The sequence below is a fragment of the Microtus oregoni genome, unplaced genomic scaffold (genome assembly GCF_018167655.1).
Source record: "Microtus oregoni isolate MIOR12 unplaced genomic scaffold, Mior012 000025F_ref0000491, whole genome shotgun sequence".
Classification (NCBI taxonomy): domain Eukaryota; kingdom Metazoa; phylum Chordata; class Mammalia; order Rodentia; family Cricetidae; genus Microtus; species Microtus oregoni.
This window is the reverse complement of record NW_024543084.1, coordinates 31,184,976-31,257,064: the sequence shown is the minus strand read 5'-3', so window position 1 is coordinate 31,257,064 and position 72,089 is coordinate 31,184,976. Positions and strand designations below refer to the sequence as shown.

Genomic DNA, 72,089 nt, shown 5'->3' with positions numbered 1-72,089 from the left:
ATAAATGAGAGGAGTCTGCTGCATTGCTGCTTCTCACAGGCAGAAGGGCAAGGTAAGGTGTGGAACAGGAATCAGGACCTCGGTGGGCAAGTTTCCATCTCAACGGGCCAGCATTGTGGGGTATTCTGCTCCTTTGTGGAATGTTGGCCCATTTCACATGGAGAATCACCAGGGTTATGAAGCGGTTGGAAAAATTTGAGGATAACGGTTTTCAAGACTCAGTAAAGCCTGTTTAAAAAAAAAAAAAAAGCCTCTTGCCTTCAAATAATTGGATTCCCAACGGGCTGAGAGAGGTCCTTCGGGGGCACTATCAGGAAGTAGGAAGACGCTTCACATAGAAAATGTGAAAGATTGAGAGATGGGCAAGTCAGTGCCTGAGGCTCTTCGGGATTTCTTATTTTGAAACAAGTGGTAGGGAAAGACAGTGAAATAATTTAAATGTGCTGTGATATTAGGGTCGGAGAGATAAGTTGGCGCTTGGCCACTTGTTGCTCTTGCAGAAGATCCACGTTGGGTGGCTCTCAGTATCCCGTAACTCCAGTTCCGGGGATCTGATGTCCTCTCTGGCTTCCAAATGTACCAGGAAAACAAATGGTACAGACATATAGACAGCCTAAACACTCATACATATAAAATAAATCATTAATAAAAAAACAAACCTGGCGGAATATTTGTTTTGGCTGTTTTTAATTGTTGTTTTTTCTTCTTGAGACAAGGTCTCACTGTGTATCCATGGGTGTCTTGGAACTTGATCTATATCTAATATTAGGCTGCCCTTGAACTTAGAGATTTGTCTGCCTCTGCCTCCTGAGTGCTGGGATTTAAGGCACCACCATACCTGGGAATATTTGCATCTTGAAAGGACATCTAGGAAGAGTTGGAAGATATCTTTCCATACTTTTAAAAGCTCCAAGAAGGAGAGGCAGAGGCAGGTAGAGCTCTGTGAATTCAAGACCAGCCTGATCTACATAGTGTGAGTTCTTGGACAGCCAGGGCTACACAGAGAAACCCTTTCCCAAAGAACCAATAAAATGAAATTAAATAGAAGCCCCAAGAAGGATGGGCAGTGAGCAGTTAGACAGAAGGAAGTGGGAGTGAGAGAAACAATGGCCCTGATAAAGTCTTAGCTTTTCGTGTGTGTGTGTGTGTGTGTGTGTGTGTGTGTGTGTGTGTTGGGGGGGTTGCATGACGTGGGTGCGGAAGTCAGAATACAGTTTGCGGCAGTTCTTTCTCGCCACCCACCACGTGTGTCCTGGGGACTTGGCAGCAGGTGCCCTACCAGTTACCCCTCATGCACATTTTCAGTTTTTAGAGGGGACAGGGTTTCACAATATAGCACTGGTCGGCATGGACCTTGCTGTGTAGAAGAACTGGCTTCCAACTCACAGAGATCTTCTTGATTTTGCTTCTTAGGAAATGGGATTAAAGGCATATGCCATCATGACTAGCTCAGTTCTTATCTTAAGATATATATTAAATAATAAATCATATGACATATAATAAATTAAATATAATAAATTATACATACACAAAATTATATAATATATAATTTGTAATATATAATTTATATATTATAAACCTATATATAAATTATATATTTATATAATTATATGATTTATAAATTACATATAATAAATCATATGTGTATATATATATATATGCCAGAAATGCCTTTTGGGATTTTTTTGTGTGTTTTGAGACTGAGTCTCAGTATGTAGCCCAGGCTAGCCTCAAACTTATCCTCTTAAATTTAGTTTTTTTTTTAATTTTAAGATCTTATTTATTTTTGTTTTGTGTGGAGATTATTTGCCTACCTGTATGTCTATGTGTCCATGCAGTGCCCATGACGTCCAGAAGAGGGCACCAGATTCTTTAAAACTGGAGTTGACGGTTGTGAGCCATCCTATAGATTACTGAGACTTGATCCCTGGTCCTATGGAAGAGCAGCAAGTGCTCTTAAACACTGAACTAGCCCCCAACTTTTATTCTCTTGCCTTAGTCTTCCAGGTCCTGTGATTATAAGCCTACAGCGATGCACCTGAAGGAGACTCAAATTGTCAATTGGGCTATTTAAACTAAAGCATTTCTCCATTCCAGATCAAAAAGCCCAAGGCTGATGCCTCCATGTGTGCCGTGCTGTGCATGCCCATAAACATTCATATACACCCACAAATAAGTAAGTGTAATTTTTATTTTAAGTTTGAAAAATTGGTCCAGAAAAAGCCCCACCAGCGTGACAATGAATACAGAGAAGGTGACAATGTTTTTGCGAACTGCAGCAAGATGAGACCAGTCTCTATGGCAAATACTCGCTAACCTAAGTGCTAATGGTTAGGCTTTCATGTATTCCCCTGGACCAAGTGTTCTTACCCTTTTCAGAGAAAACATTTCATGTGCTCCAGGCTGGATTTGTTTCTGAGCCTCCTGCTCCACCTCCCACATGCGACGGATTTGGTGTGTGCCATCAAGCCCTGTTTATGTGTTGCTAAGATCTAATCCAGAGTGTTGTACACACTAGCCCTCCACTGACAAAGCAAAGTCCCCAGTCTCTAGACCAATTGCTTTTTGTAACTAACGCTTCCTTCCTTGCCAGCAAGGCCTGCAGCAGTCTGACTTTCAGCTTTACTCTTTTACTGAGCCTGCAAATGATCAGAATATGAAGTAGCTTCTCAGTCAAGAAGTACTCTTCATGCCTGTTACTCTGCGATGCTCTGTGGCCTTCTCTCTGACGGTTCATCTGATTGTAGCGGTGTACACTTGGTCTCTTTGCAAAGACACATGGCAAACCTTTTACATGTAGTATGAAGCAGATGCCTGTGAGGTAGCATGATATGGTATGTCCATGCATTTTATGCTGTAGTTGTGGTTTAGCCCTGCTATTAGAACCAGGTTTCCCGGAGTTCGAATCCAAGCCTGCCTGGTTTGAACTTTGTTATATTGCTCCCTCCCTCCACCCCTCCTTCCATCCTTCCGTCTTTCTCTCTCCATTCTTCCCTCTCTTATTTTCTTCTTTTCTCATCAGGCTTTCACTATGTATCCCAGGCTGTCCAGGAACTCATTTTGTACCCCAGGCTATCCAGGAAGTCATTAGGTATCCTAGGCTGGCCTTGAACTGGCCCAGCCTCCCAAGGGCTTCCCAGCACTTCCAACAGGAGTGTTCCCAGGCCCAGCTACAAGAACATCTTATCTCTCACGAGGGAAATATCTGCTTCTCTTTCATTGTTTTGCTATCCAAACTCATCTTTGACTTTAGCAAATCTGAAGACTCACAACCATCTCTGTTTTGGTTTATGTGCATTTCTCCAGTTCTGGTAGAGGACTGGGGTTTGACCTCCAGCACCCATGTTGGGTGGTTCACAACCAACTGTAGCTCCAGCTCCAGGGGGTCTGATGTCCTCTTCTGGCCTTGGTGGGCACCTGCACTCAACACACACACACACACACACACACACGATTAAAAATAAGCATAAAAACATGACAATGACTGAGGCATTTTCTAGACACTTTTTGTGTGTAAATATAAATGTTCTATATGATCTTCCATCCTAAAAGACAGGTTTTGCTTGGTTGGCTGGTTTAGTTTTGTTCTTTTGGAGGGGGTATGTTTGGTCCTATCTATCTATCTATCTATCTATCTATCTATCTATCTATCTATTATCTATCCATCTACCTACTTACCTACTTATTTATTTTGAATGCAGTAATGGTTATGGTACTGAGTGAAACTTAAACAGAGCAATATAGAAAATAACGTTTGGTGATTTTACTCAAAATAATCTCTTTTCCTTGTGATTCAAATGAGTGGCTATAGAATTTTGTTTTGTTTCCTTTAATCAGAATTCAGGATGTTAACAGTCCAGTTGACAATCTTTCTTTGACAGGACTGTGGAAGACTAAAGACCAAGACAGTTTCCTTCTTTTCCATGATGCTTTTGTGCAAAAATGATGATTTGCATAATTTCCTTTCAGTCTCAATTGAATTTCTGAAGCTATTTTTCAAGTAAGCGTTCACACGTCTCCAGCGTACACCATCTGTCTTGCTTCTCTTTCTCTTTCCTCTTCTCTTTTTTTTTTAATATTACAATTATCTTATAACAGGGGCTGTCAAATCTTTTCCCCCCAAGGATTCCTTTCTTTTGGAAAATGAAAAAGAGCTGCGCATATTGTTATGTGTAGTTGTGTGGATGTGGTGGAGGGATAGGGAAAGGTTAGATGTTCAAAGCAATTATGGCTGACTTGACAGACATATTGGAAGAAATGTGATCGGGGAAGAGTTTTAAAATTATATTCTTGACTCTAGGAAAATAAAGGAATGTTTAGTCAAAGCACTGGGACAAATAGCTTCTGGAGACCAACTATGAAATACCAGGGAAGTAGGGCAGGGCTCAGGGAAGGCCTTATTCAGACCGCACGTATCCGTAAAGCCCACCGACACTCACAGGCAGTTGTTGCTCTGACTAGGGGAGTCAAGTTTTATGTTTACATAGTAAATGTATACTCAGCAGGAGCCTCTAGGAAATCTTATGAATTGCCAAGGAAAAGTCCACAGTGAAATATTATTTTGAAAAAAAATTCTGCTTAGAAACACCAAAGATGCATGCTTTGTTGTTAAATTGAGGGTTTTTTTTAAAAAAATGCAATAAATTTAATCTACGTGGCACTCAGAATGTATAACTGATACATTTTTGATACATTTTATAACAATTCATAAAAATTTTACTTGCAATTTAATTAATTTTGTAGAGCTCCAGTTACTGAAATCTCATAAGGATTTACAAAACACAGTCACAGCTTCATCTATCCAGAATCTCCAAATAGTGGGTCACTCTGGCTTCTGTTTTGGATAAAGCAAACCAAGGGTAGCACGTGTCCCTCGGCTCTGGAGCAGAAGACACTGAAAATGACAGTGTTTCCAGCTTCCTCTGGGCCATGATCACAAACACCAGCCATGGCAGGAGTGGAGTAGGGAACTATGGACTGGTGGTTTAAGTCTTGGGTGGGAAGTTTTACCTTTGTAACTTGGAGATTATTACTGTGACCTCTGTAAACTTCAGTTCCATTGCATAGAAAGTGTGGATAATGCCTTCTACCACGTAGGCTGCAGGGAAGCTTAAAGGAAATGATACATTGAAATCCTTAGTGTATTTTAACACGGCCATGTTAGAGCTCAGGAAAACTTAATTAGTCCTTGTGTTAGTGCTGATAGGATTATTATTCCATGGGAACATCTCTTGCTAATATCATATTTTTATTGCTTTGTCTGTTGTTTTGGTTTGGTTTGTTTTTGAGTCAAGATCTCACTATGGAGCTCTGGCGACTTGAAGCTCTCTACGTAAACTAAGCTAGCTGACCTCACACAGATCCGCCTGCCTCTGCCTCCACACCCTGGGACTGAATGCATGCAGCATCACACCAGGCTCTAGAATTCTATGCTTATAAATATTTGTACTTACTATCTTGTTTTTTCCTCTTTCCTTTTTCTTTTTGTACCATTTGCGCAGGAACCAGAAGCTTCTAACAGAGTGAATTTACAAGCATTATCTAGGAGGAGTCCCTCAGGGTCCCTCTCAGCAACGCCATACTGTCCATATTCTCCACTATAATTGGCCAACACTGCACACCCTTCTCCCACGTGTATAAACTAGTGCACAGGGTGAGAGGATGCAAGAAACCAGGAGGCAGGAATAAAGGTTAACCAAAACAAAGGTGCCTGAAAAAGACAAAAAAAAAAAAAAAACCACTACTTTGGCAAGCCAATTAAAAAAATATAAGTATTTTAAGAGTGGTGGTGCATGCCTTTAGTCCCAGCACTTGGGAGGCAGAGGCAGGGAGATTTCAGAGACTTTGAGGTCTACAAAAGTGAGTTCCAGGCCAGCCAGGGTACCCTGTCTTGAAAAACCAAGTGTGTGTGTGTGTGTGTGTGTGTGTGTGTGTGTGTGTGTGTGTGCTGTGTGCATGCATGTTAAAAGGGGAAAGGAGGGGGGCTGGTGAGATGACTTGAAGGGTAAAGGCACTTGCATCAATCCCGATAACATGAGTTAAATCCCTGGGATACACATGGTGAAAACAGAACCGACTCCCACAAAAATGTTTCCTTGTCCTGTATGTGTGAGCACATGCACACAAATAAATAAATATAATGTTTAAAAAGAAGATCTAGAGGAGAGATATCCTGCGTTGCTGAATAACACTGATCCTAGAAGCCATCAAACAAAAATCCCAGCCAGTGCCAGTCATGAGACACCTCCTTATGAATTGTTGGCCAGGGAGGTACCAGAAGCCCACAAAAATAATATATAGACTCTTGTCAATTCTCTTGGTTTCCCATCAAAACTAGGTAATAATACCCTATTACTGGAGCAGGAGAGATGGTTCAGAAATTAAGAACATTGTCTGCTCTTCAAGAGGTCCTGAGTTCCAGCAACCACATGGTGGCTCACAACCATCTATAATGAGATCTGACACCCCCTTTGGGCATGCAGGCAAACATACAGACAGAACACTATATACATAATAAATGAAATAATATTTTTTAAAAACCCTATTACTGAAGACATCATACACTTTAGTTGCAAGATATTGAGATATCTATATCTGAGCTAGAAGCTCCCTGCCATTGGCTAGCTTTCATAGTGCCAGGAGATATATGCAGGCTTCTGGGGCAGTGGTGGTGAGGACAACTCAACAGTCTTATGCCACTATGAACTCTACGAACTACAATGCAGACCTGCCGGGATAGATGAACCCATTGGTACAATAGTGGTATAGCTGTAATGATAGCCACCAATTACTCTCTGATTAGATTTAACGTCCATAGATCCTAGGAAAGAATGTACTACTGTGCTTTAGCAAGATGACATAGACCAAGCAGCTTTCCAAATATTTATGTTTATACACATAGGAAAATACTTTTCATCATTAACCAAGGGAATTTATCTTGGCAACCAATGGTGGTAAATGCAGAGACTCAGTGGCTACACAAGGTACTGAGAATAAGTGAGGGATGAGTGTTCTTAATCAACCCGCTATAGCTCAAAGAACATTGTGGAAGAAGGAGCTAAAAGAATGTAAGAGCTGTAAAATGTTATCTTCAGGGCTGTGGAGGTCTGCCCCAAAAATGTGAGCCTGTTCCACCTTGTCTGAAGGTCAGGGAACTGATCTTGCTCAAAGTTGTTGACCCCAAGTGTGGCTACCCACCCTCACCTAGGGTGTGGTTACTTGGTGTTTTGGACATTAAGATGGGCCTTACAGGTAGATCTTCTACACCCTGACAGGAGGTCAGAGAATTCAAGCATACTTCTGCTCCTTCTTTTGAATTAGGAGGTTTGACCTATGGAGTGGCTGCCTACAGGATACTTGGTCTAGAGGTGGGCTCACTGCCTAAACAGAATGACTTCCTCTTGATGCCTTGATTAATGGCTTGATGTCTCAAAGCATTGAAGCAAATAACTGTTCGAGTTGTCCCTTACATCATGTTAAAGCATCCTTTGCCTTCTCCACTCTGCTGTATTGGGGTATAAAAGTGTATGGAAAATCAACCACAGGCAATTTCAGTAGTCACTGGAACTCCCTCTCGATACTATACTGTGCTTCTGTTTTATTATGTTTACTTGTGCATCTTCGTTCTCTTTACTTAAGTTTCTAATCCCCATGCCCCTACCCTGGTAACTGGTATCCTTGTCAAAGCTGATCCCTGGCACAGGACATGATACAGCCATTGCAAACATGAGCTCATTGGAGCTGCAGGTGTCTGCACTGGGCCCACACAAAATTGGGCTTTTTAAGAGTCAATCATGGATCAAAGAGTTCTCGGAGCCTTACCTCCTCCCTACTGAACTACTGGGTAATGAAGGGTTCTGAGGGAAAGGACGTCATCATTTTTCCATTTTATACCCACTGCAGAGCCCACCAGGCTCCAATGGATAGCTCCAAAACCACAATCACACAGATAACCCTGGTTAAATCAGTAAGTCACAAAGACAAAACAAATAAGAATGTGGGAAAGAGATTTGTAGAGAGGAAGGGTGGGGATAGACAAGGGTTAGCACGAGAAAAGGGTAGAGATTGAGAATTCTCAGAATGCCTTATATACATGCATGTGGTTGCCCAATGGTAAATGTAATAAACCAGTAACGATACAATGTAAACAAGCTAGAAAAACTAGGTAAATAAAACAATCAACTCCTGAGTCAGACACACACTTTTTAATTCTAGCAGTCAGGAAGCTGAGGCAGGAAGATCACAATTTCAAGGCTCCTCCAGAGTATATAGTAAGTTCTAGAACAATCTGGACTACTGGAGCAGGACCCGGACTTGCACACAACAAGCAAGCCCTGCTCTAAGTCCTTATCCATTCTTAGCCAGTGTGATGGTTTGAGAGAAAATGTCCCCCAAAGGGAGGGGCACTGTTAGGAAATGTGGTTTTGTTGGAGTAGGCATGGCCTCGTTAGAGGAAGTCTGTCAGTGTGGGAGTGGGCTTTGAGGTCTCCTTTGCTCACGCTTCACTCAGTGTGACGCTCAGACCATTTTCTTCTGCCTGCTGGTCAAGATGTACGAACTCTCAGCTCCTTCTCCAGCACTTCCTTCTCCAGCACCATGTCTGCCTGCATGCCCTTGTCCCACCATGATGATAATGGACTGAACCTCTAAAACTGGAAGCTGCCCAATTAAATGTTTTCCTCTGTAAGAGATGTGGCCATGGTGTTCTTCACAACACTAGAAACCCTAGCTAAGACAGCCAGCAATAGCCTCCGTCCCTGAGTTCTTGGGTTAGGAATCTTCCTCTCCTGTACACCCTCTCTCTTGATTTTGGCACCCTGGTCTTTTCCCGTGCATTTGATCTCCATCCTCACATGTTTTTCTCTGAGCTTGTTAGTTACTTGTCCTGCTTCCAATCTGGTTTTCTCAGATTTCATCTTCTCCATTGGAGCTTGGCAGTCGATCTACAGATGATACTTCCCACTGTTTTCACAGTAGTCTTCTTCCTTAATTAGTTTATCCAAATGGGCAGAGTCTCCGCGATCCAGGTACAAGTGTGATAGAGTGATAGGCATAGAGTGATAGAAATTAGTCAAAATGGTACAATACCTTCCAAATGATTTCTCTTCTTCTGTCTTTGTATAAACTCTTCACACTAATCGATGGAACAGCCTATTTGGATTCCTTTTAAATTTTTCTATGCATTTATGTAAATATATATATATATACACACACACATACACACACATATACTATTTTTAAGCAAGAGGATTCTATTGTATCTATTTCTCTGCATATTTTTCTTCCCCTTTGGAGGGGAACACATGCACAAACATGTACATATAGACCCACATACAAATATATGGAATTCTTGTTAGTCAGCTGGTATAGACTTCCAGTAAAAGTTACATTCTTATCTATGGCATAGTTAGAGTTCATTCATTATTGTAATAGCTGTCATTCTAAATGTTGGTTTTATGCTACTAAAAACAAAGATGGAATAAATATTCTTGTTTCTATTTTCTTCTCTAATAAATAGATCCTACAGAGTAGAATGTCTGGGTCATGATGAATGGTTATTTTTTTTTATGGATTTGCCAAGTTCACAACAGAAAATCAGAGGGCTTAGCCATATTCGATCAAAGTGCGAAAACACTCGGTCAACATGCCCCAAATAACCCATGCTGGCTTTGAAAAGTTTATAATTCCGGTAGGTCCTTTATGACATTTGATGAACATTTTAATTTAATGTTGCATTAAATTGAATTATCTTGACTACTGCTAAAGTACCTTTTTTGGCCTATTTGTCATTGCAGTTCCTTGTTTGAATTTGTTAGCTTTCTATTCTTAGTAACAAAATAGTCTATGCATTAAAACTTTAACTATTTATCTGATACTAGCATTGCTAAAGTAAATTGGCAGGAAGTCTTTTCACTTCTCTGTAATTTCTTAATTAAAAAGAATTGAAACTGTCAAACTTACAGAAAAGCTGAAGTTACAATATGAAGAATTTTGATCTTTCTAAACTAATTGAAATTAATTTGCTAACATGATCTGTCACGGTTGCACATTCATTTATATAGCCATAGAATTCCCATCAAAATTGGGAGATGAGGGGAAAAGAAAAGCTCAAGGCCAGGCAAGGGGTGGCACATACCTCTAATCTCAGCACTTGGGAGGCAGAAGCAGGCGGATCTCTGTGAGTTCGAGGCCAGCCTGGTCTACAGAGCTAGTTCCAGGACAGCCAGGGCTGTTACACAGAGAAACCCTGTCTCGAGAAACCAAACGACATAAATTGGGATATGAGGGATGGACAGGTGGCTCAGTGGTTAAGTGAGTTTACTGTTACCACGAAGGACCTGGGTTTGGTTCCCAGCACCCACATGTCACTCTCAGCTGCTTATAACTCCAGTTCTGGGGGACCCTATGCCCTCTTCTGACCTCCAATAACACCTACACACAAGTGGAACAGATAAACTCATGCCGGCACACCAGCCTTCAGGTAAATTTTTAAAATTTGGAATATTAGTATTCCCTTATTGACACAAGTAGATTTTGCTAATAATAATTTCCCTCTGTAGCTTTTTTTTCTCTTTGTTCTTTGGGGGCCCACGACCCGGCCCCCAAATAAATGCTCAGAAGCTTATTCTTTCTTACACATGCCTGGTCTTAGCTTGGCTTATTTCTAGTCAACTTTTCTTAACTTGAATTATCCCATCTACCTTTTGCCCCTGGACTTTTATCTTTCTCTACTCTATATGCCTTTCTTTACCTCTTACTCTGTGGCTTGCTGTGTAGCTAGGTGACTGGCTCCCAATATCTTCTCTCCTTCTCTTGTTCCTTGATCTTCTCTTCCCATTTCTCTTCCTATTTACTCTCTCTCTGCCTTCCAGCCCCACGTATCCTTTCTCTTTCCTTGCTATTGGCCCATTCAGTTCTTTATTAGACAATCAGGTGTTTCAGGCAGGCACAGTAACACAGCTTCACAGAGTGAAACAAACACAGTGTAAGAGAATGCAACATATCTTTGCATCATTAAACAAATGCTCCACAGCACAAACAAATGTAACACATCTTCACCTAATATTCCATAACACCCATCAATATACTTCAGAGCAAAGTCCCAGTCCATGAGGAGTCACTGAATTGCCTGTAGATGTCACATGCCTTCATCTGGGCAGTTAAGTCTCATTCTTGATTTTTTTTAAAGTGTCTAGACCAAGTAATATTGTAGAAGCTGTGTTGAAAATATTATTTATTATTTCCGCATTTTTGAACAAAGCCAACAAGAGAGAGCCCTCGTCTGGGGCAGGGAAGCATGGTCAAGGGACAACCGCAGCCCACTCTCTATGTTTCTCTTGCCTGCCCTGTGGCCCTGCGCCTTCTCCATCACATTATCAGACTCTGGTTCTTTCTTTGTGCAGTTTTTGAGCCTTCGGAAACTTGTTGGGTCTTCATGGGTGTGCGGGCATTCTTACATGTCAGCCGACCTGCCCTTCCTGCTTTCCTCCTTACCTCCTATTTGTTAATTTAGATCTTTATTTTCTCTTCCAATATTTTGCTTGTTTAATTTTGGTGGTGTTATAACTCTTTAAATTGAATTTTATTTTTCTCTATATTCTTTTAAAAAATAAAGCATTTAAGACTCTGAGTTCCCAATAGGGATAATTTAAGGCTATGAATTTCCAATAAGGATAAAGCATCGCATATGTTTTGTATGGAGTTTCCTCCATTATTGCTTTCTGTGAGGTTGGTGATTTTAGGTTCATTTACATTTTAGTAAAAGACTGCTTTGTATCATTCCTTGTAATTTCCAAGTAATTAAATGGCTTTGAATGGAGTCTCTTTTTACTGTTTGTTTCTCCCATCCCCCTTCTTCTATCATAAGCTGCGATCAGGAAATATGCCCTAGATAGAAAATTTCCACTTTTATAAATTGTCCTAGAATGTCCTTTGAAAACACAGACTGGATTAATTTTTTGTATGTGTTCTACTAAAAAGCAAAAGAAATCTAGAACTTGGGGCAAATGTAATCACAGCACCAGGAAGACTAAAAAGCATGCAGTTTCTTCAAGTTCAAGGCTAGCCTGGGCTACATAGACCTGTCTCAGGGAAGGAAAGGGGGGCAGTATAAGATGGACTATTCCATGTATGTTTTAGATCAAATTTGTAAATTTCATGTGTATTTCTTCTCTATTTCTATCTATACATTTTTTCTGTTGGGTTTTCTAAGTATAAGCAATGTGTACATCCTATTATAACTGTATTTTTACTTCATCCTCCTCCTAGATTCTGCTTTGTACAGTTAGGTCCTTCTGAAAACGATGCACACGACCAGTGTCTGTTGTACCCACATTTCCCCCTTCTCCTTCTGACATAATAGTTTTCACCCCGTTTTGGAAGCTAACCAAGGCTAGCTGGACTGGGACTGAAAAAGCATGGGATAAACCGGACTCTCTGAATATGGCGGACAATGAGGGCTGCTGAGAAGCCAAGGACAATGGCACTGGGTTTTGATCCTACTTCATGTTCTGGCTTTGTGGGAGCCTAGCCAGTTTGGATATTCACCTTCCTAGACAAGGATGGAGCGGGGAGGACTTTGGACTTTCCATAGGGCAGGGAACCCTGACTGCTCTTTGGACTGGAGAGGGAGGGGGAGAGGAGTGGGGGGAGGGGGAGAGGAGTGGGAGGAGGGGTAGGGAAATGGGAGGCTGGGAGGAGGCGGAAATTTTTTTTCAAAGAGAAAGACCACAAAACTGTGTTTTACTGATACAGAAATAGTAATGGTACATTTATTTCCATAACAGCACTTCAATCGTCTCTCACAAAATTAAGGCTACATTGGAGCATTTGGACAGAAAGGGACTGTTTTATACAATGTTATTCATGTTTTCATAAACAAAACAATATTCTTCAGGCAAAAAATTTTTAACAAGATACCAGTAAAGGAAATGGAATACAAAATGTGTTCCTTTGGGTCAGCCTGATAATAGCCACACACCCCCTAGGGAGTATCAGGGGATTTTTTTTAATGAATACTTTGAGTATGAGGGCGACTCTCCAGAGTTAACATCCCACAATACAAGGCTATTTCATAATATAAAAGCAAGACAGTTGCATCTCCTGCATAATCCCTTTAGAATGAATAATTAGTGAACATAAACAGTATTTAAAAGCACAAGAGAACTGTGCAGAGGCCTACGGTGCCTGGAAGGACCATCCCTACATCAACAGCCCTTCTCCCTCAAATCCGTTGGGAAGAAAATGAGAACTCAAATAGGATGACACTAAACTGTCAGCACTGCCAGGAGAGTGGCCAGGACCCTGCGGTACTCTTGAGGATAAAGTAATGCCATTTAAGGCCACCCACCAGCAGACTCAGTAAAACCATATTATTTCTTCCTCAAGGCACTCAAAAAAGAAAAACGATTTAATATCCTTGGTCCCTAAGAAGAAATATTTACTTACATCCTCAATGGACTAAAAGATTTTAGACGTCACAATTAAAATTGTATCTTTCCAAAAATATTATATTATCAATGCAATAAACTCAATAAACTTAAAGAAAACAAAACTTAACTTCATTTAAACTAAACTTCATTTAAACTTTTAAAAAACAAACAAAACATACTTCCTAGAGTGCAAAATGCTTATTAAATACTTCAAGAACACAAAAGTAATTTGTTTAAAAACACAGAAATCCTTTGCTAAAGGGCCATCAACACAAAAGACACCCATTGCCCGCAATGGGTGCCAGCTGGAAGAAACATGGTGTTAAGCTTTGTGCTTGGCCTCTGCCCCTTTCAGATGACATGTTATTTGTACAAGCTCATGGTTGGACTCTGGTACATGCACATGTACGCATCACAAAGAAGTCTGCGTGCACAGCCTCGAATCCTTCTGGAATCCAAGGAGTGCAGCTCCTCCAGAGACATCTTCAAGTACTCTCCCACTTCGGGGCAGGGTGTCACTTGTGGGATGTTGAAGCCATTCTCACCCCCTAGGGAGAGAGAGAGAGCTCTCATTAGGGCAGCGAACTTCTAAGTCCTCTTGGCAGCCTGTCCAACCAGAACAATTTTACTATCCTAGAATTTAGTGAAGCCTGACTCCCAGAATCAAAAACAAAACAAAACAAACAAACAAAACTTTGTTTGACTTTCAGTTTCTAGAATTACGGTCTCCTTTTATTGGCTTCTGAGAGGGTTCAAGCAGAGAAAAGTGAAAAAAAAAAACAAAACAAAACAAAACAAAACCTGGTAAAAGGACAGGCACTTAGGAAAAGCTGCAGTCCCAATTTGCAGACTGCTACTCTAGGCCCCTCAGACTTTTCTGTCCTTCCCAGACACTAGCAGCCTGACTCTTTTCCACTAGAAGCCAATTGAGAGCGCTACTGTTTCCCTATGTTTTAAGAACATACTTGCATACCTCTAGCGCGGCTGATTTAGATACTAATAATCAGAACGCGCATGTGCTCTGATGATCAGATTTGCTCTCCCAGGTGCGTTCCCAAAAGTCATGCTGCTAATGCTGAGTGAAGCACACACAGGGGTGGGCTGTGCCCTCAGGCATCAGAGCTATGCAGAAATGAAGAACTGTTGGTCTACAGCTTGGGCCTCTGGTCAAGAAGCCGTCACTCGGTGCCTCTGGTTATTAAAGTGTCACACCTGAAGACCTGGGGAACTAGGGCTTGGAAGAAGAGCTGTAGTGTAAATGGGGTATGGACAGGTACTGTGACAAGTACCTTACTACCAAGACCCCTGTCACTCAAGTGTGTACTAAGTAATGACTAAGCTTCCTAAAAACATCTCAATGAGTAAAGGTTTCTTCCTGAAATAAAACGCATGAGATCAGGAAGACTGAGGTAAATTCAAACCATGCAACCTTCACCACCTTTAACGTTAGCTTAGACAATAGAAAAACAGGCATGATTTCCATGACCTAAGTATTCCCACAGAGTTTGGCATTTATGTCCTCAATAAATGGCTACTCTACTGTATATAAAAATGCAAGGAAGAAGATGGTAAAATCAGCTCTAAATAAATTTTAGGATCTTTGTTTTCTTTTGAGGTTGGACAAATTGAAACAGGTTCTCACTATGCAATACAAACTGACCTCTGATTCACAATCCTCTACTTCCCAAGTCTGGGATTATGGCTAGGATTCTTTAACAAATCCACGTAAAAACCAAGATGGCACAACATTATTGCTCCTTAGTTTGAGGAACAGAATTAGTAATACCCTTTGAAGAATAAAGTCCGTCCCACTGTGGTATCCTTTCAAGAATCTGCTCACAAAATACCCTATTACCACAAACGCATGCTCTCACTAGGAAGCATCTCCCTCCAAAAGACAAGTTTTAAATACCATCTCGATCAGCCATGCTGTCAAAGAAGAGCCAGGCTGAATCATCCTTCCCATACTTCACAAAAGCAACATAGTGGCTCGTTTCTATGCAGAGAACAGCAAATAACTCCATCTTCTGGCAGGGGATGCAGCCGTGTCTCCAGTCCCAGTCAGGCAAGTCTTTGGGAAGTGATACTGGGTGATAGGTATGATTCATTCTCTTGGGATGGAGGTGAACCTAAAATGGACCATGAAGAAAATACAAGCGAGCTAAATGCCATGTTTCAAGGGCAGACTCTAATCACTTTCATTGACCACCAGAGCCAAGTTCTACACACACACACACACACACACACACACACACACACACACACACACCGGCAGAAGAGACATGAGCAATAACATTTACTGTGAATGTTTAAAATGCCCTTTGACTCTGACTGGTGCAGTGAGTGTGGATTACCTGAGTGCAGCAGGTCTTACAGAACTGCTTGATCTTCCCTGCTGTGATGTCGGGGTCTTCATAGCAATCTCTACACTCAAACATCGCAAGTCCTCCACAGATGCGACACTCCCTGGGAGCTAGGCAAAGAGGGAAGGAAGAAGCCTTTTTAAAAGACATTCTGTCGTTAAAAATAAAAGCTATACTTTGAAAACAAGAATGCTTGGGGGTTGGGGAGAAGAAAGGCCTAGTCCTCTCTGACCCTCTTAAAATTTCATTTGGATTTTTTTTTTTTGTACCTGAAGTATTTTTAAGGACTTTTTTTCATATAGCCATTTTTGTTAACCTATTCTAGAATTGTTTTTCTGGTCATGAAATGTTCAAAGATATAAAGTAAGTATTTAAGACTAATAGCACATATGATCTTAAGTCAGTAACAATCACTGGCATTATGAACTTTCTGTAACAATTTTCTGTCTGAATATTTATATAAGTATGTGCACCCAGGTACACGTGTATCTCAAGCTTCTCTCATCTAGCCTCTCGATGCTTTCCCTTCCACTATAACTACCACACACTGTTTTCACATAGGTCTATTGTTTAGACATATGATCCAGTTAACCACTTCCCTCTTATTAACATTTCTTGTCAGATAGTAAGTAAATTTGCATTTAAATTATTTATTTTTACCTCTTTTTTTTAGAATAAATTCTAGCAGTCAAATTATTGAGTTAGTATGTTTAAGCTCTTCAAATACTGAATTACCTGTCAGAAGTACTATACCCATAACTAATGAAAAGTCCAGGCCAACTATTTCTAAACAAAACAAAACAAAAAACAAAGAAAGGACTATATACTTACTGTCTTCAAGCAAATCCGTTATATTTAATTCTAGAGAAGGGAAAATTTTTTTGAACATTTTGAATTCTTTTCCAAACCGAGGCATCTGAATAATCAAGCATGATGGTGCCTTAAAAAAGAAAAAAAAAGGCACATCGCTTTAGAAACCAAAATCTTAAGGAGCTGGGGACTTAGCTCAATATACTGCTTACTTAGCATGTCCAAAGCCTTGAGTCCTAACCCCTGTACTAACGAGTTTCCCTATGAAACTGAAATAGTCATAACTGTCAAACCCAGTAGTGGTTTCAGCAGGGCTGTTGGCCCATGAAGCAGAGCCCACTTGTGAATGTGCAGTGTGGATGCAGAGCAGCAATAAGCTACAGATTTTCCAGACTCCACCAGAGACGAACATGATAAAACAGACCACGGCATGCACTGCAGAGATCACACATTCTGGCAGTCAAAGAGACGTTTCTATTGCATTCATTAGCAAACCCATACTCAAGAATTTATTGGTATTTTCTCTCTTAACAGAGGGAGAAAAAATAACATTACCTTTGACATGTTTAGATACTATGTATGGGAAAAATGACAACTGAAAACGTAAACATGTATGTACACATATCTTTGCATTAAGCTACTTTAAACTTAAAAATTAGCTTTTGTTCCCTTTGCAAACCAAATCCAAAACATTCCAATTTCAGCTAAGCGGATATCTTTAAAAAGAAACAAAGTTAGAATACCTTTTTTTTTAAAAAAAAAAAGTGTCTTCTTAACTATTTCTTCAAACTATTCTTGATTAAAGCACAGTGATAGCTAGGTGTGGTTCAGTGGGGCAGCACTTGGGGTAGTGTGTACAAAAGGCCTGAGTTTAATATCTAGCATTGATAAGAAACAAAATAAAGTAGCAGTACAAGTCCAGTTAGAATCACTAACCTCTGCAAATTTCAGGTTACTGTTGAAAAAAGACCATTCTAGTAACTGTTGAGTTGTAGGAACTCCAACTTTCTCATTTTTTTCCACAAAGATCTGATAGAAGTCGCAGTCTTGGACTTTCTGACCTGCTGATCTGGGAGCACACAGGAAGAAATGCATATAAGCCATTTACCAAATGCCTGAATGGAGTGTGAAGCGTCTGACAGACCTGAGGACACAGCATCATAATGCTCGTGTCCAGCTTTGGATTGTCCACACACCAGGTGAAAGACAATGATTCGGATGAGATAATTAAATGTGCTTATGCAGAAGACCTCATAAATTAGTTCTTCTGCCTTCTTTATAAATTATTCGAAAGATCTCTTGCCATCAAAAGAAAAATGTAGAATAATATTCCAGACAAGAAACACTATATGAACAATAATCAGTTCTTCTCCCTCCAAATCTAGAAAGTAGCAGATACTTTTTTTAAAAAAATTAATTTTTATTTTATGTACATTGGTGTTTGACCACGGATGTCAGGTCCCCAGGAACTGAACTTACAGACAATCGTGAGCACTGCTTTTACTGACTAGAGCAAATGCTACAATGCCTCAGTGATGGACTCTTAGACCTTCTAAATCAAACTTCTTTACTTCCTAAAATAAAAGCCCTGGGAGGGAGGGAGGGAGGGAGGGAGGGAGGGAGGGAGGGAGGGAGAGAGGGATACTTTTCTAGCAAGTCAAAGCAGGGCAAGGTGTGACTCCCAGGAACCCTAACAACTATCCTCTAGGCTTTCAGCTACCAGCAGCTCTTTAGATGCTCACCCACCAACTTGACAAACACCAGGTAAATGGTCACGGTGAAACATGAGGGTCCAACATCTCCCTTCCCTTACCAGCTTACTAGTAACCATTAAAACTAACTCTACTGAGAAAAATTGTTTTTCATCTTTCAGCTTACCGCTTATCTTTTTAGCCAAGCTTCTGGGTTTAGAATCAGATTATTTAAATGTATGTCTAGATTTCAAGAGTTTTAGAAAAAAAACTATCAGCAGTTCTTATCACAAAACTTCTGTAATTCAGGGAGCAGCTTATTGTGATCTTCAGCTGCTCCAAGCAAATTATGTCCTGAATTTACAAAACATAAAATCTGGTAACTAGCTACAGCACTCTTGAGAACTCAAAGCTAATAAGAACAGATTATAATTCAAGAAACTAGCAGTTATTCTAGAATAACATTTTAATTGGTTGTTGACTACAAATAATTATAGAAAAAATCATAGAAAAAAGTCATAGAAAAAATTCATAGTTAAAAATAGCATAGAAGAGAAAACAAAAATAATGGAGGTAAAAAAAAAATCACACCCAGAAAAATCAAGGATGGCCAGGAAAAGGCATGGCAGCTAGTTAATGGAGGAAGAGATACATAGTGTCCTAACACTGTAGCAGAAAACTGGGAGGAACAACAGCCACTCAAACCTTACTTCCAGGGCCAGGCATGGTGGTGCACACTTTTAATCCCAGCACTCAGGAGACCGAGGCAGGTGGATCTCTGTAAGTTCGAGGCCAGCCTGATCTACAAAGCAAGTTTCAGGACAGTCAGGGCTATATAGAGAAACCTGTCTCAAAAAATCAAACCAAATCTAAAATGAAAAACAAAACAACAAAAATCACTCCTCAAATCATATGCACAGGGGAGTCCTTTTAACTATAAAGAACAAATATGTCAGTAATAAAAAATGGATACAACTGGAAATAAACATACTAAACAAATTAAACCAGTCCCATAAAGAGAAACAATGTATGTTTTCTCTCATTTATGGTTCCTCGATCGTCTACAGAGAGACAAAAAGCATTAATTTGTATATGACATGAAAGTAGACGTGATGCTGCCTAAGGAACAAAGGAACTATGAGGAGGGAGACATGGAAAGGGACAGAGGGATGGAGGTACAGGGGAAACATACTCAATATACAATATGGGGTTTATGAAAATTTTAGAAAATGATAAAAATAATTAAATAACCCCATGGCTAGTGTTTTAGAAGTTTGGAAACCTACAGAATCATAACCAAGTTGTGAAACTGCACCAAGCCATGCTAGTTGGGTTGTATTTTCCACCATGGACAATCCAAGGGCACAAGAATACAAATTTGGTAAATTTTAAAAAGTGGATATTGACATTTTACAAACATGAATATAAAAACATTCATGGATTGGTGTGGTTTGGACCATAATAGGTGAGTCCTGAGGTCCTATACTCATTCCAAAATCCGGCAGCTCCATGATGAGTGTGTGAAGCTTGTGACGTCACTGCCCAGCCACAAGGAGCCTGGGTCGCCCTGCCTTGATGCTCTGTGACTCTTGCTTTGCTCTGGCCTTTCTTTGCTTGCTCTGCCCCCAACTCCTTCCTTTTGGGATGAGAACCAACCCTGTGCCACTGTAAGCTGGAAGTACAAAACTTGTTTATTGGTTTTTCAGGAACTCATGGTTAAAAAGACTATTTTAGAACAGTGTTGGAACATTAAAAATTACGGAAACTTCTGAAGTTAGAATGAATGTATTCTGCATTAAAGATGACCAAGAACCTATCGGGACAAAGAGTAGAAAGTAATAGCTTTAAAATCATATGTTTAAGTCGGGTGTGGTGAAGCATGCACTTAATTTGAGCACTCAGGAGACAGAGGCAAGCGGATCTCTGTGAGTTTGAAGTCAGTCTGGTCTACAAAGTGAATTCCAGGACAGCTAGTAGCCAAGACTGTTACACAAAGAAATCCTGTCTCAAAAAACTTGGGGCCTAAGAGAGAGAGAGAGAGAGAGTTCAGCCATTAAAAAAATAAAAACTAAGGCTCATAACCAAAAGTGGTAGGAAATGTCTCAGCTATCAAGAGGTTAAGACAGCACACTGCCCTTACAGAGGACCAAAGCTCAGTCCCCAGAACCCAAAACAGGTAGTTTGCTACTGCCTGTAACTCCAGCTTAAGGAAATCTGACATCCTCTTCTGGCCTCTGTTGGCACTGAACTCATACACACAATTAAAAATAAAATTAAATGTATTTTTAAATGATATATTTGGGTATCAAGTTGACAATAAGTGGTCTTGTGATGTTAATATTGTTAGCTTGACAGGATCTGGAATCCTCTATGAGATAAACCTCTAAACATAACTGTAAAAACGTTTTCTGATTGGGTTGAAGTGAGAAGATCCACCCTAAATATGGGCAGCAGAATTTCACAAGTTTGGGCCCCAGAATGAGAAGGAGAAAGTGAGCTGAGCACCTGCATTCATCTCCATCTGCTTCCCTTGCAGAAGCAGGGACACCGGCTGAGGTACAGTCCCACTACAACTGCACCAAGATGGACCACACCTCACACTATGAGCCTCATGTTTGCTTTATATCCATGGGAGGCCTGCCCTCTTCTGAATAGAAATGAAGGAGGAGAGGATGGGGGGAGAGGGAGAAGGTGGGAGGGAAGGACTAGGAAGAGAGGAAGGAGGGGAAACTGTAGTTGGAATGTAAAAATCATTAAAAGAATAAAACAAACCAAAAAATTCACATATTTAATTATTTACTCTTTCTCACTGATTAATCAAATCTGCCTTGTAGCTCAGTGTAAATCTTTTTTTAACTCTATCTTTGAAAACAACGATTGCTTATTTTTCTTTCCTAAAACATAAAATATTCCTTTTTCTATATGCTTGAAGGAATAAAAAAATGTTGATTTTCCATGATTAATTTTTACATGGCTAGACTATAATAAATTCTTTTCTTAAATCTTTGTAGATAATTCTCTGGATTTTCTAGGTACATAGAAAGCGATTCCCAACTTGGACTTGCTAATAAGTATGTACACCCAGCTTATGCATCATGCCAGTTCACTAGTTAGAGATTTCTGAAGAGAACCAAACTTTAACTGTGATACTTTCCTTGCTCCTACAATCAGTTTAACCCTGGTTCAAACTGCATTGCTTAGACACAAGAGGAAAGAGAACTCATCAGTGTGGGTTCTTAAGAAAGTAGGCAGCACACTCCCAAAATTTCCACCAGAGAAACCAAGACTGAAATCAAGAGGGGCCCACCATTCAAATGACCTGGGAAGCGCAGACATTTCAAACATCTCACTAAGAACTGTATCACAGTAAACTCAGGTATTCTTTCAACATGGGGAGAAGGAAGATCTAAACTGAGAACAAAAGAACTAACTTAAGGCTAACTGTAAGTTATGGGAAGCCAAAAACAATGCTCTCACTGTTTTTTTTTTCTTTTTTTAAATTCAGTTAGAATAAGATTCCTTTTAAAAGTTCACTAACTGAACTTTCAAAAATATTAACATGCAATTTCATAAGTAATTAAATTGTGGGCACATCTGTCACTAGGGCTAATTAAAAGGACAGGTTCACTTGTGCCCTGGAAGTTAAGTGTAGCTCAGAGAGAGGACAGCAGCTAGTGAAACCCACATCTATGCTAGCAACATTTAGCTACTGGGCAATGGCAGTGTAAAAGAAGGTCTGCTTCTGAAATGCTTCTAGACAGCTTGAGACCTACCTTATTTTTAACAATGGCTCAACCCTTAAAATATCATGAAACAGGATATTTAGAAATTCTTCAGGATCTAGGAGAAAACAAAGCAAAACAAAACAAAAAAAAACCTAAGTGAATCACAGAGAAAATTTAAAAACCATTCTATTCTTTAAGAGAGACATATTAATTAAAAGTTTAGTTATTTCAGGTTCTCCTGACAAGGGAAAACTTATAATAAAACATTACTTTTCCATTTGTTGTCATGATGCCCTATTTAACAGAATATACTCATTCACACACAGTGAAATCATTTTTATGTCTTTTGGGAGGTTCAGTAGAATATACCTGGTATATGCCCTATTTTTTCTTCTATTTTAGTAATAGCCATGTGTATAAATGCCACAGCTGGTTATAGTATACTGTTAACAAACTAATTCAGGAGTTGAATCTGAGCAAATTCTTCAGTTGTGAGCAGACAGAAGTGCTGGCCAACTGCTCCACAGCCCCTTTCAACAGGGAGCACAGTGAGAAACTGAGTGCTGGGGACGCTCCCTATCACAGGAAGAGAAGCAGCTCCGAACAGCCCTGCTGGGGACAAGGACAGCTCTTTACTTGGTCATCTTCTGTAGAGCCAGCCGGCTGGCCTCTTAAAGACTTCTTCCACATCACATCACTTCAGAAGAATCACAAAATCAGGAGAAATATGCATGTCACATAGAAAAGAAACTTTTCATATTTTTGCAGTGCTGGGAATCAAACCCAAGGCCTCTTACATACTCCACCACTGAGTATACTCCTAGCCCTCTCAAATGAATCTAACTTAAATTTAATCCTCTAAACTAAATAGGTATATTTCAGGAAATAATTTAGCATATTACTAGATGATAAACTTTCAAGTTATTTTCAATGCATATATTATAAATTAAAAGGGTCACCTTTTTCTTCAGATGTAAATCCTGATGCAGCAGGAACTTTTTCAAGTATTTTCCTCAGTTTCATAGTTTTTGTGGCACACACATATCCATATCTGTTGATAAAAATGAATTAACTGACACTGGCACAGTGAGTCATATGGCACATCTTAATAATCAAGTACTTTTCATACAATTGTAACATGTTAAAAAAAAACAAGAGACAAGGCATTTATTTTTAAGAAACAACTGTAGGCTTCTTACAGAACTTTGAAAAGTGAAAGTCTGAGAATCAGAATTGTTTCCAGATACTATTAAACATCTTAAAAATAACTACCATGTACTAATACAATTCTGAACTTTTTATGAAGCCTGGGTGAAGCAATTTTTAAATGGCATTTGCTTATTATATTAAAATACTTATTTTATAAAATAGGGTATCCAAATTTGAGAAAGCCCTTCTTATACACAGGATAAGAGACATGGAAAAGGGAACTGATGAGATACTAAAAATCTAAAGTCTGAAATCAAACAGTCAACATAATTATGACATTCTCTTTGTTTGACTATAGGAGACCATGGGCTTACAAGAACAAGTCAGAGCCAGCTAATCATACTGTGTACCCGCTTTTTAGAGCGACTATCCACTTACTTGGTAGCTCTTTGCAGTCAGCAAACACTAAACCCCTACCACTTGTGTAATGCTATATGTAGGGCACCAAAAATACAAAAGGAGATTAAAGAAACCTAACAACAATAAAAACCAAATAAACAAAACAGGATCTCTACCTGTGGGTGCTTCCATTACATAATGCGAAACCTCTGTCCAAACAACAGATATGACATTTGCAGACACAAGAAATATATCTCAAATTTCTGAACTACTGATCTTGCCTTAGCCTCTTGAGCTATCAAGTGCTGGGATTACAGGTATATCCCACCATGCCTGACAAGACGCACCTTGGTCTCATAGGCCATGCAACAAGTGTTTTCTATAGACTGGTGACAAAATTAGAATAACTATGATTCTGGACTAGTTGGGCAATCGTATGCAAAAAACGTTTACTGATGGATTGACAGTATTTTAAAAAGAAGGAAGGTTGTGATAATATGCCTTGTAGTTAAGATTTGACCTGTGCTGTTCTAGTGTCATTTACATAGGGAAAGAAAAATCTGAGAGTTTAAAATTTGTGTAAGACAACATAATTAATATTAAAATCAAAGCACATAATTAAAGGATAAGATGTTTAGAAAAGTAAGGCAAACAAGTATCTAGAGAAATTTGTTTCACTTTTAATTTACTTTCTTAGCTATGTGACACAGTACGTCGTTTGGAATACTCCTTATAGTTTCATATTTTGTTATTTTTAAATATATTACGTTAATTTTTATTTTCACTGTTAAGAAAAGTGTACCACAAAGTTTAAATTGATCACAGTTGGACTTTAAATTGCATAGTTTGTTCTCTATGTCCCTGAGCTATCTGTTTCCTGATCACTGGATAACCTAACTCTTCATCACATAAACACCTTGTGAAGTCATCACACATCAGCATCATGTATCAAAGTCTTCCTACATGGTCTTCTGCACATTTACAACTACCTTAGTAAAGGAGTAAAAGAAGACCTAAAGAAATTCTTTTAAATAAACAAAACACCATGTCACTTTAATATACCTCACTTGTTTCTAGTGCAATGTCATGTACTAGACAAAGAGGCAAAGGGATAAATTTGTAGTGCATGACTCCAAATGAGTCCCATCATTTTACAGAATGCACTGCCCAGACTAAAACACACATAAACAGAGGACAAAAAACAAAGGTTTTAAAAAGTCAGTATTTCATGAGAACTAACTTCTTTTTTTTTTACTACATGAGTACAGAGCATAAATTAATTACTATACAAGAAAACAGTACACAGAACACCAACTAAAGACAAAACACATGTCTTCTACTTACATTCTCAGAGGATTGACTATTGCTGTCCTCAGTAGCTCCTGGGTCTCACTATAATACTCCACATCATTCTTTTCCTTGGGTCTGAGCAACACAGTATCCAGGACAGAACTAAAAGCAAATAAGCTGCAAAATAAAAGAATATTTTCCTCATGTTATAAAAAGAATAATATTTGAGAAAGATTCTTAAAGGAGTAGGAAGAGGCAAAGGGATAAAGTGTAGGGAACCACTGGCCTAAGAACTCATGGACAGACCACACAGGCCCTGTGCTCAGTACCCGGAGACCCTGCAGATCCGGACCAGAAACACCAAGACTGCACCATACACGTGAAGGTTGAAAACACGCCAGAGAACATTATGAAAGAAGCTTGTTTACATAAACCAAGAGAGGCCTAGAAATCGGTCACACACACACAGACAACATAGGGAGAAAGTCAGAGACTGGTCAAGACCAGATCAGACTAGTCAGGACAACTTCATTTCATTATCATAAGATAGGCATTTCCTTATAATAACTTGTGAGTGATTAGCAATAAAAATTTGCTGGTATCAAAGAAAATAGATTTAGTTAAAATAAATTTTTATCAGCAAATCTAAGGAATATTATAGTAATGCTTGCTTATTTGTTTAATCAAAAGTATTCCAGCAACGACAAGACCCACCTTTATTGTGCTCTCTCCTTTAAAATTCTAACTTCCATACTAACTTCCTCACTCTTGTGGCACAGCCTACGGAGTGGCAGATCCACTTCACTGGCAGTGCACAACCCTTACGGCTACAGATGCAATCTTCATAGCCTAATGATCCTTGCTGTTCAACTTGATCCACTTTAGGGAAAACTACACAAAGGAGGGCAACAGTGATCCCATGGAAAGTAATTTTTAATATTAAGAATTTTTATGATCATCTCGAGATTCCAGAACACACGCAGCACGCAATGCCAATAGCTTGCTGCAGGTTACTTGGCACACGTGCCATCATCTACACTGGAGGCAGATGTCCTCAGAGTATCTGTTCACTCAATATTCACTGCAGTATTTTTATATTAGTGCTTTGGATCTAGGAATAGGATATGAAATTCTTTAGTCACTAAGGACCAAATCTCATGATCTTTCCTAACTCTGTCAGTTTCTCTACTCAAAGGCAACTGGCACCTTCTTTCATACACACACACACACATACCTGTCTCCCCTCTCCCCCACACAGCACTATTTACACTTACTGCAGAAAATAGGAACTTACCTGAATAAAGTTGAGTCCAAGTAACAAGAATTGTAATAGCCCTGGATGCCTTTCTTCTTTCCAATCATTATCTCTAAACCTTCTTTTTCCGTCTTTGGTGGAGTATTTTCTTCTACTACTTCACTTAAGTAGCCTCCAAATACTGAAAAGATAAAAAATAAAAATAATCTTTTAAATCATGACAGTATATATTCATATGCATGTACATATATATCATTTAAAGTATATTTTGGCATCTTCTGCATTTTTTTACTTTACTGATATTTATCTGGACTTATAAAAATTCAATTATTCACTTTCAACATCATTCCTGTCATATAGAGTTTAGAAAATTAAGTCAATTAAGCATCTGTCAAAGAATATTTTGTTACTCGTCCAAAATGTTTCGTTTTCAAGAATAAAAAGAAAACAAGTTTCCAAAATACACTTCAACATTAAGAAAAATGTTTTTCATAAAGATGTTTTCCCTATTTCCCCCTGCTTGACTCTCAGTATTGTTAAGGGAAAGGCCAGCATCAGCAAGCTAGTGACAATGAGAAGAATTGTCCTCCATCTGTCAAGCCAACTGCATCCCCAGACTGTATCAGATTTCTTCATAAGGACATCCGAAATGAGGTACTTAAAAAGATGCGGAGGGGGAAGTTATTGCTAAAGGGACCACATTTTCATTTCTACCACCCACACTGCCAAAAATTTAATGTCTATAATCAATAAAAGAGAAGAAAAAACACCACCTTTCAGTCTTTAGACCCTAAACACTTTTCCTAACTCTTCTTTCAACATATCTCCTCTTAGGACAACTCTCTTATGCACCAAGTAAGAATCTTTACCAACTTCGAAACTTCATGAACACTGGCAAGTAAATAAAACATTTAAACACTGTCACCCTCAGATGCTAAAATGTAGCAAGAAACAGTCATTCCAGATGGGGAAATAAATTAAAAGTATCCAATTACCTAAAGAATTACACCTTTCAATCTGATTATAAACAGGCTCCAGAAACTCAAACCTAGAGTCCGGTCTGCAGCTCTTCAATTTCACAAACAGAGCCTTCTTCACGTCGCAGGTGAAATAGCGCGTGCCCCTGAACGTGCCATCTGTACAGCCCGCACATTCATCCTCCTGAAAAAGAAAGGTTTTGGTATGTGTTACACCGGGAAGAGCTATGGAGTTTTCACTTTTTCTGAATTTCTCTTTCAAATCTTTTCTGAACAGATCAGCAAGAAGGAAAAGGGACTGACTAACTGGTGCTTTGGCCCTCAGCTGGTGGTTTAAGAAAATAATTCTTTAGCTCTCCGGGAAGTATTTGATGCATTTCCTTTCAAAATACATGCTTAGAACTTCCTTGGTTTACTGAGTTTCCCTGAGACATTTCAAAAGTATTAAAATCAAGGGGCAGGAGTAGATAAATTACCTAGTTCCTCAACAGCAAGAAGACAAGTGAAAAAAAGTTAAAAACTATATTTAGGTAATAGCTAAATTTATTCAAATTCTCCCTCCTGGTTATGAAATATCACACAATATACTTTTTTTAGAGCCAAAAATAAAACCTTCCCCTCTCCCAAAGACTCCAAACATGATTAATTTTAAAGTCAGTCACATCCCTGAACTGACTGCAATGGGAGGAGGCTAAAGAATAAGAAGGAGAACTGGTCACTGAACTGCTTTCTTTGCTGCATTCTGTTTGTATGTGGAGACTACATGTTCTAGCCTAAAAATCAATCTATTCCTTGATTACAAACAAACATGAGGAATAAGTGGGTGAGAAGCCTTAGCGATGGCAAAGGGTGAAGGTAAGCAATACTATATTTCCTCTACTACTGAATTTTTTTTGAGAAAAAATAACTTCCCAAGAAATTATCTAATAGAGGAAAACGTAGTTTTAAAACCCATGAAGAAAAGTTGTAGATTTCAAGCCAAAACAAATTACCAGTTCCAGCCCAGCTAGCACGTCACTGAGCCCAGGCGGCTGGCCAATCCAACGGATAACCCCATAGAATGGGGGATTCTTTTTCACTTCAGCCAGTGAGCCCACCTCTAGGCCGTATGCATTACCAGAAGAGATGGGCAAAGGTGGACTCTTCTGGACAGGCAAGCTGTTCAGCTCGCCCATCACACACTGCACTGACAATGACAGTGGGCTGTGAGCAATGCTGCCGTTAGTATTGGGCATCTTGGTCAGGCTGAACGGTAGAGAGTGCAATCTGTTCTCGCTGGATAAGGAGTTCATGGAAGGAGGTTGTGGTGGAGGTGATGAATGTCCAAAGTCTGGAGACAGCTCTGTAAGTGACTTTGCAGGGTCTTCTGCAACTATGAAAAATTGTCCTTAATTAGAAAAGGCTGTTCAAGAACATTAAATATGACTGCATCCTCTAAAAACAATACAAAGTTCTAGTCTAACTGATCACATGATCCCTTTGGAAGTCTGCTTGAAAGCACTGTAAACTCATTGCCTTGAATAATGTTTTTGCTCCTCTTCTCGACCTCCACAGATTCCTGTCTCAGTAATCTGGCATTGGTATCTAAGACTAGTCAGTATCACATGGATTATTTTCTTTCCCATAATGTGATTAAATTAGAAATTAGTATAAAGAGATATAAAAATTAAATAATAATTCTAAATAACCTCTGGAAGAACAGTCAGTGCTCTTAATCTCTGAGCCATCTCTCCGGCCCAGGATGAATGAAATCTTGAGAGAGGCAGGTCATGCTGCCTATGCTCACAAAACCCCACTCAGTGCGAGAATCAGATGTGGCAAATACCCACTCAGGTCACTTTCTGTGTAAGTATATATGTAACCTGTAGTATGCAACTGTAGATTTTACTGTGTGCTTTAGCTTATATCTGAATCCATGTCATAAGCAGTCATCCTAGAGACTTAGAACACTATATTTTCATTTAGTTTACTGAATCTACTGAATACAAAGCACTGTAGAAGCACTAGGAACTTATAGAAAATACAGGCAAAAAACCAAAACCACTTCAAGGACACTTAACCTAACCTAAGAGAGTGAGTGAGTACAGCGGGAGGAAAGGTTTCAGTTTAAGAGGTGAAGAGCAGTCAGTCAGACCATTGAACTGGAGGAACTAGAAGGATTTCCAGGTAATTAACCTGCACAGATGAAGGAAATAAATACATGAAAGGAGAATGATATCTAGGAAACAAGGAAAGGTAGTGTGTTTTAAAGAAAGGAAGATAGGCAAGGCTTTAAATGAGTCACGTCATTTCTAGAAACAGTTGATCCTAAGTAGATGTATTAAGAGATAAGAACAAACTGCTGGGCATAGTGGTGTACACTTTTAATCTCAACACTCAGGAACCAGAAGCAGGTGAGTCTCTGTGAGTTCGAGGCCAGTCTGCTCAACAGAGCAAGTTCTAGGACAGCCAGGACTTTTTATACAGAGAAACCTGTCTTGGGTAAAAAAAAAACAAAGCAAAACAAAACCCAGACTACTACCATATTTCAAATGTATCCTCAACCCTAATAACAGTGTAGTTGAAACTATGTTTAATATTTTAGTTCAGCAATATTGTCATATTAGCTATGATCTATTCACTGTTTCCAAAATTAACAAATATTGATGAAAAAGTCATTTCCCCTTACATATTAAACAGAGGTTACCATTATAAAGAGGACTAAAATTATAGATTACCTTCATCAATATACAATGAATTTTTGGATTTGGATTGTTGTTGTGAGTCAACAGATGACCCACTTAAGGTATAAAATAATTCAGAACTGGTTCTACTTCCAGGCTCTGAGGTAGATCCTATGGAACAAGAAAAGTTCCTTTTTAAAAAGCCAATATGTTATAAAAAGAAATTTTATAAATAAATTAACATGCATATGGTAGAACAACTGCTCACACAACTAATATACATATACATAGTATTGTATTGTCTTCGGCTTTAAAAGTTTGGTAATTAGTCAACACAGAAGAGAGTAGGAGTAATAAAATTAATATAAAAGTTAGCCGTTTATATTAAAGCTCTAAGAAACCATTCTGGTGGTCAGTGGTGACACGAGCCTTTAATCCCAGCACTTAGTAGAGGCAGGCACATCTGATTTTGAGGCCATCCTGGTCTATTGAGCAAGTTCCAGGACACTACAGACTATCTACAGAAATCTTGACAAAAAAAATCATTCCATGTAGTCTATTTTTCAATGTCACCTCTACTTTGATGAAATTACTGGCTCACGAATATCACCTCTATCATTCATACCATATGACAGTGGTTTTCCACCTTCCTAAATCTGACACCCTTTAATACAATACCTCAAACTGTGGCAAACCCCAACCAGAAAATTATTTTCGTTGTTACTTTATTACTGCAATTTTGCCACTGTTATGAATTGTAATATAAATATCTTTCTTTTCCAAAGGTCTTAAACGACCCCAATAAAAGGGTCATTCAAACCCCAAAGGGGTCACGATCCACAGGATGAAACCCCGTTGCAGTCAACAAAAGAACATCCAGCAGTGTTATAGAGCCTAGACATACACAAAGTTCTTTCACCAAGGTTTGTGAAGTGCATTCTATGATGGTCACATGATGTGGGATTCTCCTCCACATGCTGTGAATACCATTGGTTAATAAAGAAATAGGCTTGGCCTGATAGAGTAGAACAGAGCTAGGTGGGGAAAACTGAATGCTGGGAGGAAGAAGGGCAGAGTCAGTGAGAAGCCATATAGCCCCACAGGAGATGCCGGAACTTTACCCGGTAGACCACAGCCTCGTGGCAATACATAGATTAATGGAGATGGGTTAATTTAAGATGAGTTAGCCAGAAATATGCTTAAGCTATTGGCCAAACAGTATTGCAAATAATATGGTTTCTGTGTGATTATTTTGGTGATGAGCAGCTGGGAACAAACAAGAGGTCTCATAAAAAAGTCACACACACACACACACACAAAAAAAAAAAACTGCCGAATGATGCACTTCTCAGAACTCATCCCATTAATAAGTGGCTCATCATTACAATTTCCCTTCATAAACTTCAAATGTGATCATACAAGCTGATGAACAAATTAAGTTAAAAAACATTCAGGTTTTGGGTGGATATATGGATAAGGAGTAGAGTCCTATTTTAGTTTGTGTAAGATGCCAGATTTGATGCAAGCACCAAAAAATAAAAATAAAAAAGTAATCTCAGTGTCTGGAACAATACCTGAGTAAAAAAGTACTTACCTAGCTTATAAGGTTCTGTTGACTTTGATCCCCAACATTACAAAAGAAATAATTTATTTTTTTTAGATTTACAATATAAACATCTTAGAATTTTATTAACAAAATTTCTTGTTCTTTGTAGTTTAGGAGGATGGACCTCCGAGGCTCTGTGCCCTCATTAGGGATGTGGTGGAATATTCGGCCTGTGCCTGTCAATGGCCTGACAATGCAGCCCACGACCTATATGAACAGTGGTACTTTCCTCCTTTCAGGAGAAGGCCAGGATCACCTCAAGCACCAAGACTAGGAAGCCTGATGACGACAAGAAGACATGACTTCGAGTCTAGCATCTCTCATGCACTGCTTGAGCTGGAGATGAACTCAGATCTCAAGGCACAGCTTGGAAACTCAGTATCACCCACCACAGCCAAGGAAACTGAAGCTGGTGATGGTCAGAAAGCAATCCTTATTTTAGCACCAGTTTCTCAGAAGAAATCTTTCCAGAAAATCCAAGTCTGGCTGGTTCATGAATTAGAGAAAAGTTTAGTGGCAAGCATGCAGTCTTCACTGCTCAAAGAAGATTCTGCCCAAGCCTACTCAGCAAAGCTGTACAAAAAAATAAGCAAAAGCACCAAAAGCTGCACCCTGGCAGCTGTACATGACACCATCCTTGGTGACTTGTTCTTCCCAAGTGAAACGGTGGATACTCCGTGTGAATGCATGGCAGTCAGCTACTAAAGGTTCATTTAGACAAAGCTCAGCAGAACAAGCAGAACACAGGCCGAAACTTTTTCTGGTGTGTATTAGAAGCTCCCTCCCTCCCTCTCTCTCTCTCTCTCCCCCTCTAGTGTTTTTCGCTGGAACTTGCTCTGTCAACCAGGCTGTCCTCAAACACAGAGATCCACCTGCATTTGCCTCCTGAGAGCTGGGATTGAAGGCGTGTAACACCGCCAGCTGTTCTCTCTTATCCAAATAAAAAGCTCCCTCCACAGCTCATAGGCTGGCCATTTCAGTGGTTTCTTTACTACATCCTCACTTAAAAATCATGTACATAAAATTTTAGTTGACATAAAGTGTAGGAACAAACTATATGTATACATATATATACATATATACAAACACACACAGACAATAACATATAGCTTATTTAACATCTTGGAGAATCATATTATCATATTGTAAACTACCAAGAATGGGCTCCATACCTGTAACCTTTGGTTCATTAATACTAGATGAACCTTTGTCACCATCATCTCTTGACATAAAGGCAAGTTTGGGAGGCCTCCTTTCCGGTGTCATGCTCTCTGAAATAGTAAACATACTTTTTAACTATATATGGAAGAAACATACTTTAGCATAAAAAACAAAGAAATCCTTTCCAACAAAAAAAGCACAATCTTTATAATCTTACAGATTCTCTTTAAAGACTCCACAGTACTGAAAGGTACTTTCTCAGGTGAAAAAAAAATCAACACTGTACTGAAAAATATAATTTCTGTAAGAAAATATAATCATCAGTTATCAAAAGGCTTTAATTTTTGAAAAGTTAGTCAGATGCAGTCAATTTTATTTGAAGTTTTAAAAAGCTTTAAAGAAAACCTTATTCATACTTTTCGTCACATTTTCCAGATCAGCATGACCAAAACAACCCTACACATTACAGTGTTTTATATTCAAGCGTGTATGGAGGGTTTCAAGATAAACATGGACAATCTGTTTACTGTAAAAATCGGAGCCTTTACATGCCCATGTGCCTGGATAACCTCTAACCAATGTGCTGCACTAAACTGACTTGATAAAACTTTCTCAGCCACCCAAGTATGCTGGATCAGTGTATTTCACAGAACACAGCTTGATAAAAACCTGGGTAGGAGACAAATCAGAGTTAGGAATGGACTCAGTACTAGTATGTTTCCTCTTTTAAGCATAACATGCATTAAGAATAACAGATATGTATACAAACAAATGCAAACAGGAAAAGCAGAGAATTACACACAAATCAATAATGCAAGTTCTAGGACAGCAAGGACTTTCTATACAGAGAAACTCTGTCTCGGGTAAAAAAAACAAAGCAAAACAAAACCCAGACTACTAACACATTTCAAATGTATCCTCAACCCTAATAACAGTGTAGTTGAAACTATGTTTAATATTTTAGTTCAGCAATATTGTCATATTAGCTATGATCTATTCACTGTTTCCAAAATTAACAAATATTGATGAAAAAGTCATTTCCCCTTACATATTAAACAGAGGGTACCATTATAAAGAGGACTAAAATTATAGATTACCTTCATCAATATACAATGAATTTTTGGATTTGGATTGTATTTGTGAGTCAACAGATGACCCACTTAAGGTATAAAATAATTCAGAACTGGTTCTACTTCCAGGCTCTGAGGTAGATCCTATGGAACAAGAAAAGTTCCTTTTTTAAAAAGCCAATATGTTATAAAAAGAAATTTTATAAATAAATTAACATGCGTATGGTAGAACAACTGCTCATACAACTAATATACATATACATAGTATTGTATTGTCTTCGGCTTTAAAAGTTTGGTAATTAGTCAACACAGAAGAGAGTAGGAGTAATAAAATTAATATAAAAGTTAGCCGTTTATATTAAAGCTCTAAGAAACCATTCTGGTGGTCAGAGGTGACACGAGCCTTTAATCCCAGAAGTTAGTAGAGGCAGACACATCTGAGTTTGAGGCCATCCTGGCCTATTGAGCAAGTTCCAGGACACTACAGACTATCTAAAGAAATATGGACAAAAAAAATCATTCCATGTAGTCTATTTTTCAATGTCACCTCTACTTTGATGAAATTACTGGCTCACGAATATCACCTCTATCATTCATACCATATAACAGTGGTTTTCCACCTTCCTAATTCTGCAATACTTTATATATACCTCAAACTGTGGCAAACCCCAACCAGAAAATTATTTTCGTTGTTACTTTATAACTGCAATTTTACCACTGTTATGAATTGCAATATAAATATCTTTCTTTTCCAAAGGTCTTAAACGACCTCAATAAAAGGGTCATTCAAACCCCAAAGGGGTCACGATCCACAGGATGAAACCCCTTTGCAGTCAACAAAAGAACATCCAGCAGTGTTATAGAGCCTAGACATACACAAAGTTCTTTCACCAAGGTTTGTGAAGTGCATTCTATGATGGTCACATGATGTGGGATTCTCCTCCGCATGCTGTGAATACCATTGGTTAATAAAGAAATAGGCTTGGCCTGATAGAGTAGAACAGAGCTAGGTGGGGAAAACTGAATGTTGGGAGGAAGAAGGGCAGAGTCAGTGAGAAGCCATATAGCCCCACAGGAGATGCCGGAACTTTACCCGGTAGACCACAGCCTCGTGGCAATACATAGATTAATGGAGATGGGTTAATTTAAGATGAGTTAGCCAGAAATATGCTTAAGCTATTGGCCAAACAGTATTGCAAATAATATGGTTTCTGTGTGATTATTTTGGTGCTGAGCAGCTGGGAACAAACAAGAGGTCTCATAAAAAAGTCACACACACACACACACACACACAAAAAAAAAATTCCGAATGATGCACTTCTCAGAACTCATCCCATTAATAAGTGGCTCATCATTACAATTTCCCTTCATAAACTTCAAATGTGATCATACAAGCTGATGAACAAATTAAGTTAAAAAACATTCAGGTTTTGGGTGGATATATGGATAAGGAGTAGAGTCCTATTTTAGTTTGTGTAAGATGCCAGATTTGATGCAAGCACCAAAAAATAAAAATAAAAAAGTAATCTCAGTGTCTGGAACAATACCTGAGTAAAAAAGTACTTACCTAGCTTATAAGGTTCTGTTGACTTTGATCCCCAACATTACAAAAGAAATAATATATTTTTTTAGATTTACAATATAAACATCTTAGAATTTTATTAACACAATTTCTTGTTCTTTGTAGTTTAGGAGGATGGAACTCCGAGGCTCTGTGCCCTCATTAGGGATGTGGTTGAATATTCGGCCTGTGCCTGTCAATGCCCTGACAATGCAGCCCAGGACCCATATGACCAGGGGTACTTTCCTCCTTTCAGGAGAAGGCCAGGATCAGCTCAAGCACCAAGACTAGGAAGCCTGATGACGATAAGAAGACATGACTTCGAGTCTAGCATCTCTCATGCACTGCTTGAGCTGGAGATGAACTCAGATCTCAAGGCACAGCTTGGAAACTCAGTATCACCCACCACAGCCAAGGAAACTGAAGCTGGTGATGGTCAGAAAGCAATCCTCATTTTAGCACCAGTTTCTCAGAAGAAATCTTTTCAGAAAATCCAAGTCCGGATGGTTCATGAATTAGAGAAAAAGGTTAGTGGCAAGCATGCAGTCTTCACTGCTCAAAGAAGATTCTGCCCAAGCCAACTCAGAAAAGCTGTACAAAAAAAATAAGCAAAAGCACCAAAAGCTGCACCCTGGCAGCTGTACATGACACCATCCTTGGTGACTTGTTCTTCCCAAGTGAAACTGTGGATACTCCGTGTGAATGCATGGCAGTCAGCTCCTAAAGGTTCATTTAGACAAAGCTCAGCAGAACAAGCAGAACACAGGTCGAAACTTTTTCTGGTGTGTATTAGAAGCTCCCTCCCTTCCTCTCTCTCTCTCTCTCCCCCTCTAGTGTTTTTCCGCTGGAACTTGCTCTGTCAACCAGGCTGGCCTCAAACACAGAGATCCACCTGCCTTTGCCTCCTGAGAGCTGGGATTGAAGGCGTGTAACACCGCCAGCTGTTCTCTCTTATCAAAATAAAAAGCTCCCTCCACAGCTCATAGGCTGGCCATTTCAGTGGTTTCTTTACTACATCCTCACTTAAAATCATGTACATAAAATTTTAGTTTACATAAAGTGTAGGAACAAACTGTATGTATACAGATATTTATATATATATATACATATATACACACACAAACAATAACATATAGCTTATTTAACATCTTGGAGAATCATATTATCATATTGTAAACTACCAAGAATGGGCTCCATACCTGTAACCTTTGGTTCATTAATACTAGATGAACCTTTGTCACCATCATCTCTTGACATAAAGGCAAGTTTGGGAGGCCTCCTTTCCGGTGTCATGCTCTCTGAAATAGTAAACATACTTTTTAACTATATATGGAAGAAACATAGTTTAGCATAAAAAACAAAGAAATCCTTTCCAACAAAAAGCACAATCTTTATAGTCATACAGATTCTCTTTAAAGACTCCACAGTACTGAAAGGTAATTTCTCAGGTGAAAAAAAAAATCAACACTGTACTGAAAAATATAATTTCTGTAAGAAAATATAATCATCAGTTATCAAAATGCTTTAATTTTTGAAAAGTTAGTCAGATGCAGTCAGTTTTATTTGAAGTTTTAAAAAGCTTTTAAGAAAACCTTATTCATAATTTTCGTTACATTTTCCAGATCAGCATGCCCAGCACAACCCTACACATTACAGCGTTTTACACTCAAGCGTTTATGGAGGATGCCAAGATAAACATGGACAATCTGTTTACTGTAAGAACCGGAGCCTTTACATGCCCACGTGCCTGGATAACCTCTAACCAATGTGCTGCACTAAACTGACTTGATAAAACTTTCTCAGCCACCCAAGTATGCTGGATCAGTGTATTTCACAGAACACAGCTTGATAAAAACCTGGGCAAGAGACAAATCAGAGTTAGCAAGACACTCAGTACTAAGTATGTTTCCACCTTTAAACATAACATGCATGAAGAATAACAGATATGTATACAAACAAATGCAAACAGGAAAAGCAGAGAATTACACACAAATCAATAATGCAAGTTCTAGGACAGCAAGGACTTTCTATACAGAGAAACTCTGTCTCGGGTAAAAAAAACAAAGCAAAACAAAACCCAGACTACTAACACATTTCAAATGTATCCTCAACCCTAATAACAGTGTAGTTGAAACTATGTTTAATATTTTAGTTCAGCAATATTGTCATATTAGCTATGATCTATTCACTGTTTCCAAAATTAACAAATATTGATGAAAATGTCATTTCCCCTTACATATTAAACAGAGGGTACCATTATAAAGAGGACTAAAATTATAGATTACCTTCATCAATATACAATGAATTTTTGGATTTGGATTGTATTTGTGAGTCAACAGATGACCTTATTAAGGAACAAAATAATTCAGAACTGGTTCTACTTCCAGGGTCTGAGGTAGATCCTATGGAACAAGAAAAGTTCCTTTTTTAAAAAGCCAATATGTTATAAAAAGAAATTTTATAAATAAATTAACATGCGTATGGTAGAACAACTGCTCACACAACTAATATACATATACATAATATTGTATTGTCTTCGGCTTTAAAAGTTTGGTAATTAGTCAACACAGAAGAGAGTAGGAGCTATAAAATTAATATAAAAGTTAGCCGTTTATATTAAAGCTCTAAGAAACCATTCTGGTAGTCAGAGGTGACACGAGCCTTTAATCCCAGAAGTTAGTAGAGGCAGACACATCTGAGTTTGAGGCCATCCTGGCCTATTGAGCAAGTTCCAGGACACTACAGACTATCTAAAGAAATATGGACAAAAAAAAAATCATTCCATGTAGTCTATTTTTCAATGTCACCTCTACTTTTTTTTCCTTTTTTTTTAATTTTTTTTTAATTGCACATCACTCCTTTATTATACTGATCTGGAAAAGAAGATTTAGTATGCCCAAAACAATTTCTGGACCCACATGGTAGGGTCAAGCAGCTGGAACATGATTCAGACAGCGAAAGACAAAACCCTGGACATGATCAAGGGGCACTTCACCTCTACAAGACAAGGCAGAGGGGTCCTAACACACAGTAAGAGACACTCCTGTCCCTTGAGGACAAGGAGTTTATCCCACTTGATATGAGGAATGGCTTATTTTCTGGTGACCACATAGACTATTTCAATCACCACTAGAAACCTCAGAGGGATTTTTGTGTACTGATAAATATGTATGTACTTCTGTTTTTGTAAAAGTAAATGTAACACATAGACTTGACAGGACTGATCCCAACCTTCGGGGGCCAGCAGCTCCTTTAGGGTCAGAGAGGAAGGTAGTTCATCTTTTAAATGCAGGCTACTTTCACCTTCCACTGGAATGACTAAAGCCCCCAGTTACCTAATTGCAGAAGAGTGCAGGACAGGCTTCTCACTGGTCAGGCCACGGCATGGTTCCTCCCTGACCTCCTAAAGCAGACCCTTGTAAACAAAGGACTAAGAAAACTGTAATTACTACCTCTCAATTCTCCTGGGAGGGAGCCGTCCCTGGATGTGGACCAAGTACCTGCACCCTAGAGGTGTTACTCTGACTAGATTCTATGAAGGGAGTGGGTGCAGGGGATAAAATACTAAAACAAAATGGGAGCCACTGGTCCCCATCTGCAGCTACAACTTAAACTTAAGATCCTAAACATGGAGTCAGTGACGGGTGCTGGGAAGGGCGCAGGAGGCAGACAGGCAGGAAGGAGGGTCTCGGGGCAGAAGTCTGTCTGTGCGCCTTCACTTCTTGGCCTTGCCCTGCGCGGCCACAGCTTCCATGGCTTTCCGCACGATCTCTTCATCTCCCAGGAACTGCATGGGTTTAACGGGCTTCAAGTTCTTGTCCAATTCATAGACAATGGGAATGCCAGTTGGCAGGTTCAGCTCCATGATGGCCTCTTCTGAGAGACCCTCCAGATGCTTGACGATCCCCCGAAGGCTGTTGCCATGGGCTGCAATCAGGACTCTCTTCCCCTCTTTGATCTGGGGGACAATCTCTTCATTCCAGAAGGGCAGTGCTCTGGCAATAGTGTCCTTCAGGCTCTCACAGGACGGTAGCTGGTCCTCAGTAAGGTCTGCGTACCTGCGATCCTTACTGATGTTGCTGTAGAAGGGATGGTCAGGCTCCATTGGCGGTGGTGGGACATCGTAAGATCGCCTCCAGATCTTTACCTGTGCCTCACCATGCTTAGCAGCAGTTTCTGCTTTATTGAGACCAGTCAGCCCCCCATAGTGTCGCTCATTGAGGCGCCAGGTCCTGACCACTGGCAGCCACATCTGGTCAATAGCATCTAGGACTGTCCAGAGGGTCCGGATTGCTCTCTTCTGCACAGAGGTGAAGCAGATGTCGAATTCATAGCCAGCATCTCGCAACGCCTGTCCGCCGCGCTTCGCCTCCTCGTGGCCCGCCGGGCTCAGGTCGGCATCGAACCAGCCTCTGAAGCGGTTCTCCAGGTTCCAGGCGCTCTCGCCATGCCGGATGAGGACCGGCTTGTAGGCAGCCATGGCGGTAGGCAAGGGGATGCAGCAGAGACTGAGGCTCGCTGAGATTCCGCTCACAGCCTGCCCCACACTCGCGCCTGTGCACTTGCACACGTCCGCCCCTCTCCCGCGCACTTTCTTCCCCGAAATCTTTCCACTCGCTCTTCCGACCTCCTGTCACCTCTACTTTGATGAAATTACTGGCTCACGAATTTCACCTCTATCATTCATACCATATAACAGTGGTTTTCCACCTTCCTAATTCTGCCATCCTTTATATATACCTCAAACAGTGGCAAACCCCAACCATAAAATTATTTTCGTTGTTACTTTATAACTGCAATTTTACCACTGTTATGAATTGCAATATAAATATCTTTCTTTTCCAATGGTCTTAAACGACCCCAATAAAAGGGTCATTCAAACCCCAAAGGGGTCACGATCCACAGGATGAAACCCCTTTGCAGTCAACAAAAGAACATCCAGCAGTGTTAAAGAGCCTAGACATACACAAAGTTCTTTCACCAAGGTTTGTGAAGTGCATTCTATAATGATCACATGATGTGGGATTCCCCTCTGCATGCTGTGAATACCATTGGTTAATAAAGAAATAGGCTTGGCCTGATAGAGTAGAACAGAGCTAGGTGGGGAAAAGTGAACGCTGGGAGGAAGAAGGGCCGAGTCAGTGAGAAGTCATATAGCCCCACAGGAGATGCCAGAACTATACCTGGTCAGCCACAGCCTAGTAGCAATACACAGATTAATGGAGATGGATTAATTTTAGATGAGTTAGCCAGAAATATGCTTAAGCTATTGGCCAAACAGTATTGCAAATAATATGGTTTCTGTGTGATTATTTTGGGGCTGAGCAGCTGGGAAAAAACAAGAGGTCTCGTAAAAAAAAGTCACACAAGAAAACAAACTGCCAAATGATGCACTTCTCAGAACTCATCCCAGTAATAAGTGGCTCATAATTATAATTTCCCTTCATAAACTTCAAATGTGATCATACAAGCTGATGAACAAATTAAGTTAAAAAACATTCAGGTTTTGGGTGGATATATGGCTCAGGATTAGAGTCCTATATTAGTTTGTGTAAGATGCCAGATTTGATGCAAACACCAAAATATAAAAATAAAAAAGTAATCTCAGTGTCTGGAACAATACCTGAGTAAAATAGTACTTACCTAGCTTATAAGGTTCTGTTGACTTTGATCCCCAACATTACAAAAGAAATAATTTATTTTTTTTAGATTTACAATATAAACATCTTAGAATTTTATTAACACAATTTCTTGTTCTTTGTAGTTTAGGAGGATGGACCTCCGAGGCTCTGTGCCCTCATTAGGGATGTGGTGGAATATTCGGCCTGTGCCTGTCAATGGCCTGACAATGCAGCCCAGGACCCATATGACCAGGGGTACTTTCCTCCTTTCAGGAGAAGGCCAGGATCACCTCAAGCACCAAGACTAGGAAGCCTGATGACGACAAGAAGACATGACTTCGAGTCTAGCATCTCTCATGCACTGCTTGAGCTGGAGATGAACTCAGATCTCAAGGCACAGCTTGGAAACTCAGTATCACCCACCACAGCCAAGGAAACTGAAGCTGGTGATGGTCAGAAAGCAATCCTTATTTTAGCACCAGTTTCTCAGAAGAAATCTTTCCAGAAAATCCAAGTCCGGATGGTTCATGAATTAGAGAAAAAGGTTAGTGGCAAGCATGCAGTCTTCACTGCTCAAAGAAGATTCTGCCCAAGCCAACTCAGAAAAGCGGTACAAAAAAATAAGCAAAAGCACCAAAAGCTGCACCCTGGCAGCTGTACATGACACCATCCTTGGGGACTTGTTCTTCCCAAGTGAAACTGTGGATACTCCATGTGAATGCATGGCAGTCAGCTCCTAAAGGTTCATTTAGACAAAGCTCAGCAGAACAAGCAGAACACAGGCTGAAACTTTTTCTGGTGTGTATTTGAAGCTCCCTTCCTACTTCTCTCTCCCTTCCCCTCTAGTGTTTTTCACTGGAACTTGCTCTGTCAACCAGGCTGGCCACAAACACAGAGATCACCTGCCTTTGCCTCCTGAGAGCTGGGAGTGAAGGCGTGTAACACGGCCAGCTGTTCTCTCTTATCCAAATAAAAAGCTCCCTCCACAGCTCATAGGCTGGCCATTTTGGTGGTTTCTTTATTACATCCTCACTTAAAATCATGTACATAAAATTTTAGTTTACATAAAGTGTAGGAACAAATTATATGTATACATATATATACATATACACACACACAAACAATAACATATAGCTTATTTAACATCTTGGAGAATCATATTATCATATTGTAAACTACCAAGAATGGGCTCCATACCTGTAACCTTTGGTTTATTATGACTAGTTGAACCTTTGTCACCAACACCTCTTGACATAAAGGCAAGTTTGGGAGGCCTCCTTTCCGGTGTCATGCTCTCTGAAATAGTAAACATACTTTTTAAATATATATGGAAGAAACATAGTTTAGCATAAAAAACAAAGAAATCCTTTCCAACAAAAAAAGCACAATCTTTATAGTCTTACAGATTCTCTTTAAAGACTCCACAGTACTGAAAGGTACTTTCTCAGGTGAAAAAAAATCAACACTGTACTGAAAAATATAATTTCTGTAAGAAAATATAATCATCAGTTATCAAAATGCTTTAATTTATGAAAAGTTAGTCAGATGCAGTCAATTTTATTTGAAATTTTAAATAGCTTTTAAGAAAACCTTATTCATAATTTTCGTTACATTTTCCAGATCAGCATGCCCAGCACAACCCTACACATTACAGCGTTTTACACTCAAGCGTTTATGGAGGGTGCCAAGATAAACATGGACAATCTGTTTACTGTAAAAACTGGAGCCTTTACATGCCCACGTGTCTGGATAACCTCTAACCAATGTGCTGCACTAAACTGACTTGATAAAACTTTCTCAGCCACCCAAGTATGCTGGATCAGTGTATTTCACAGAACACAGCTTGATAAAAACCTGGGTAGGAGACAAATCAGAGTTAGGAATGGACTCATTACTAAGTATGTTTCCACCTTTAAACATAACATGCATGAAGAATAACAGATATGTATACAAACAAATGCAAACAGGAAAAGCAGAGAATTACACACAAATCAATAATGCAGAAAGCCAGAGATACAGAACTAAATTTTTTGATGGAAGCTTTCCAAGTTTCACTTCAAAACACAGGTAAAAAAATTTTTGACAAACTTCTTTTAAATTCAAAGATCTTTCTAACTATTAAAACCTGATAAAACTCATCGGACACTCATAACACTGATCTAATAAAAACAGAGGAGTCAAGATGAAAGGCTTCCCCTCAGGAAGTTTAACAGCACATCCATGAAGTGCAATACAATTGCTGAGCCCATACCTGATAAAGGTGTTATCAGCCAAAACAGTATCACACACAGTGGAATTGAGAGGACAAAAAGAAAAAATAAGAAAATTTTTATGTGTTAAATATAAAAGGTAACAAAATAAAAGTCATACTGAATTAACTGTATGTAAATAATGCTTGATATCTTTTTATCATGACTGGAGGAGGAGGAAAATATATATTAAACTATATATCTTAAACACTTCAAAATATGATCAAATAGAATACTGAGATATCATTTCAATTAAAAATATACTGACTAACCATAATTTCAAAAGTGATACAACGAAAGAAATACTATAAATGTTTTATGACACTACCATTCAGATATTTACAAATGTTATCTATGACAGTTTTTGTAGAAAAATAACCATCACTGGAGGAAGGTTCCTAATTAGAGCATATAAGCTGACTAAAGATTACTAATGCCCACTGTCAATTGTAACTGAGAGTTTGTAACTCCATTTGAAAAGAGAGCACAACCATATGGATACCACAATATATGTATATTACACAGGTTGGGTCTTATAACAAATGCAGCCAGGGGTCCTCCCTTTGTACTCTGTCAAGATGGCTAAGCAAATTATCCCCAAAAGGATGAGGCATGATGCCAGCTCTGCTAGTGATGCTGGAGGTGATGCTCCAAGTTCTAGGAGTGTGAAAACTGTAATTACCCTCCACCAAAGCCTTTAGGCATAGGGTCTGTTTGGATGGAAGCTTCATCCCAGCCCCTAGCATCCATATATCCAAAGAGTCTGGAATGTTCTGATGGAAGCTCTACCCCGAGCCTCCCCCTCCAATTGCCTCAGACCAGGCTCCACCCAAGAAAGCCCATCAAATGATGACCCCTCCCCAAAGATGACCATTCTCACAGGGTTTTTAAACTGCTCCCCACAGAACAAACATGTGGTTTTCTAGTCTTTCTTTCCCTTCTCCTCTCTGGAGGACTAGAAAGCCATCCGGGAGCATGCTATCTATTAAACCTGGGCTTTTTCTAATTCGTTTTGATTTGGTCTGATTTGGATTATTGTGTCAGTGGAAAGGGTTATGGGGTGCAGAAACTTTGCATCTGGAGGTTCCACCAAAGGGCTGTTTTTCTCACTGCCCGGGGCCTCGTGGTGGGAAACACCCTTCTCCCCTGCTCCTGCTCTCAGCCAGCTAAGATCAGCTTTCAACTGGGTAAGCTGTCGTTTCCAAGTCACTACCTTAGAGGCCCAGGGCCTCTTGCGATTCTCAGGGTATCCTGCCGAAGACATGGCCGTGCCAGGCTCCCAACCTGTTACCGGGACAAGAACCTGCTTTGCCCTGTGGGACCCCTTTTTCAGAAGATGTTCTGTTCAAGGGAATTTCCTACACCCCCTATTTTTGATCCAACGCTTACCAGAGTGGATGCACTGCACTCGGCTTTGGGTCCCAGCATAGACTTGCGAAATGGGCACCTGCAATTCAAAGCCTGATCCCCAAACACCATTGGACTGCCTTTTACAAGTCTTTTTAAATTAGGGCTGGCTGACACCAATGTCCTAAATGCCTAAAACTTTTTGCCGGCATGAGGACCAGTGGACAGAACTCCCATATGCCCATGGTTTCTGGTTACTGCAATCCCACCCTTCCTTCCCTCAGTGGTCAGTGTCTCACCGCACTTGTCTTAGTTACCAGGGGCATGGCACCTGCAGATTCTCGCCTATCTGGGAATCGGAATCCTGAAAGTTCTGCCCTGACCATGCTGCTGGAGACACTGGCCACTGCATATGCACGCACGCGCGCGCGCACACACACACACACACACACACACACACACACACACACACACTTCTCTTGCTGTTTGTCTGCATCTCTGCACTCCTGTCTCTCATTCCTGGCATGTGATCTGGTCATGCTGGGATTCTCCCTGCCACGGATCTGTTCCCCCTGCCCTACTACTCTGACTTGCATAGGTGTTCTGTCCTATGTTGGGTTTCTGTTCTCCCTTATAGCATCTGCTGATCTAGCCCTCAACGGGACCACCTGTGTGCTTGCCTGGCTCCTGCAACCTACTCCAGGATTTTAAAGTTGGTCAGCTGACACAGTTTCCTGGAAAAATTTTGTTCATCTCTTAATAAATACATGTAAATAATGTGGTCACAGTATGCTTGCTTTGTGCCTGTGTGCGTTTGTGCGCATGTTTTAAAATCTGTAAAACTTGTAACTCCAGATTACAACTGCTCTGAAAAAGTACAAACGCATAGATAACCACCATTTTGGTTAAATTCAAAACCTCAGTCCCATCCTTATTAAGGGTACCCACATGCGCTGGTCCCACCAAGGAAATATTCCTCTCCCATATGCTTTGACTTACAATGTATTTCTGTATAATTCCTGTCCTGTTCATAAAAAACAAGGTTTATAACTATGCAAATTTACTGAGATATTAAGGCTTCACCTCTACATTCATGTACAAGAACACATGTTGCTAGCAGTCAGATTTTTTATTTTTATTTTTTTAAAAGATTTAATTATGTATTTTATTTATTATGTATAGTGCTCTATCTTTCTGTATGTTTGCTGGCCAGAAGAGGGCACCAGATATTACAGATGGTTGTGAGCCACTATGTGGTTGCTGGGAATTGAACTCAGGACCTCTGGAAAAGCAGTCAGTGCTCTTAACCTCTGAGCCATCTCTCCAGCCCCCAGCAGTCAGATTTTTTAACTTAAGAGTAAACCCCTTGATATTGATTTAAAACACTAAATTGTTTACAATGTTAAAACTTGGTTCTGCCTTCTACAGATTAGGATTATACTCTCTGTCTTAGAACCACAGCTAAAAAACTACATATTCCTTCTAATCTTCTTGCCTCTACTAACATTGGTAAGCTGTAACTGTTTGGGTAAACTATATGTCCAAATTTGACTTATATTTATCTAATTTAGATATCCCTGACAGGTAAAGGTACCCTGATCCTCAGGTGCCTTTACAGATCTGAGAATATGCTGCTGAGGATGTGGAAAACTGGGTCATTCATATATTTCCAGTGGTCATGTGACACCATACAATCATGCTGTAAAACAGTGTAGCTGTTTCTCTAAAATCTTACTGTAAATAGTGGTACCCTGTGTGGGTAGATCAAGTTCCTTTCAGAAGCCACAGTCTCAGCTAGTGGTGGGGTTTCATACCTACTCGCCACTCCCTCCAGGCTGGGATTTTGTCTGGACTGAAGCTGCACAGGTCGTGAACACATCATCACAAATCCTGTAAGATTATATATACAACTGCCCTGCTGCATCCAGAAAATTCTGTTTTCTTGAAGTTGACCTCTACCTCTGGCTCTTAAGAACTTTCTGCTCTCTCTTCTGCAAAGTCCCTGAGCCTTGGTGGGAGGAATGCAAATGTACGTGCCCAATTAAGGCTGCAGACTCCACAGTCTCTTATTCTTGCACCTGAACCAGTTGAAGGTCTCTGTGTTGACATCTTCTGCAGGAAGAAGCTTTTCTTAAGGTTGAGATGTACTGGTCTATGGCTATATTATCAATTATATCAATTATATTGCTACAAAACTGTTACCATTTTTAAAGGTTATAAACCATGAAGACATGCAACACAAAGAAAAAACTGATCGGGAAGGATACAAAAAGAAATTATGCGTTTGGGATCAGCCTCAGGAGGAAAGGGTCCCACTAAATGACTTCCTTTTCAAATTTCTGTGAATGTGCACATACTGTGTAGTCTGAGTTGTTGTTGGTAGTTGCATTATACTCTTAAGCTTCACAACGACAGACACAGCTCAGTGCATTACTTTGATACTCAAAGAAATGCATACTTTGGGAGTGTCACAAATTGGCATACTTCATCGCAACTTTACAAACCTGGATGTGCTGTCCCAGCAGCTTTAATGCTTTGGACCATCAGAAACAGCAGTGCAAAGAGGGACACTTTAACAGCGGGGTGAAGCAAAGGTTTCCAGATACCAACAGGAAGAAATATTTCACTGGGGAGAATTCTTCCCAAATCTCACCAACTGTTCAGCTGCTCCAAAAACAATCTTTCCTACGTGCTAGAAATGTTAATTCTGTCCCACAAATGGATGTAATTGGGCAAGAAAAAAATAAATAAACTAAGGAACTAAAGGAGACACTGTCACGCTTTTTCCCCTCAAGAAAAGAATGTTAATGATACAAAATATAGATGAAGGCTTATTCAAATATACCAAATTAATTTTCATTTAAATAATTTTACTTTTTAAAAGTCTATTTGCAAGCTTTATTTTGTTGGCAAATACGTGTAATTTATGTGTATAAAAGCAGTATCGTTCTTAATTATCTACTATTCAAGGTTTATGAATATCAATGGCTATGAAAGAGAAAAAGCATTCTCTTCCTTTCTTACAACTGCTCTAAACCAGCAATAACATCAATGACAAGCAGGAATCTTGAAGATCTTGACAAGGGACTTCCAAGTCATGAAACTCATGTTTTGTTTTGTTTTTGGTTATTTTAATTCTATACCAGTGTTGAAATAGAAGATAATTAAAATGTTTTTATGGTGGGTACTGCTAAAAAAATTTCCTTGTAAGGTTACAGTCCAATTCCAAAACAGTTTTACTTTTCTTTTTTCTATTTATTATGTGCTACTGCAGAATCTAAGACAATTTACAGTTCAAACAAATTTAGAGTTGCAATATAAACATATATTAGTCACATACATACATATATAAAGAAAGAAAGCTGGGAACACATGAATCTTTAATTTACAGAAGACTAAAAAGATGCAATCAACTCTGCATCCCTGAGCTTCACAGCTCAGGAATCTTATTCCTTCTTTTTTTAATATTTTATTTATTTATTATGTATAAATATTCTGTCGGTGTGTCTGCCTGCAGGCCAGAAGAGAGCATCAGATCTCATTTCAGATGGTTGTGAGCCACCATGTGGTTGTTGGGAATTGAACTCAGGACCTTTAGAAGAGTAGGCAGTGCTCTTAATCACTGAGCCATCTCTCCAGCCCCTCTTCTTCCTTCTTGAATGGTTATACTAACAATGATTTTCCCAATCCCACAACATACTTCATTCAGCTATAAAATGTAAAGCCCAAGACAATGCAATTAAGATAGCTAAAAATTGAAAATTACATTCACACAAAAATGTCGCAGGTTTTAAGGTTTCAAAAGCACCATTGGACAGTTCCCTGGGGGAAAAAAAATCCTTAAAAAAAATGCCCAAATATACTTGTTTGCCAACTAAAGTGGAATTTGTGGGATATTGTGAAATCAGTGAGACATGAGTATAGAGAAGCAGTTTACTATGAATTGGCTCCTGTGGGAAAAAAAACTCATAAATAAAAGAAAGAATTACAAGGGCTTATTCCCAGCCATTCAGCAAGTTAGCATTATAAAGTCAGCATAACTCTCCAACTTTTAGAACAGGCCTTCTTAATTCAGCTCCCAAATAATTTCTTGTGTGTGCTGCTCAAATGTCTCCTGCAGAGGTCTGTGGGAGCACATGAATGTGACAGGGCAGCCCCCCATCTTCTTTACCCCTTGTTTGACCATTCTCCAGCCTCATCATCATCTTACTGGCCACAGATTCTGTTCATTTACTATCTATCTCAACTTATTAAATGAAAGTTCTACATAGGAATTACTTTATTTTAAAAATTTTTAGTTAAATTATCACTCTGTGTGTGTGTGTCTGCACACGCACCCATGTGCCATAGCATGCATGCATAGATCAGATGATAATCTGCAGGAGTCATTCTCTCCTCCTAGCACGTGAGTTCCAGGAATCAGTCTTGAGGGCAAGTGCCCTTACCCACTGAGCCATCTTGCTACCCCTAATCATCACTTTTGTTCAGTGCGGAGACTGGTACTTACAGCTTCACTGAAGTACTCTAACCATGGAGCTACAGTCTCAACCCCAAGAATGCTTATGTGCTTTGCCTCCTAAATATCCACATCTAAGGAAGTCTACGTGAGGGCTTTCTACTATCTGAATGAATGGTGCTTTTACACTGCTGTATTTTAAACAATAAGCACTATTGTAACATTAAAAAAAAGCATTTTAATTCACAAACATCCCAAACTGTGCTGTCTATAAAGCATGGATGAAAAGTAAACACAACTAATTAAAATAAGGACACATATGTTTTCCCTGAATATAAACCATTTGTTTCCAAAAAGTAAGAAAGGGAATTAGGAGTGGGAGACCCAGGAGGAGTTGGGGGGGTATTATAATCAAAATACATTATATGCATGTATGAAAATTTTCAATAACAAATATATCTTAAAAGAAATCAAAAGTAAAGTATGTCAGACTTTTTCAGAGCAGATCTGTCATATGAACCTCATGCCTCCTGCTACAAAACTAAAAGCTGCATGGGAAGCATGTTCAAATTGTAGAACAATTTAGGACTTGACACCAACAGGCAGACAGGAAGGGTAGAATGCAGGTTAGGAGCCTTCAGTTTCCATTTCTATGAAATAAGGAATTCAGGGCCTAAAATAAGCTATAAAAATAAATTCAAAAGCATTTTGTTGTCAACATTACCAATAATGGGAAAACACTAGAAGAAAAAGTACAGTGTGTTGCTCACTTATAATTCTCGTTACAGTAAAATCATCTTTTATAGAACCAAAAATGAAATCTCCATCTCCATGAAAATAATATCCCCTAGTATGTGACACTAAGAAATACAGGTTTTTGTGCAGATGTTCACAATGCAAGAGTACTCGTAGGATATGGGATTTGTTGGGGACTAAAGAGAACACAGGTTCATAATCAGATGAGTTTTGGACTTTGGTTCTGCCACTCACTTTCATCATAGATAATTTAAGTCTGATTTGAGCCCCGGGTTTTTTATTTTGTTTTGCTTTTGTTGCTTTTGCTGTTTATTCTGCTTTATATATTTTTAATAATTATTTATTTATTTATTTATTTTATGTATGTGAGTGTTCTATCTGCATGTATGACTTTGTGCCAAAAGAGGGCATCAGATCCCACTACAGATGGCTGTAAGTTACCATGAGAATTGGACTTAGGACCTCTGGAAAAGCAGTCAGTGTCATAACTACTGAGCAATCTCTCCAACCTCCCTGTTTTGTATTTTTAAGCAGCAAAATATATATTAAGACCTATCTTATAAATCTGTTCAGGACATAGAGATAGCATAAATCATCTAATTCCAGGCCTGGCACATCCCTGGTTATGGCTTGTGGACAGCCCTATTTCTGAATGCCTCTATTGGCTTCAATGCACTAGCCTATCACTGGGAATTCTAACAGCAGTGGTTGGTGTTACTACCATTGTCAATCACCTCATAGCAGCCAAAGAAGATACTTATTTGAGGCAAAACAAAAGGTTCTTAAGTTTTGGGGGGGATGTTTATTGTTTTTCATTTTTGGGTGGTGTTTTTATTTTCATTTATTTTTTAAGTTCAGGGGCTGTGCTGTAGCTCAATGGTAAAGTGTTTTACCACTGTACCAATTATACCAATGTAAAACACTCTATGTTACATACCCAGCAGTGTGTGTGTGTGTATGTGTGTGTGTGTGTGTGTGTGTGTGCGCGCGCGCGTGCAAGTGCCTTTACCCACTGAGCCATCTTGTTGGCCCTAATTATTATTTTGTAATAAATAATATATGTAGTAAAATACTAAGAATAACAGATATAATAAAACTATGTAATAGTTTCTGACTACAGTTATGAAGCATGATCTACCATAATAGCATCTTAAAACAAAAAGAACTTGGAGGGGGAGAATGATGAAAGAGTTGTCCCGATGAGGGTGCACTTCGGGGTCAGGAAGAAACCTCATGTCAGGGAAATTCAAGGAATTCACAAGGATGGTCCCAGCGAGGACTCCTAGCCATAGTAGAGAGGGTCCCTGAACTGGACATCTCTTATATTCAGATTGATGACTACCTTAATTGTCATTAGAGCGTCTTCATCCAGTAACTGATGGAAACAGATGCAGAGAACCATACCAAAGCACTGGGCCAAACTCCAAGTATCCTGTTGAAGAAAGGAAGGAACCCACGGAAACAACTAATCTGGGCTCATAGGAGCTCACAGACTCTGGACCAATAGTGAAGGATCCTGCATGGGACTGAACTAAGCCCTCTTCACATGTGTGACAGTTGTGTAGCTTGATCTACTTGTGGGACTCCTAACACTGGGATCCTTAACTCTTAAGCTAAGTTTTGGGAACCTATTCATCATATTGGGTTGCCTTGCCCAGTCTTAATAGAAAGGGAGGAGCTTAGTCCTACCTCAACTTGATATGCCATACATAACACCCACGGGAGGCCTGCCCTTCTCTGAACAGAAACAAAGGGGAGGCAAGCAGGGCCAGGGGCGGGGGGGAACAAGAGGAGAGGAGGGAGGGGAAACTGAGATCAGGATGTAAAATAAATGAAAAAATAATTAAAAACAACAAAAAAGGAACTTCAGCCATCATTTAATAAGAATCCTGAATCCTCTGTGGAGTTTAGATGAGATAAACAATTTTTTTAAAAGCTTCTAGCTTCATCTCTTACTCCAAGAGACAGCATTTTTTGTATTTTTGAACCTTCCAATTACAAGACAGGATTTCTTTCTCTATTAGAATGTCTAGGAGAAGACAATGTAAGAGATAATGTATAAACTTCACTATACTTACATACTTTTAGAAATAACCTTTATTGCCTTATTTCGGGAGAAAAGAAAGGTTAGTCTATATAATGACAATTCTACAATATAAAGCCAACTTCAAAAGATCCATCTTTAGTATATATTTGCATTCTCATAACAAAATACATGTTCGAAACTATCTTCTGAATACATAAAGGAGACATACCTGGAATGATATCATTGATGTGCAGAAGAATTGTACTTTCAACACTTGCAAAGCTACAAAGTTGTACTCCATCAAACATTCCATCCCAGTTGCCAATAGGGTTATCCTTGAAATGCCAAAAAAGTAAACCTTTATATACCTTTGTCAATAAATATAAATGTGAACGCCAACATTTCTTTCAAAAGTATTACCTAAGATATCTTTCATAGAAAAATGTTAACTATTTTGCCCAAAAGAAAGGCTGTATTAGAAATATCTGCTAAAGTAACAACGTTTTACAATAAAAATAATAACAATCAACTTACAGCAAACACACAAAATAATGAATCAAAAGCATTTTTCATACTTTAATCTGCAGTAATAACACCAGCTGAGGTTTAAAGAGACATTGTCTGCAAAAGAAAACTTACTAGGATTGCATTATTTTACCCAGAAACCTACCCTTAAAGTTAATCACACATCTGCATCCCCTGGGCACTTTGCTCACTGTATTACTGTGTGTCTTTTTATAAACAGAAGAGCAGTTACTTCAGAATTCTCTTGTTATCTGTGGGTATACAAGACTTTCCTCAAAAAATGAGGAAAGTCTTGATTTTCTAAGTTATTCTCTACTGTGTCACCAGCACAGGAGTTATTCGTGAGGCACAAGCAGATGGTCATGAAACAACTGCCCTGAGAACCAGTGAGGAATGTTAGCGTGTCCCTGGAAGCAGACAGCCATGAGTAAAGTTAGGATCGACCAACTTTCTTATCAAGAAGTCTAACGGGACTGTTTGGAGCTGATGCTCGCATAAATCAAACAATGGACAGAACTTGTGTGGAGCTGGCAGGCAAGTCTCAAGACAGCCTGCCTGGGCTAAATAAGATGACCTCCTAGGTCACCATTAAGAAGGGAGAGGACCCAAACAGTTCCTGTAACATCTAAAGCCTGGCCCAAGAAACCTATATAGCAAGGGGAGACTAAGTCCAAAAACTAATGGCCTTCTTTCTCCAACATTCTCTCTACCCAGTCTACAACTCCTCTGAAACACTAAACTCTCATTTAGAGAATTCTTGTTCTTAATTATTAACGATTCTGAGAGACCCACGGGTCTTACTCTGGCTCTAATTTCACATAGCGAGAGTCTGGCAAATTCTTATTTTGTACCTAACTAATGAGCCATCTTACACAATTTCTAAGTACAAGGCAACAGAAACACACTGGAACATTCATACCCAACCATCTCTGTAGAGCATTTATGAATAAATAAAAATGATTATTAAAAATATTCACTGTGTGAGTCTGCTGCTCATAATCCTCTCCCAACACACCCTGGTAAGAACAATTATGAAGGAATCTCCTTTATCCATAATGAACTTTTGCCTATACTTTCAGTCTAAGATAAAAATGTTCTCAACTTCTTTCTCCTCATTTTCTTAGGGCCACGTTAATTCACTATGTGCACTGGAATGCACCCATTGTTAGCGAGTATGGTTATTCAGTAATAAAATGAGTGACACAAACAAAAGGAGTCATATTATACCATATGACCTCACTTCTGAGGTACCTACAGCAGGCAAACACCCAGTCTGTAGTTACCAGGCATGGGCAAACTGGGCAGAATTTATTTAATAGAAACAGAGCACAGCACAGGATGATGAAAAAGTTCTGTAGACAGACAGTGGAGAGGCCATGATGAGAATATGCCAAATGATTTGAACTGTTAGTGTAACCATGGTTACACTGGAGCCTTTCTTATACACAGTTTGCCGCAATAAGAAAACAGTTTTTAGACAGTGAAAATCCTGTGGGAATACTCTGTCAACTCAAAAAGCAGTATGATTCTTTTCCTGAGTATTTTCTATTAATAACTTTCTGCATTCATTATTATGAGAAAATTAATTAAACGTTAGCAAATATACAAAAAGTATCAAAAGTATTTTTAAATTAAAGGAAAACACAGTATCATACAATATATTTGGACTTAGTCAGAGAAATGTCAGTTTGTTTTATTGTTTTGGTTTGGTTTTTGTTTTTGTCTACTGGTCAGTTAAAATAAGGATAATTAAAAGACTGAGATTATTATCCCAGTTTCTTAAAACACGAAAAAATTTGGGAAATGTATTGTTTCTGCTCACATTCCTACTGTAATGTTTCTGTACGAAAGACAAACTGGAATATCTTCTTTAAAATACTGTAAATTTGAAGAATACAAAGTGTTCAATTTATTCCTAAATTAATAATAAAATTAATATATATATTCACAATAATAAAACTCAAAAAATCCTTACCATGTCCACACCAACAAAATATCCTAGACTCTCTATTTCTGGCAAAACATCACAGAATATTACTTTTCCAGATTCAACACTTTCTCCGACCTTCAAAGATACTCTGGAGTTTTTTTCCAAAGGGGGAGGTTCAGCCTGCATGGTATCCCCTAGGGCTGCAAAATCACTTTCCAATCCATTGTCATCATCGTCTATGGGCTCCAGCTTGTCCAATGCCACAAACACGCCACAATCTTCATCACACTGAAAAAGCTGTTTCTCTTGATATACCCCATCAGTGAAACCTTGGCCACGATGTTCTTCCTAGTTTTCAAAGTTTTTTTAAAAAGAGATATAAAAAGATTATCCATTAAAGGGATTTCAGGAAATTACTTTGGAAAAACTCTAAATTATATCCATAATATGAAATATGACTAGAGCTGCTGTTGGGTTTAGGGTGTTTAAAGAATAAAGAAGCTGTATCTGATGATGAAACTAACTCATAATTTCAGATCATAATTCTTTTGAGAAAGAGTGAGGATTAAATTTACAACATAGTACTACCACGACTTTTGTCATGAACAGGCATTCAACTTTAACCAAACAGCAGCATCAGCTCCATTTACTGAGAACAAACTGTAACCATCTCCAGCCATCCACCGTACAACTACTATAAGTCATGTGTGCTCTAAGCACTTCACAGATGAGGAACAGGTTAGGAGAACTTGATGTAGGTTAAGTAGCTGGCAATCCTGCTAGTACATACCATAGCTGGCAGTCACAGCCTAATTATTTCACTGCTCGAAAAGCCAAATCAAGAAGCAAGTAAAGCGTGACCTCTCTCTACTCCTGAGAGTGTCCAAATGTGAACCAATAGTCAGTTTGGAATATAGAATTCTTAGATATGTTGCCACGGCACATAAGTTCCAAGGCAGTTTATACATTCCGGGAATAAGCATGAGCAAACTGAAATTGCTGCAACACACTTCAAAAAGTTTACCTCTAAACAGTTATACTTAGTAGCATACACTAAAAACTGGGAATCTTGTGGGTACTATCACAAGATAGTTCACAATTTTTTAAGTGTTTATAATTACAATTGGCAGTGTTAACTTTTAATATAGGAAACTTAAAATCTTCTTAGATATGAAGTCCAGAATAATGACTTGTAAGTTTCTACCGTAAGAGATAACTTTTTAAAGTTTTCAAGAATTGTCTTTATATCCTCTCAATTTATCATTAAATAAATTTGGGGGCTGGACTATAGCTCAGAGGCAGAGGGTCCTGAGGTCCATCCTGAGAACTATACTAAAAACAAACAAACATAAAACACAAATCTTATAAAGGGGAAAATATGTGCTCGTGGTCTCTCGCTCACGCGCACACTCGCTTTCTCATACGCTCTCTCTCTCTCCTTCTCTCTCTCAAATGTCCTAGCAAACTTACCAGCAATTCTACTCCAAAGAAAATCCCCGACACTGTCCTGTCCGCTAATAACGGTCCTCTGAAGCGCACAACTCCTGGAAATTTCTCTTCCCCAGATCGCAGCTGTACTTTCACAGGGCTGCCCACATCTACCTGGAGACCGTTAGTTAGTCGAATTCTGTTTCTAAATAGGCTGAGCCTCTCCTCACAATTGGTAATTGCCAACAGTAACTCTGTAAATTTCTCAGTAATGTGATTAGAGAAGGAAGGGAGTAAAACAAAAGAGACTTTGGAGCCTAAGAATGATTGTGTGTGGTTCCTGAGTTTTGGCTGTTTACCTGGCCCCGGGAGGAGTCCGGCCAAGCTGGAGTACCCGTGTAGAGGTGCAGGAGCAAGTGTTACAGAGATTGAATGCCATGTTCAGGAAAACGGATGGTTCGGGAATATGGTAAAAGACAGGCAACCTGAGCCCTTTAGGCCAGCTTCCATTTAAGATGTAATTAGATTGTCCATGGCTGCTCACATCAGGCTCGCTCATTCATAATGTACCCTCCATGTTCAGATCCAAAGTGTCTGGGTCAAGTAGAAATCAAACTAGTCTCTGAAAATTGAGATAGGACCTGTGTAATAGGCCAATCAATGCAATAAATTCTGCTCAAATCCAGACATCTTGGGTTTCTGAAGAACTCCTTCAAAGCTTGAGATTTCCCATTTGTCCTGTCTTTACTCATCTTATCTAAAGCAAACCAAACCAAACAAAACGAAGATACAGTCTAGTGCATAGAAGTGTTGGCATTGCCATTCTACCCTAAGCAACAAGCTTAGAGATGTGGAGTCACAGGCAAACCAGCACCCCAAGTTAGAGAGAGTGAGGAGAATGCCCAAGCTCTTATCTCTGCTGGAACCAGGACAGGGAAACCTGAGCTATAACTGGTAAACTGCTAGGAGTTCTATGTGAACAAATCAGAGAGTGAAAACTTAGGTCAGCACCTCACAGGCCAGAGAAAAAGCCCCTCTGCTTCTGCAGGGCAAGGGAAAGAATATTCAAAAATAATCCCAAGTGCCGCACTCTTCTTAGCAAGGCCTGCCTTGGGAGGAATGTCTGGTGAGAGCTCGGCCAGCTGGGGTTTTCTACAGCCTGATTAGACTGGAAAAGGAAAACGCTAGGCATCTTGTTCTGACCAAGGATGAGGAGAGCTCAGAAGTAAACTCTGTGATGTGTTCACTGTGAAGTCCTCTGTCACAAGACTGGGTCACATCACAGAACTGTAGAACCCTTCCCATCTGCTCACCATACTACCTCATGACCAGTGACTGACAGTAGTCGCTTTTACCCATACAGTGATTAAAAAAACTTCCAAGAGCCGGGCGGTGGTGGCACATGCCTTTAATCCCAGCACTTGGGAGGCAGAGGCAGGTGGATTTCTGTGAGTTCGAGGCCAGCCTGGTCTACAAGAGCTAGTTCCAGGACAGGCTCCAAAGCTACAGAGACAACCTGTCTCAAAAAGAAAAAAAAAAAAACAACATATAAGCCTTATTAAAACTACAGCAATATGTAAATCAGCATAAAGGAATCAAAACTAAAGACTAAAGATACCTGTTGTTACAAGTATGAGAAAATAGACTGTATGATTAATATTTAGTAAAGAAACTTTAATCTTGGAAATCTTCCAATAACCACAAAAGAAAACCAATATGATTACCTGGACTTTTACAATGGCCTTGAGAAGAACTGAAGTATACTAAATCAATTTCCTCATACCCTCAAATAATTAATAGCTAGGAAACTATTTTTCTGGCTGTCTTTAAAGGAGTCTATTTGTCCATTTATATGTTTATGTATATGTCTGCACGAATGTATGCACATATGCAAGGTATGTGTAAATATATGTTGAGGCTAGAAAAGAGCCGGATCCCTTCGAGCTGAAGTTATGAGTGCTTGCAGAATGGCAGACATGGGGTGCTGGGATTCACACTCCGGTCTGCATAACTGTGCAGCAAGTGCTTTGCTGCTGAGTCCTCTCTTCAGTCCCACTGAGACTTCTATTTTTCCTGTCTGAGATCATATACTTTCTTTTTTTTTTAATTTATTTATTAAAGATTTCTGTCTCTTCCCAGACACCGCCTCCCATTTCCCTCCCCCTCCCCTAATTAAGTCCCCCCCCCCCTCAGCCCGAAAAGCAATCAGGGTTCCCTGTCCTGTGGGAAGTCCAAGGAACCCCCCACCTCCATCCAGGTCTAGTAAGTTGAGCATCCAAACTGCCTAGGCTCCCACAAAGCCAGTACGTGCAGTAGGATCAGAAACCCAGTGCCATTGTTCTTGAGTTCTCAGTAGTCCTCATTGTCCGTTATGTTCAGAGAGTCCGGTTTTATCCCAGGCTTTTCCAGACCCAGGCCAGCTGGTCTTGGTGAGTTCCCAGTAGAACATCCCCATTGTCTCAGTGTGTGGGTGCACCCCTCATGGTCCTACTTAATTCAACACCATGCACATTTTTTTCATGGACTTCAGAAATGCTTTTCTTTTCTATTTACAAATTTCTAATGATTTGCCCTATTGTGAAAGACAAGAGACATGCAAATACTAATTTTGATCTGTTGCTCACATGAATGTTTGGGTCATCCATACAAGGTATGTACTAAGATAGAAGAACCTTTTTATTTTGTCTTTTAATGTGTAATTCTGTTCTTGTTAAATGGAGGGAGAAAAGGAGGGGGCAATGGGTTGGTTGTTTCTAGAAAGAAGCTGACACAAGTTTTCCTTTGGGAGAGTTTTATCGGCCTTAAGATAACAGAGACGCAGTCACTCTGAGGCAGGACAGCGCCCTCTAACAGACAACAGGAAGGAGAAGGCCTGATGGAGGAGAGCTTTCCCTTAGAACCCACAAAGGAGTTTTAGTAAGAGGCACAACTTAAAGAACGAGAGAGACAGCTGTCATGGACAGAATGATGGGAGGGGATCAACTTTAGAGAAATTCTACAAACACAGGAAAATATATGACCTTTATATCCTTTCAGGGGCTGGTATGAAGCTCCATATCACATGATTTTGTTCAACACAGCCCACTGACAGGGAGCACGAAGGAGCCAGCGACAGTGCAGCACTATAAATCAGGGGCGGTAGACCCACAGCACAGATAGCTTCTTAACTCTATGTCCCAGAGAAAGAGCTGAGGGGAGAAAGGCCTGGTTTTTCCAGGCTGTGGGATGGACTTCTTAGAGAGATCAGCTTCTTAAAGGGGTAGGTTCGCTATTTAACAATTCCCTAGTGATCTTCAGCTCTATCAAAACTAACATTCTATCCTCTAAACTCAATTTGTGACCATGGTTTCCATAAAGCCTAAAATATTTACTCCACAACTCTGTAGGAAAAGTGAAGCTTGCCAACCTCAAAACTAGGCTATAAACTCTCTACTATATGCACACTCATCCTGCTGGTTAATTTTATCTTTTAAATATTTTATTATTAATTTTTAAGAAGGGTACAACATACTGCCTTGTTTGGGATACTATGATAAAGTATCAGACTGGGTGGCTTGAAGAGAAATTTATTTCTCATCATTTCAGCAGTCAAGAAAATCTAGCATCAGGATCCCAGCACAGTCAGTTCTGGAGAAAGGTTTTCCTCCAGGTACACTGACAGCCTTTTTCTTCATGTATTTTCAGCATGATATAGAACAATGGCTGACTCTCCGGCCTTTTCTTAGAAGGAAGTTAATGCCATTCATGAGGCCAACATACACATCTTTTGAGGAAGAGACATCATTCTGTACCACATGACTAACTATGCTCTGTGAACGCAATGGGTTACTGTGGTGAACATGCTGCATGGGACACAGTCTCCGACAGTCTCCTTATCTAATGAGCACAATGGAAGTGATGCTATTCCTATTCACGACTGAATGTTTAGGAAACTGGCAGCCTCTGGTTGGTATCTGGAAGTCAAAGCATCATAAAGAAGTTTATTTAGCTCAGAAAAAAACCCATGGCAATTCTTTGAGACTAAAATATCAATATTATTGTGGAAAGAATGTAGTATGTTTAGTTAATGAGCAGGTTGGTAGGTTAAAGATGGTTGCAGATTCTTTAATGATCTTCCCTTTGAGAGGCAGGCCTAGCTCCCTACCTTGGGCACACTCTGGGTTTGTGACAGCTCTGACCAATAGAAGTGCTAATGGTCCCAGTTCAGTTCTGGTTAACTTTAAAGAACACACAGCAAAAAAAAAAAAAAAAAAAAAAAAAAAAATCAATCAAACTAACAAAAAACCATACACACCATACACAGCTTTTAATGTTTTAATGTAGCACCTGAGATGGCTGTAGGTTCTTTAAAACCTTCTCCTCTCAGAGGTGAATCCTATTTCCCCCACATCGGAACCTCCAGGTTATCAGAGAATAAAATCATATAAGCTATGAAAAACAGGTGCTGGAGAGACTGCTCGCCTGTTAAGAGCACTGGGTGTTTTCCCAAGGACCCAAGTGCAATTCCCAGCACCCACGTGGTGACTCACGATCACCTCAGACTTCAGCTGCATCATCATCTTCTGGCTTAGGCAGGCACCAGACATACAAACAGGTAAACCCCCATGTTCATAAAATAATAAAAGCTCATTTTTAAAAGATAGGAAGAATACAGAATGTGACTGAGGTTCCTCAAAACACAGAGAGGGGCCTGTCATACTCGGCTTTGAGGTGTACCTTCCAAGACGGCAGAAAAATGATCAAGTCGTCTCACTGACAGCTGAGTATCACATCGCTTGGCCTCTTAGGCAAAGACAATGTACTAGGAAAATCACAATCCCAGTCTTGACTCAACCCTGATCCATAAAATAATGGGATAGAATGGTCAGTAACTAGGACGCATGGTCCTATATGCCTGTAGCTCTCACCAGCAGCGAGAGCGGGACTCTGCACTCTAGGAGACCAGCCCGACCCTCCTAACGCAACCCTTGAAAACTCTTGGTCTTCAAAACCAAAAACAGGGGGAGAAAAGATAGTTACTAAAATTAGTGAGCCTAATTTAAGATAAATTACTCAAACATATACACAAATTTTGACAATTTCTTCAATGATTCAATACTAATTAAAATTTAGCTCATTTAAATGCATTACAACATACCTTCCACATTTCCTTCTGACGTTGGTGGAGGCACCTCACTAAACTTTGGGCTTTCTGTTTCAACAGAATCAACAGTACCTGATGGATTTATTTCTTTTGAAGTACATTCTGGTTTCTCTTCTCCAACAATTAAGGGCTTGTAGTTTTCGCCTTCAGGATAAATCTCTGTAGAAGCAAAACAACGAAAAGTCTACTGCTCTCAAGAGGTTTTGAAGTTACTTGCAATGATATTTAGAGCCAAAAAAACCAAAAACAAACCCTAGATTGTTGCATCAGGTGAAGCTCTTTTACACACTAGAAACTAATGAGTTAAGAAAATGTGACAGCCAAATTCCATTTCATAATGACCTTCAAGGTGGATAACACAATTTGAATTCTTTTCCTTTTGGGGAAAAATTAATACACCTGTATCAGAATTGAATTTTAAAATTACTAACCAACTTTTCAAAGCTATTTGTTTTTCATATAGCTTCATTTTTCACATGTAGTTTTTCATATGATATTTACTTCTACTTTGCTACAAACTCTGCACACTGTGGCTGTTTCCAGGAAAAGATTGATCATAAAACAACTGACTGTAGTCATTGACTCTCCTCATTCCTGTGTGACTGTTTACAAGCCAGTGCCCCAACTCCCCCAAATCAATGTTGTCATAGGTGGATGATTTTATATATACAATAAATAATCCTGCTAATATGTAAATCTCACAGTTCACTGAACTACCTCACTAACTCAGCTTTTTAATAAATCATATATTAGAAACATTATAAATTATGGCTCCTTAAAAGTTCCAATTTTAGGAATTCCCATATCTAATTTTTAGTGGTGTTTTTTATTCATCTCCCTCTAATATAGCTTTTTTGAAGCAGGGTCTCACCATGTAGCCCTTGCTGGCTTGGATTCCCTATGTAGATCATGCTGGCTTTGAACTCAGAGATCTGCCTGCCTCTGCTTCCCAAGTGCTGGGATTAAAGGCATGGACCATCATGCCTGGCACTATTCTAGCTCAGTAAAAATTTCATTTTTCATGGATTTGAAGCAGAGAGAGGAGGGTATATCGAGAGGGTTAGAAAAAAGGGAGGGTGAAATATTATAATCTCAAAAAAGTTTGATTTTGCAAGTACGTTTAATGACTGGTTCTAACATTCTTTCCCCATTGTCCATCCCCATTGACATCCTTATAAAAGTCATCATTAGAATTATTCCTTTGCATACACTCTCAGCTTGTTGAACACACTTCACTGTACTCAACTGGAAAACCCTGAATTCATACAATTTCTACACATGCCTGCTTGACATGATTGGAGAACAATAGACATTGTTGTGAAGTGACCTCAATTTTAATGATCTCTTTTGATGGTTTGGATCCCGATAGTCAAGTGTCCCTGCAGGTACTTGTGTCTGCGTGTGGTGATGTTAAAGTGGTAAGACTTTTCAATGGCAAGTCAGTGAGGACACTGTTCATGACCTACGACAAGGAGATTCACCTTTCGTAAGAGCTAACTTTAGCCTGTTAGGAATGTACACAGGCTCTTTCCACAGTCTATTTCTCAGATTCTAGCTGACACCTACAGAACATGTCAGGATCCTATGTCCTAAGTCAACTTTTCATATGCTTCAGCTATGAGTTCATGCTCAATCTCGAGGAGCAATAGAAAAAAAATGCAAAAGGTAACGTGCATGCCTAGGCACTGTTCATGTCTGGACACTGTTCATCCACTCTCTGTCTTGTGAACAAGCTGTCCAGTGGGAAGGCTTCTGTATACACAGTTGCTTTTCCTCAGGTGATACTCTAATACCCAAACACCTAAGGCTCAGGAATCCAGAATGTCTTCCCTCCTGTCTGTGTCAGCACTCCATCTCAGTTCCAGAATGATGTCACACATACTTACAGACATTTTTTTCTACTCAATTTAACTCCCGAATCTCTTCACAAATACACCATGAATCTTAATAAACTGTTTCAACATTTTCCCTAATGGAAAACATGCTTGGACTTTTCCACCTCCCTCATCCAGATTTCCTATTCTTTAGATTTCATCCAGGTCTGACAAGGGCAGAAACCATTACTATTTAGAACAACCAACCCCCTGAAGGTGGACAGGTAGACTAATTCCACACAAGAAAGTGGAAACACCTTAACACATTAATTTTTATAATACTACTTCTTGTGCTTACCACTTTTAAAAGCTGTGTTTTCTAGTAGTTCTGTCTGGGGTTGGAGTTCAGCTTCTCCTAGTATCTTCAGGACAGAATCTGTAGGGCTTTTCCCCCAGACTTTTCTTGGAGAGCCATTAGAATCTAACTTAATTACCTCTCCTACGGTATGTTCTGTGAGAAAAGAAATATAGAGAAACAATTCTCAAAGGTAGAATAATTCATTGTTTGGCAGCTTTAATTTCTACTATTCAACCAACCGTTTCATGCTAAAAGCTAATATAAAAATAAATCACAAGATAAATAAAAATATGGGCTAAAAGGTAAAAAACAGTCTAAGAAAACTTTGCCTTTGAGTTTATATCATAAGCAGACAACTAATACTTCTTTTCTACAAATAATCCTGGATAAAATAATTTAAATAAAATTTAGAAAGGCAAAAAATATTAGTGTTGAGTCATCAGAATATCTGGTAATAAAACATGAGCACAGGGACTAGGGAAATGGTTCAACAATTAAGAGCACTAGTTACCCACCCAAAGAACTTAGGTTCATTCCCCAGCACCTATACAGCGATTCACAAGCTGTAACTCTAGTTTCAGATCTCCAGTGAATGTGATGTTTTCTTCTAACCTCTGCAGACACCAGGTACCAAAAGATTCTCAGACATACAGTACATTCAGGCAAAACACCTACACACATAAAATAAAAATAAGATTTATACACTTAAGAGTAATACATATGATATACTACATGGTATATGTTAATATGGCCTTATAACTGTAGCCTACACAAGGTGACTTTAGAAAAACTATGATGTTTAATCTCGGTTGTCAACTGGACCTGGAATCAGCTGAAAGGCAGCTCACAGGGCACAGGTGTGAGATGGCCATCTTTGGAAGACTCTAAGTGTGTCGTGTAAACCAATCTAATAAACCCTCTTGTAATAAAAGATTCTCTCTAGAGGTCTGTCCGTCTATAGAACCCTGACCAAGACACCAGCTGAAAGATGCTTTAGGACTCAGGATGCAGCATAAAGGGGAACAGCAAAAGGAGTCCAAGGTATAAAGGCTCATGCAAATCAGCAAGTAATACTCAGTTTTGTACTACCAATACAATTAGCATGACGGACCTAAGGTTCAAAAGCATAGCTAAGGTAAAAGATTCAAGAATCATGAAAGAGGATCTAAATCTAACTGTTTTCCTAGTTTTATCTTTGTAATGAATTTTTTTCTAGTGGATAAGTATAAACAAACATAGCTGATAAGTGGATTGTAAGATCCAATGTGAAGTTCCCCAATTTTAGAATGGCTGTTCTAAAGAAGTTAGTTGAGATGTATAGAGTTTGGGCCTGGCTAATTTTTCTATGTGATGTTTTTTATTTACAAGTTCTTTATAATAAATTTTTAATTTGAAAAGGTTGTTATAAGTTTTAAATCTGGAAACAATATTTCTGCAAAAACACCAAGCCCAGTGCTTAGGGTTTCAAGCACTAATGCTGAAAAACCTTTGTTACAGAGCTATCAAAATCTAGAATCGCTGGCAAAAAAAAAAAAAGTGGTTAAAACAGTATAGATTAAAAAAAAACAACAGGAAAAAGACTTGGAACTTAAGGTTACTTGGTATCTGATAAGAAGGGTCAAGCAATACAACAGAAAAGAAAATTTCTGGAACAATGGAAATGGAATGCCCACTTAAAAAAAAAAAACCATGGGGAGAAAAACTGGCCAGTCTGAGTCTGCGGGAAGAAAATGGCTCGCATCTGACGTACAGAGAGAAGTCAGGTCTCACAAAGCTGCGCACGTCACTACTTGAGCACCAGTCTGCACAGCACATGCAAGGAAACGACTGCAGTCTCGAGAGGAGAGCACCCAACAGAAGTGAAGGAGGAAGACCTGGAGTTTACAAAGACCAGAACCAATTCCTATCTCCACCAGCCTGTAGTTCACAAGCCATTAGGCAGATTGTTCAGAAAGGTTGTGGACTCGGTAAAGGGGGAAGATTAGCCATAAACTAAACACTGCTTGATTCCACTTCACAGAACTTAAGAAGAAGGCCTAAAAGGATCAAGATACTCATAACTAACCAAAGTGTATCCCAGAACAAAGGTCAAGAGTAGTTATAGAAATATAAAAACTACATAAACTTCCACAAATTATAATTCAGTGTTTTGTCCCTAAGCAAAAATAATCAAGTATAATATGGTCTACCAACCAAAACCAATGTCCAAATGACAGAGATGATGAGATTACTCACTGGGGAAGGACATTTGTAGTGATTATTATAGCTGAGCTCCCTTGGGTTCAACTAAAGAAGACTGACCATGGGAGGGACAAAATAAGGGAAGCTGGGCTGGTGTGCAGCTCAGTTGCAGAGTACTTGCCCAGCATGAAGAGACTCTGGACTAGAACCTCCTCTACCAAAAGAAGGAGGGGAAAAAAGATTGGTGCTGGACTTGTAGGAGAGAAGTCCAAAAGAATACAGGAAAAAATAATGGCAAAGAATTTTCCAATACAAGTGACAGTTATGACTCACAAGTCCAAGAACACTAGCAAAAGGATGTGAGAACAAGGAGTGTCACCACCAAGCTCACTGAAACCAGGGCTTTGAGAAAAAGCCAGAGCAGCAGCCAGAGGACAATGACATACTGCATCCAGAGGAACCGCTGAGACTGACAGTTACAGAAGACTTCCCGCTGCGAGCAGTGAAGAAATATTGTTAAAGTAGAATAGAAAAAAGTATCAGGTAATTCCATAGCTCTTAACAAATATTTGCTGAAGGCAGGCATAGTAAACATTTACAGACATATACAAGTTGAAGGAACCGATCATTAGTGATATTAAAGCTTAGCAATTCTTAAAGGGAAGCCAACACGCAGAGGAAACAGAGCCAGACGGTAGAGAGCACTAAAAATATAAACACAAAGCAGACACATAGGACCGTTTCACTTACTGCTTACGTGTCCCTAAGAACTAATAACTAGATTATGAATTTTATAGCAAAAATATAAGCAAAGCAATTACCTCACCCATCCCAATCCTAGCACAAAGGTAGGAAGGAAGAAAGTGCAAGACTGTTATAATGCTGCTTGCTATATATAGGTTAACCACTGAAGTCATTTGAAAATAGAGTTCATAAAAGTATATACTGTTGACTCTAAATCAAATAGTGAGTTATCAGAGTAATGAACTCTAAGAAAGCAAGAGGAAATAGAGAAAAAAATCAGAGATAAAGCAAGGTGGTACAGTTAAATTGTGTAGAATGCAAATAATATAAAAGTATTAGGTGTTAGGAGTGGACTGAAAAAGCAAACCCACACTAAATGTAAATGTATAAACAGTTTGAGTGCGGGAAAGGGATATCTCAATCTAACATTGAGCAAAAGAATATAAAAATGACTATACCAATAAAACATTCTTTAAAAGAGTTGGTTGGCACACACCTTTAATCCCAGCACTCAGTAGGCAGGCACAGGTGGATCTCTGTAAGTTCAAGGCCAGCCTAGTCTATAAGAGCTAGGTCCAGAACAAGCCCCAAAGCTACAGAGAAACCCTGACTCAAAAAACCAAAAACCAAAACCAAATCAAAATGAAAAAAATCTTTAAAAGAAAAAATTAAAGCTCACAATACAGATGCCTCTCAAAAAGCATACGTCAAAGAAGCCAGAAACAAAAGAACACAAAACTTACATGGCTGGCTTCATGGCATTCTAGAAACAGAATAACTAATATAAGGTGGGGAAATTTCAGACAAAGAGTCTCTGGGAGACAAAAGTCAAAGTCTGATTGAGGAAGGGCTGTGACACTTCTTGGGGTGATGGTAATGCGCTATCTATTATTAGTAATTAATGTTAAATACGTCCACGCATTTGCTGGAACTCAGCAAATGTACAAATCATTATCCTTAAAATAACATAAAAGGTGAACAACTAAATAAATACTGAATTCTGATGGTGACTCTATGCTGTGAAGCACAGGAAAGTATACCAATGTCTGCGGTTGACTCTGAGTTATGTCAGAAATAAGACTGATGAGTACAGGATAGATACAATGGACAGCACTAATGGTAGAAGGTAAATGGATGATTATAACACCTACTGCAAAATTATTAAATTCTTCTACATGTTTGAAATTTCTCATAATGAAATTCTAGGAATTTAGATATAACACAATGAGATATACAAACATAAAGAGAATTTTAATGTAGTAGTAGTAAGGAGACAATAAAGGCCATGATTCCTGTGGGAAGACGGTAAGGAGACAATGAAGACCATGATTCCTGTGGGAAGATGGTAAGGAGACAACGAAGGCCATGATTCCTGTGAGAAGATGGTAAGGAGACAATGAAGGCTGTGATTCCTGTTAGAAGACGGTAAGGAGACAATGAAGGCCATGATTCCTGTGAGAAGATGGTAAGGAGACAACGAAGACCATGATTCCTGTGGGAAGACGGTAAGGAGACAATGAAGGCCGTGATTCCTGTGAGAACACAGTGGTGCTTAGGAATTCTTTCTAGTTAAACCTCCTGAACTCCTCCTAATGTCTAAGGGGCTCTTCTGAGCTTTCACTGCTCTTGTTTTCATTAGAAACTACTGGTAGAGTTGGGCATGTACTCAGCATTCAGAGGGCAGAGGCAAGAGGATTATGAATTCAAGACCAGCTTGGTATTTATACAATGAGTGATTATCTCATAAAACCAAAAGTGGGGAAGCTGGGAAACACATATCTGTAACTTAAGCACTGAGAAGACAGAGAAAAGAAGACCATGAGTTCAAGGACAGTGCTGGATACATACTGAGACATGTGTCACCCACCAGGAACCCCTTTCACTACAACAAGAACAAAGAATGTAACAGGTTGACATGGTGTAAAGGGTTCAAACAGTACAATTTAAATACATTTCTTTAGTTCTCCTCTCACTACACTCTTACAGAAGAATTTTTGCTACTGTAAAAACCAAACCATTTTTCATGTCTTTAAATTGTACTGAAAGATACTTCATATGCCCATGAGGGAGTTGCACAGACTTCTTCTACCTCTCTTAACCCATCCACATGCTGGTTCCTTAGGATGGCCAGGACACAAGTTTACGTGAGTGCTAACCCAAGACAGGACATGGACATGTTCATACATACTTTCAGAGGCAGAGAAGGATGTATCCAGTGTCACTTCATCCAGAGGAATCACAAGCTGACCTCCGACCTCCCACTTCTTGCGATCAGAGGAAATGGCATTTTCTTTCTCATACTCCTTGGCATCCTTGTGACCAGCGACCTCACAAGAATCTGAGTGATGGTGATTCTCCTTTTCATCTTCCTGAGCTTTAAGATTCTCATTTAGCCTACGCAGTTTTTCTCGCTTGCTCTGAAATAGTTATACTTTAGTGAGCATATTATTAAATAAGAGCCTGACAGAGTCTCTGAAAACTGTACTTACTGAAACAACATTGCTGCTCTTTTGCATTTCTTCTGAAGTTTCTTGGGTTTCAGTTAAATTTCCATCCTTTAAACACAAGACGGTTGAAGAGTAAGAGAAAACCATTTTAGGAGTCTGAAACAGTTGATATTTTTGTTACTGTAAGTTTTTCATTTAACTGAAATTTAACCCCTGTGAACTTTTCTCATTGCTGTGAAATGTTAACATGGCTTCTGTCATTATAAATAATGATGAACATTTAAACATTATCAATCAGTTAATAAGTTAAATATGTGTGTGTGTGTGTGTGTGTGTGTGTGTGTGTGTGTGTGTGTGTCAATTCTCAGTTATTTGTCATGTTTATGGGTTACTGCTAACAATTATCTCTGTCTTCTTTGGTATCTAATTTTTGATAATTTAAAGTCAATGACAGGCATGAAAAGAAATTCATATACTTTGTTTATTAGAGTTCGGAAAAGGGTTGTCATGTTTTGCTTTTAAAAAAATACGGTTCTTCAGGCTAGAGATAGGGCTCAGTGGTTAAGAGTATTTGCTACTCCTGCAGAGGACCTGGGTATGATTCCCAGAACCCACAAGGTGGCTCACAACCAACTGTTACTCCAATTCTAAAGAACTTAACACCCTCTTCTGGCCTCTTGGGGCACCAGGCACACACACTGTGCACAGAGACACCTGCAGGCAAAACACCCAAATGCATAAAATAATTACGTCCTAAAAATAAATAATCCTGGGGACTGAATGCCTCATGCAAGTGTTCTACCACCTGAGCTAAAGTCTTAGTCCCAGGGAATGTGTTGGTAGAGAAAGGAATTCAGGATAAGCTGTGTTATTTTGAAAAAAAAATTTGTTACATACACATACACATTAAGACAAAGCATTAAACACAATTAACAAGTAGCTTTCTTATCTATGGAAAGAAGTTAAGTAAAAACAGATTCTTACTTTTCTTCTGATTAGTATAAAGATATTCTTAAAAACTTAATATTTAAGAATACATTAAAAGAAAAAGATTAGTTGTTATGAAGGCTATAACAGTGTGACTAAATAATCTTCAATGTTTTAAATGAGCAGTTTCTATAAACACAACAATAAGAAAAACGATTTAGTCACATGATTACCACAGATTTCTAAGACTTGAAAAACACAAGAGCATAGTGATCAGAATTACAGTAACACATGTAAATGAGACAAGGAGGATTTTACCCAGGAAAGCAGTCAGAGATGACAGGTACTGGAGATGTGAGACTGGGTACCAGGAAGGAAACCACACAAGGAATCTAAAGTTGTAAACAATGCGGCACATGCAAAGTCATTATCAGAAAGAGATAAAACCTACTGGGAGAACAGATTCTTACACGAAGCTCTGAACAGGGACATAGAGCTTTATACTCTGCCTTATTTTCAAGATAAGCACAAAGGCTGCAGAAAATCTCTGTAGTAACCAATAATCTCTGCAGTATGAAAAACATCTAAAGAATTTCAACAAATACAAGTCACAGACAGTAGCTACTGGGAAAGGAAAAGAGGTTCCTAGGTTGTAGGGCTCAGCAGACTGTGTTCAGAGCAGTTTAACCCAGGGAGTCACTCCACATTCGGAGCCATTCCTTTCATCCAGAACGGTCTTTTTAGACAGGTAACCTGGTGCACACTTACAAGTTTAAACTTTTGCTTGTTCGCATATTTTTGTTTGTTTTATTATCTATATAGCTAGCATACAGAGACAGAGTAGAAGGTAAAAAAAAAATGAATTACATTGAACATCACTTCCCATGTTACATAATTTCAAATAGGTGTAGAGTTCATTTCTATAGTTATTTACTTTAAGTACTATAAAAGATATTATTCTTTAAAAATTTGCCAATCATGAGGGTTAGGGTACAAAACTGTTTGCCACATTATTTTCAGTAGATTGGCTTTCTAATGTTTTTACTACATTTAATTAGTGTGTGTGTGTATGTTTGCTGCTGCTGCTACAATTACATGCACATGGAAGTCAGAAGAAAACTTGTAGTTGTTCACTCCTTCTACCATGTGGGTCAGTCTCAGGGATCAATCTCTGATCGCCAGACATCGTGGCAAGCTCCTTTCCCCACAGAGCCATCTTACTAGTCTATCAGAGAGTCATTTCAACACAATGCCCTTTCTATACACATGCATCTGTGAGACACTGGTTCTAAGATCTCTCTGCTCCCTTGCCAAAATCCACAGGTGCTCAATTCTCATATTTAAAATGGTTAAGTGCATATAGCATATGATATCCTGCACATACCACGAACTGTCTCTAAATTAGTTACAAAACCTAACAGACAGATATGCTATGAAAACAGTTGTGATACGGTTTAACAGCATGAACATCAGCACTACAGAGGCCATCAGTACTGGCCTGGGTAAGCACATCAGCAAAAACATGACTTTATTTCTCAAACACTTTGGATCTGAAATTGATTAGCTCTGTATATAGGGAATCTTCAAAAGCAGAGTGTTCAAGGCATATTTATCTATAACTGAGTCCTAGATAAAAATCTATGGGCAGAAAAGTTCCAAAATTCAGAGGAAGCCAAAAAAAAAAAAAAATCCAGAAGACAATCTTTTTACTCTAGGAAACAACAAGGAGGCATTAGAAACCAATGTAATCCATTAAATTCATTTTCGCTTAAATTGATCTGTAGTCTTTGAGGAGCTCTAAATTTTATGAAACTTACCAGGCCCACTTCTTTCAAAGCCGAAGTCACAGAAATAACAGGTCTCATTTGCTGCTTTGATGGAGAACCCCCCGTTTCTTGATGCTCCAAAGGTAGAGAAATATCTGAGCTCCTTACCTTCACCAGCAACTGCAAGAAACAGAATACACAGCTAAAAACACTGGATTTCATATCCTCATAGAGAAATAAAAGGCCCCAAGATATCTCTAATGCATAGTACAAATAGCTTCCAATTCCTTCATTCCTCACTGGGCTGGACACTATGATACATGCTGGTAGAATGTGAACACAGAAATCCCCAGCTGCATGTGTAAACACAGCCACGTGTCTGACAAGCAGTCCTAAATAAAACTGGCTACCACTGCTCGAGCAATGTCTCATAAAATGATTCCGCCAAAAGTCTTCAAGGGTCATGAGGAATGCTCAGTAGTTAATAGTGCTTACTTCTCTTGCAGAGAACCTGTGTTGAATTCCCAGCACCAATACAGTAGCTCACAACCATTGTCAACTCCAGTTCCAGGAGATCCAATGCCCTCTTGGCCTCCATGGGCTCCTGCACACACTTGGTGCGCATAATCTCACAGAAGCATACACACATACCCATAAAAATAATAAACACACACATAAACAATGTGTAAGAGTCATATAGAATATTCATTTCTAATACCATTATGTTATTTTAATCTAATACAATGTTTAATGTAAAAGTAGTTTATTAATTTTATATTTCAGAAAGAAATGCTTCTAAAATTTCTCCCAAATTTTGTAGTTTCCTTAAAGCCTGAAACCCATACTTCGACACAAGTGCACTTTTATCAGGTGCTAGTCATTGGGACTCTAATCAGCATAAATATTGTGAGCTGAAAATTTTACTATTATAGTTTGTATTTGTGCATTTGAGGTGACCCCAGAGGTTCCCCTGAGCTAGCGTTTCAGGAAGTTGAGAGCTGCTTGAAGCAGGTCCTGTGATCTGTACTTGGGTGCTCTGCAAGAACACTCTTGACCCATCTTTCCAGCTCTCAGACAGTAAACTTCTGAAATAAATAGAGGCAGAGGAATTAGCTGTACTGTTGTAGCACAGAATGAGTTGCTCCCAACTTCAAATCTTTCTTGATTACTAAGACTTTCAGTAAGTATATATTTCAGGTAGTTGTTACAGAGTGTAGTGGT

General features: G+C 39.2%; 3 protein-coding genes across 6 annotated transcripts in view; all 3 read right to left on the bottom strand.

The window, feature by feature from the left end:
* Nucleotides 1–12,790: 12,790 nt before the first annotated feature.
* Nucleotides 12,791–55,669, bottom strand: LOC121462780 (ubiquitin carboxyl-terminal hydrolase CYLD-like). Of its 4 annotated transcripts, none has more exons than XM_041674677.1 (16): nucleotides 55,531–55,669; nucleotides 54,106–54,408; nucleotides 51,835–51,940; nucleotides 41,969–42,067; nucleotides 33,617–33,733; nucleotides 28,082–28,461; nucleotides 27,108–27,273; nucleotides 26,152–26,293; nucleotides 24,912–25,034; nucleotides 22,979–23,070; nucleotides 22,068–22,134; nucleotides 17,540–17,672; nucleotides 16,625–16,733; nucleotides 15,785–15,903; nucleotides 15,343–15,559; nucleotides 12,791–13,978 (listed from the first exon to the last, which is right to left on the bottom strand). In XM_041674677.1, exons 2-16 carry the CDS (start codon nucleotides 54,244–54,246, stop codon nucleotides 13,794–13,796), a joined length of 2,196 nt encoding a protein of 731 aa, XP_041530611.1. In that variant the 5' UTR covers nucleotides 54,247–54,408; nucleotides 55,531–55,669; the 3' UTR covers nucleotides 12,791–13,793. The 4 variants fall into 4 exon arrangements, with proteins under 4 accessions (XP_041530611.1, XP_041530610.1, XP_041530612.1 ...); XM_041674676.1 differs by lacking the exon at nucleotides 33,617–33,733 and adding an exon at nucleotides 29,807–29,923; XM_041674678.1 differs by lacking the exon at nucleotides 33,617–33,733 and adding an exon at nucleotides 29,807–29,923 and having other exon boundaries at nucleotides 28,082–28,431.
* LOC121462779 (phosphoglycerate mutase 1-like) lies at nucleotides 38,710–39,751 on the bottom strand. Its single transcript, XM_041674675.1, has one exon. It carries the CDS (start codon nucleotides 39,628–39,630, stop codon nucleotides 38,866–38,868), a length of 765 nt encoding a protein of 254 aa, XP_041530609.1. The 5' UTR covers nucleotides 39,631–39,751; the 3' UTR covers nucleotides 38,710–38,865.
* An 11,474-nt stretch (nucleotides 55,670–67,143) lies between the features above and the next one.
* The window catches only part of LOC121462778 (serine/threonine-protein kinase Nek1-like), a 16,884-nt gene continuing 11,938 nt past the window's right edge, over nucleotides 67,144–72,089 (bottom strand). The window contains exons 8-11 of the mRNA XM_041674674.1: nucleotides 70,920–71,048; nucleotides 68,218–68,283; nucleotides 67,917–68,145; nucleotides 67,144–67,220 (exon numbers count right to left, since the gene is read on the bottom strand). Coding sequence (XP_041530608.1) covers nucleotides 67,144–67,220; nucleotides 67,917–68,145; nucleotides 68,218–68,283; nucleotides 70,920–71,048 — 501 coding nt within the window. The remainder of the gene's footprint in view (nucleotides 67,221–67,916; nucleotides 68,146–68,217; nucleotides 68,284–70,919; nucleotides 71,049–72,089) is intronic.

Bases quoted from the DNA above. Each gene is read 5' to 3' on its own strand.
- LOC121462779 (XM_041674675.1), bottom strand. From the start codon at position 39,630: ATGGCTGCCTACAAGCCGGTCCTCATCCGGCATGGCGAGAGCGCCTGG.
- LOC121462780 (XM_041674677.1), bottom strand. From the start codon at position 54,246: ATGCAGGCTGAACCTCCCCCTTTGGAAAAAAACTCCAGAGTATCTTTG. The intron at 42,068-51,834 runs GTATGTCTCCTT...TTACTATTTCAG, and splicing joins CATCAATGATATCATTCCAG to AGAGCATGACACCGGAAAGG. The intron at 17,673-22,067 runs GTAGGTCTCAAG...GTGTGCTCCCAG, and splicing joins GAGCCATTGTTAAAAATAAG to ATCAGCAGGTCAGAAAGTCC.